Here is a 72089-nt window from a genome sequence, read left to right as displayed (position 1 = left end):
TGGCTTTGTGGCATACTTAGAGACTGAAGGGTTTTACTTTCTTTTTTTGTTTTTCAAGAGAGGGTTTCTCTGTGTAGCCTTGACTGTTCTCCACTCTGCAGACCAGGTTGGCCTCGAACTCACAGAGATACACCTGGCTCTGCCTCCTGAGTGCTGAGATTAAAGTTGTGAGCTACCACTGCCTTTTCAGTTTCAATCTGGTGTTTGACTACCATGTTTTGCTTTCCAATAATAGGCAATTGTTGATGAAAAGGTAGCAATAAAATGGAGTCTTGACATTTTATATCTTCAAATTTTAGCCTGAAAAGGCTGGTTTGATGAATAAACCACGAGTTATAATGGCAGCACTAATAATTAGGTTCAGTAGAAAATTGTGAAAGTACAGTATTAATAAAAACAATTTAATAATCATTTAGTCAAAATGGATAAAAGAAAACTGAAAAAAAAAAGACCCTGGAAATAAGTTACAGTTTCAAAAATTAGGGCAGTTCGACAAAATTGCTGCAGAAAACAAATGATAAGGCAACAATATTAATTATATTCTTAAATGTAACCGAGATGACTTGGAATCAAGTCTCTATTTTAATTATTTAGTTATTGATTCAAATTTGAAAATGAAATATTAAATGTTATGGGTCACTTTGAGGCCAGCCTGGTCTACATAATGAGTTCCAGGACAGCAAGGGATAAAAAGTAAGATTATGTCTCAAAAAAAAAAAAAAAATCTGTAATCCTAACATTTTGTCTGAGGCAGAGGATCATGAGTTTGAGTTTCAGACTTGGGAAAAATGGTTTAGGTACCTGTTTAACAAAGCAGATGCTGGCATCCAGGTTCTTCCAGTATCCCTTAGTCCCTTCCTGTTACAGGGTTCTCCTGGCTGGCATACCCTGCCCTCTACCCTAAACTTAATCCAGCCCAGGGGTTGGGCTGCCCTTCCCTATTTAATCTATCCATTTTGGTTACCTGGTCCTTTTTGTCTAGGGCCTCCTGGCTGCTGTACCTGGTTCCTCTAGCTCCACTCTCCCTTCTCTATGCGCCCCCCCCCACCTCAGGGTCATGTCCACTGAACCCTCCCAGATGTCCCTGCCTCTGGCTGTGCTCTCCCTCGGATCTATAAACTTTCTCTTTCGTTGTATGTAGGAGCAGTCATGTTCCTTTTCTTTTTCATCAAGGCCATCATGGGCTACACAAACCAAGAACAAAAAAAGAGAAAGGTATGATGCCTTTATCTGAGGGTAAATAAGTTTATATGTGTAGTTTTATTAGTTATTAATGGAATGCTTTGTAATCAAATACTTCTTTGTATGTCTCAGGTACATTTCCATAAAGCCTGATAACCGAAAATTGGCGAATGGAACAAATGTCTTCGGCTTGCTGATCGATACTTTATTAAAGGAAGGCTTTCATCTGGTCAGCACTAGAACACCAGCCTCTGGAGACAAAAGTGAATGCTATGTCTTTGAAAAGATAAAACGCCCTCAAGTCCTTGGGGAGAATAAAACACCAAAACCAGAAAATACTACCATACCACCGCCATCCCAGAAATAACACTGTAAAAAGAGTAAAGGGAACATGTTCTTGTTTGGAAATTCCATACCTGGAGCATGTGTGCCATCAAATTTGGACTTGGTCTGACTTTGGATGTTCTCTTCTACCTGCCTTTTTGCCTTGGGCAACCCAGCCCGTCATGCTTAAAGCTACCCTGCAGACTCTCTCAAAACAACACTGCACAGGGGGTTTAGCACTTGCTCCTTCAAGGCCTTTCACCATGAAATACCATAGCTTTTAAAAATGGGCTCTGGACTGTGTCTGAGCCTAGTTTAGTCATTTATTAGCTATGTGGCTTAAGTGAGGCATTTCTGTGTTTCAACTTTATCTATTAACTAGGGACAAAAGAGTATCCCCCTCATAGGTTATAAGTGTTGGTTAAAGGGAACAAAGTTCTCATTATGTTGCCTGGCATGTGGTAGGCACTCAGTAACTGTTAATGATAATGATCATGGGTCACTTGCTTTCAAACCCATCTCTTCTCTGAGGCCTTGTTTACCTTCCCTTTGTTTACCTGCAGTGTCAGTGACTGAAACCTCATACATGCTAAGTATCCTTTATGACTAACCTGTATTCCCCAGCAGCTGATCATTCTGCTTAGACTTGTATATCATCATAAAACCATGTTTCCCTTACATAAATGTTTGAGAAGTTTCTAATGCTACTATACAGTATTGTGCTAAACTTATAAATCATACAGTATTTAAATTTGGTGAAAAGTTTTAGAATAACATTTAAAGCATACATAATGACTTAGTTTCTCTCATTTTTTGTGTTATTTTTTAAGCAATAGGATAACACCTAAAATAGAAATAACTTCAAAACTTCTAGTGTTTGCTTATAGTCGAGTGAAAAGCTGTTATATGGAAATACTTCAAAGTTTGTAATTCATTCAAGAACTTTTTTTTAAAAAAGATATTTGTATTAGTTAGGGCTTCTGTTGCTGAGATGAAATACCAGGACCGTTGGGGAGGAAAGGGCTTATTCAGTGTGTACTTCTGTGGGGGTTCCCTGTGAACACCAGGCCTGGCAAAGAAAGAAATCCAGTTCAACACAACTTAGCCTGTGTTGGTTCAAATGAACTTGATACTGGGCAGTTTATTTCAGTCATATTTAAGTACATTACAACATTGGGAAAATAGTTCCTGGTGACAGTTATCACAATAAAGCTTAAGGGTGGCTACATTAAAACTTTTTTGCAAAGTACATATAACTTCTTTAGTAAGAATGGGTTCTATAGCTTAAGGTCCCAGGGGAGGATCTGGTGTGGTCTAGGTCATTACAGAGGTCACCAGGCTACAAAGTACATGTGACATCTCTTCTAGGGACAGGTTCTGTTGACTGAGAAATAAAGGTCTAGGGCAGAAGAGTCTGGGATAAGCATCAAAGTCTGGGATAAGCATCAAAGTCTGGGAGATGGGAGATTCAGGTGTGGCCAGGCCACGAGATTCTTGTTTTAAAGAGAAGGAACAAAGTTGAGTGGGTAGGGTATATAGGGAGGTAGGAAGCATCTGCAAGGAACTTGGGGAGAGGAAAACAAAAATACAGTATGGAAATTTTTTTTCAATAAAATGTTCAGGGGGTAAAAGTATTCAGTAGAAAACTATCAACTACTGACATGACACAAAATCATTTATAAAGAAGGAAATACACACAGAAAGTACTACACATAGTGGCACATGATTGCAGCCCCAGCTCTGGGAAACTGAGACAGAAAGGAGGACCCCAAATTTAAGAGATCCTTGAACTGTGTTTGCTGAGCTACAGAGTGATGATAATAATAAAAGAATCAAACACATATGAAAAATGAACACGAGCAGAGACACTGAGTAGTCTCAGTCCCCAGAACCTGTCCACGCAGTCTTCCATAGCAAAAGGTTTGCACTGTGAGCCTCATCTCTGGGCCCACCGTGGGAGCTGAGAGGACTGCAGCCATTATATTTGTTTCTAGGACAGGAGCACTTAGTTACCTGGCTTACAAAAGATTTTATGTTAAAAGCCTGGCAGTGGTGGCACATACCTTCAATTCTAGCACTCAAGAGGCATAGGCAGGCAGAGCTCTGAGTCTGAGGTTAGTCTGGTTGTCTACAGAGTGAGTTTCAGGACAGCCAAGGCTACACAGAGAAATCATCTTCAAAATAAAACAAAAAGTTCTCTGTTAAAGATCATCGCATGGAAGCTATGGTGAACCTTTAGTTCCAGAAAGACAACCCCAAGATGGTGCAAGCCTTCAACATGGAGGATGGGGGACTTCTGATGGGGCTCACAGAAAATACAACAAAGAGACTGGAGGCAATGTGGAACCTCTGATCCATCAAGAGAAAAGAAACAATGTGCAGTTTTGATGTTGCACCCCAGCATGTTGTGATGTTACCTGATCATTGTGGTGATGGGATGTGGGCCACTTCCCGCCGCCCTGCTCTTGGCCACTGGCTAGCTTAAAACCCGAAATAACAACACACAAATTGTATTCTTTTAAACACTGCCTGGCTCATTAGTTTCAGCCTCTTATTAACTAACTCTCACATCTTGACTAACCCATATCTAATAATCTTTGTAACACCACGAATGGTGTCTTACCGGGAAAGATTCATCATGTCTGAACTGGTGGCTGGCTCCATCACATCTGTCTCTCTCAGGCATGGCAGTCTGCCCCAGAGAGGAGAGGCAGGGCAACTGTTTGAGCCATCTACCTCAGTTCCTTTTTCCTGTTCTGTCTACTCCACCCACCTAAGGGCTGGCCAAGGCAGTTTCTTTATTAAAACAGAAGACCTTCCCACATCAGATCATTTAATTAGAATTGCACGCATTCTGATTGGCATCCTAAGTTCTAGATGCCATACCTTGCAAATTGCAGCTTTCGTATTCATGGCACCAGCCTTATTTTTGAAACATCATGATGCACATGGTGAGGAGGAGAAAGGTTAAACCAAAATAAAAATAAATAAGTATTGAAAAAGAAGTCATACCTGAAAGATTGCATGTGTATGCCAGGGATTGTGGCCACTCTGGTGGCATAGTGAGACCTATTGTTTCATACTGACAGAGGTTTTACTGTACCACACCCTTCCTGGTCTACAGACTGAGTTCCAGGACAACTAATGCTACACAGAAAAACACTGTCTCAAAAAATGAAAAAAAAAAAAAAAAAAAAAAAGAAAGAAAAAACTTGGTAAAAATGTTGACATTTCTAAGAGTTTCTGAATTCTAGGTTGTGGGAAACAAAAATCTTCAACTTTTAGTAATTTATTAAGTTAGTGACTGATAGTAATGGTTCACCAAAAGGAAGAATACACTAATGAATGTTTTACTTTGCTTGCTTTAGTAGCAACCATCCATTTAGTTTTGTAAAAATGGCAACTTATTTTAGTGTACTGCTTTAGTTTGGGGAAGAATGGGTTTAAAAAAAAAACACAATAAGCATGAACAATTCAAAAATAAAGCTTAGTATCCACACTGCTGTCTCCAGTGGTATTTTGGCTAAAAAATAAAGGTAATAAATTTCTTTTTGAAACTTTCCATATAGTAACTTTTATATTACTAAACTTTGCTTTTAACAAATTTTTCTTTGACCCTAGCAAAAATTCTAGTGATCAATACTTCTAATAATGTAACTTCCTGTTATTTATTAGAATCAGCACAAGCGCAAAGCAAAGTTGAAGTTTGTTAGATGCAGTAGTATGGAAGAAAAGACAAGAGCAAACCAATTCTCAAGTTTGTGATAAAGTTTTCTATTGCTTAAGACTTTTAGTCTCAGATTCTGTTTTTTCACTATGTAAGGACTCTTTGTAGACAAAATTAAGTTCTAGTAGCACCTTTCAGAAAACTTTTACAGGAATAATTCCAATTCATTTTTATAAATCGTTGAGTATAGTGATTATTAATAAATAAAGCTTGCTTGCCTGAGTATCCAAAGGCAAAACAGCCATACTAGTCAGCCATATAAATCAGGGAGTGGTGTCTTTTAATCCCAGGACGATCTGTGAATGAATTCAAGGTCACCCTAGGCTACACAAGATTGAATCTGTCTAAAAGGGAAACAGCTGACACAAAGGAGATCCCAGCACTAGGGAGGTATAGACAGGAGTGATATGGAGAGAGGAATATAAAGGGGAAGAGATAGGAACTCAATGGAGTGTGGGGTGCCGAGTCTTCAGGATTTGTAGAGGCAGATCTCATCTATTTTTGGTCTGGGGTAGAGGTTAGAGTCAGTGGCTGGCTGCTTTACTCTTCTGATCTTCAAATTGAACCCCAATATCTGTCTCTGGATTTTTACTATTCATGCTACATTTGAGGTTTAAGAAGAATCAGAAGCTAAAAATCTTTGATACCTGGTCAGAAATAAGACTGAATGATGAAAAGAAACTTAATCCTTACAAGTAAGAAAATACAAAAGGCCCACCCAATTATTAATGGTGCTATTAAGACTAGTCTTAAAATACTACTATGATTATACATTAGATGGAATGACAGTACCTGGGATTTGTTAGATCAAGGTTTTCAGTATTGCTGGACAAGATAGATCTGTCATTGTTTTCTTATAACCTAAAATAATTTGAAGCTTGAGAGATGGCTCACTGGTTAAGTGTACTTCTTTTCAAGTAGACCCAGAAGCCAAGAGAGGTGGCTCACAACTACTTGTGACTTCAATCCCAGGGAATTCAACACCATCCTCTTGCCTCTGTGGGTACTGATATATACACACAGAGACATGCACATAAATAAAAATATTTAAAAAACAAAATAAGCAAATTAACTCAGTGAAGAAGAGTTGATTGGTCCCTACATGAAAATGTTTTTTGTTCTTACACAAGAATACCGACTTTCCTGTGGCACGAATAACCTACACCATTTTATTAAAACTGTTTGTATTGTCTGTCTCCCATTATGAAAGACCCATACCTTGATATTCCAGTTAGTATCCCACTCAATAGAGTGAACCAAGGAACTCACTGAGATGAAAGATGTTTCCAGTTGGGATAAGTGCTAAAATAATTAATGAACTCTGCTCACAAAACAAAAGCAGAATCCATAAACGAGACGATTTCCAAATTCTGGGCAACATGAGTGCTATGGATTGAGGCTGGTAAGATCTAGTCTTGGTACCCTGGGGTTAAAATTCAGTACGGGAAGCATAAACATAGTGAGTGTTAAGGAGGCACACCTTACTGTTGCAAAACTGTTTCTTTGTGAGGTAAAAGAATTTCTGCCATGAAAAAGCTTATTAACCCAAGCAAGCTTGACTCAAATTTGAAGCTGTGTTAATAGAGACAAAGTCAATCATGGTGCAATGAAAAACCCAGCTTACTTAAATATATTTATACTTTAAAAACCCTTAATCTTGAGGTGGTAGAGAAAATTGGAATTCCTTATCTACAATGTGCGTTAACATTTTAGAAAGAACATCTGTGAATGTATTTTATTCTGCTACACTTTTCTAAAGGATACATACTATCAGAGTCTCAAAGCTTTGTAAACTTTAGCCATCTCTATTGGAAATAAAGAGCCCTTGTGTGGCTTATGAAATACTGTTCCACAAACTTCATACTTGTCATTTTTCATCTCATCTTTCATCAAAACTGTGATATTGGTAACCTGCAAGTTTTACTTAAACAAGGCCTGAAAATTCTACTGCAGACACAATTTCAGCAAGCTGTTCTTATTTGGGTAGCCAACTACCACAATTATCACTGTATTCTAATGAATAACAGAACTAACATATTTACTGATGGCGTGTGTAATTAAAAGCCCTATTTAAAACACGGGTTATCAAATGAGCTAAGGTACCCTGGGCTCAATCGGATTCCATTAACAGGCTAGTAGGAGACAACTATAGAATCATATTATCATTATTATTACATAAGAAAACTAGTTGCATAATAGGTAAGGCGGCTTTTCTGAATCAAGACCCCCCAAAATCTTCTACGTTATGTAAAACTTTCCATAGTACTTAGTTACTGTGAAAGGCAGAACGACAGTAGCAATTAAGCACTTCTAGAACATGATTTTGAAAGCGCAGTTTAGCCCATCAATGGCAAAGGTATGTTTTCTCTTAGACAATGAACTCCCAGAGAGATTTTTAAGGTAAGATTTTCATGTTCAAGATGATGTGTCACATTTCAAGAGATGCCTTTAAAATGTTTTATTCCACCAATTCTAAAGTCCTTCTGAAATAGTCATTAACATAATTATTCCCTTATTTGCCTCCCAGAGCTTACTCAAGTCACTTTTGTCCTTCCATGCAATAAATAAATCTCACTCCAACTCTTTAGTTCCTTTGGCTGTTCCTTAAGACATAAGCATTTCATATTTTTTCTTTCAATACAGTGTTGGTTCACATCTATACATTTTACATATGATTTAACGTTAGTCATACATGAAAGACTTCCAATAACAAATGATTTGGGAAAAATTGTTTATTAGCAATATTTTAATTTGAATAAGTGAAGAATTTATGCTAGGTTTTCAGAACCTTTATTTATAGAATTCAAGTTTAATCCTTCAATCTAACCATACAGAAACCAAGGCAATCTGATTTAAGGAAGTGTGCATTATTGAAAGAATTTAGTTTTTTGACAGAAAACAAGTATATGAAGGTCATGACCACTCCATCGTATGACTGAGCAGAATATTTTTATTGGAGACATGAGGGAGAGTATAGCCAGAGGCATCTGGAAGAGCAGGGAAAGAAAGCAGTGAATTGAACCTCCCAGCAGAAAGGACCCAGTAGTGGAGCTGGGGTTGGGGTAGCTAGAAAGGAGGACTAAGACAGGGAGCCAAGAGCAAATAAATAGCCTAGATGGTAGGATTACATAGGGATGAAATGCAGAGAGAAGCCAGGATACTGCCCAGCATGGACTTTTTGCATTTTCTGAAAGATCTGTTTATTATGTATACAGTGTTCTGTCTGCACTCCAGAAGAGGGCACCAGATCTCACTACAGATGGTTGGGAGCCACCATGTGGTTGCTGGGAATTGAATTCAGGAACTCTAGAGGAGCAGCCAGTGCTCTCAAACTCTCTCCAGCCCCAGCATGGACTCTCAACAGGTACTTTCAATGCTGAGAGAGCCTGGAGGCCAGCATGCTCTTTGATATTCTAATAGGCACCACAGTTAGCCATTAATCCCTAGTTTCTTTTGGACCTGAGAACAAGTATTTAAAAGCATTACAAAGTTTTCTTGAGTTTTAGCAACACAGAATTTATAGAGACAAAAAGTGATTGTATTTAAAACCATTACAAAGTTCTCGAGTTGCACCAACAAAGAACTTTCTAGAAAAAAGTTATTTCTTGCATTTTCAATTTTTTTTAGAACTCAGAGGATCTCAAACCTGAGCTCTTCCTGCTACAGCCTTTCAATTGGTAGGATTACAGATGTGTACCAGAAAACTTGGCTAAGTTACCAATTTATAAAACTACAATGTACTTGCATTTTGGAGGCTTCTAAGAAAATTAGAATCGAGCTAGGCAGTAGTGGGGCACATCTTTAATCCCAGCACTCAGGAGTCAGAGGTAGGTGGATCTCTGTGAGCTCGAGGCCAGCCAGGTCTACAAGAGCTAGTTCCTGGAGACAGGCTCCAAAAGCTAGAGAAACCTTGTCTTGAATAACCAAAAAGACAGAAAAAGAAAACCAGAATTACTAATTTAACTTATGATAGCCATATAGATTGTAAAGCTTTACTTTTGGGTCTTTTCTTAAGGACTCTAACCTGAAATTTAATTTTTTTTTTTTTTTTTGATTTGGCTTGTGTGGTAAAAGCAACTGATGCCAAGCCTGACAACCTAAGTTTGATTTCAGGGCTTAAGATGGAAGTTTTCTCTGACCTCCACTCTTAAGGTGTGGCATGTGAGCAACAGAGCACACACGGACCCTCTCATATACACCTATACAAAAGAACATTATATGAATGTGTGTGGTCAGAAAAAAACTTGCAGAAATTTGTTCTTCCCTCTTCTACCATGTGGGTTCCAGAGATCAAACCTTAGTTCTCAAGCTTGGTGGCAAGTGTCTTTACCTGCCTACCCATCTTGCTGGCCCTGACTTGAAACTTTGATTACAAGCTTGTTTTTGAGGGAATATTTCCCCCTTAATCAGATTTTTTAAACAAATAGCTTATTAATAACTTTTTATCAAGCTGAGTTTTATAAAATTTGAAAAAAATGAATTGAAATCTTTTTACTTATATTCTAAATGAGTCATTCAGAGAAAAACTTCATTGTAATAAACTAAACTTACCCATTTTATTGTTGTCATGTTTACAGCTTATAACCACAATTACTATCATTAACATTTCCAGAATTTGAGAGGTGAGGTGGAATTGGACTTTGTGCATGCTATATAAACACTGGGCTGAGAGAATGTTTTTACAACACCAAATATAAATTTCATTTCACATTTTGATGAACTTAATGTGGTCACAGAAGTACAAAACTTAAGGACCTCCTTCCCCTCAAAGTACTTTTCACACCATGGGAAGCATAAGCAAGCATGGTAAATGAAGAAGGCACATAGGAAACATGCTTTACCTTTCTATATTCTCAAACTCAAGAGTATTTAGAATTATTTCACCCTCTTTACATTATGTTTACAATACTATTATATAGCTAATAATCTTTTAGAAATATTTTTTTTTCTAGAAGTTGGGGCTAGAAAAACTAGGCTGTACCTTAGGAACCTAGGAAGCATATTTGAAGCCCTAGGCTTGATATTTAGCAAAAACCAACCAACAGGAGGGTTGGGGAGATTGTTCAGCAGTTAAGAGCAAATGTTTTTGCAGAAGACCCAGATTTGATTTCCAGAATGCATATGGTGGCTCACAACTGTCCATAACTCTAGGAATCTCATACCTACTTTCGATCTTAGGCACAAGGCACACAGGTGGTAGACAGACATGCATGCAGGCAATATACACATAAAACATAAAAAGAAAAAACACACTACCACCAACAAAAGGACTCCAAACATGTCTAGAAGAGCCTAAAGCTAAGAATATTTACATTAAGAATGTGTTTGTTTTTGAGTATGGTCTCACTCATAAATCTTCTCCTGGGTACCTTATACAGTTTTACTAATCAAATGTCACTTGCAGGAGGGCACCCAAGAACACTTTCAAAAGTATTTTTAAAGATATACTTCCGAATAACAGTAACTATACCACTTCTATCTTGCCTACTTCGAAATTAATAGAATCACCAAAGGCAAATGGAGGAGCATGGAGAAACCTTACTAAAGAACGATCCATTGGACACAGTAAGTTAAGGCTGAAGAACATTTGGCAGAAAAATAGTTTCAATAGTTTTTTGGGGGTATTGGGATGTTTTAGAAGTAGAGTCCTTTTGGAGGTCCTGAGTTCAACAAACAAGCAAACATAAAAAGAAAAGAAACAAGAAACTAGTGAAGAAACGAGAAATGTGAAACGCCCAGTATATATTTTATGAATACACAAGGCAAGAAGGATTACAATCCCTTAAGGTTTCTGATGGAGGAACAATCTGTGTATTAAAGACTTTCAAGGGACAGAAATAAACTATCCCTTAAAACTCTTCGCTAGATGGACTGTATTAATAATGCTCTTTCATTTATTTTCCAAGGAATATATTTACTGGATCCAAATCTACTCCCCTCCAAATTAGGACCCTATTCTTTCCCCTTTTCAATAGTTATTTAATGAGAATTAACTCAGAAGATATGCTTCCCAAACCCCTGCAAAAAGAGACAAAAAAACACAAAAAGCAGAAAAAAGTAATTTTAATTAGAATGTTAACTTGTAAAATTGAGCATGTAAAACCTAAGAGCACAAAAGAACATCCATCTGTAATAATTTCCTCTTTGAAAGATGATTGTATTATTATTAATGTAAACGGATATCTTACTACTAGCTATTTGTTTCAAAATTAGTCACAAAGATGGAAAATAACTCCAGATTTCCAAGTCAGTGAAAATATATTTAAAATAATACACTTATATATGTATTTTAGTATATACTAGCTATTTCTTCTATATGAAAAGAAGTTATGTACAATTAAAGTAATGCTTAGTGACTTTTCTGTTGCTATGAAGAGACACCATGACCAAGAGAAATTTATCTAAGTGTTTAATTTGGGGCTTACAATTTCAGAGGGTTTGAGCCCGTGACCATCAAGGCAGCAGATAGGCACAGCATGGGGACAGCAACTGATAACTCACACTCCCATCTGCAAACAGCAGGCAGAGAAGGAACTTACTAGGAAGTGTTCCCAGTGACACACCTCCTCCTATCCTTCTAAACAGGTCCACCAAATGAGGACCAAATATTCCAACACATGGTCCTATTTCTTATGCAATCCACAATTCCCCTTCCATGACCCCCCCGACAAGGATCAAACAAGTAGCACATATTTTAAAGTTACAACCTAGCGTACTCTTGTTGGTTTGTTGCTTAGGGTGAGCTGGAGCTGAAGTTGACTTTCAACTTCTGATGGTCCTCTCGTCTCCACTTCCCGAATGCTGGTATTATAGGGATGTGTCACCTATTTTCTTTCTAGCCATAGTATTTAAAAATTTCTTTAGCTATTTTTAGAACGGAAAATAAGAATTAAAAATTTAATGTGGAAAACATTGGAAAAACTATAAATTCAATCAATAAATACTTCTAAGCAGGTTTTAATAGAATAAACTATGGATTTATAATTATTAGGTAATTGTTTTTCATATAATGGTTAAAACAAAGAAAAAAGTTCAGTGATTAAAACAAAACTTTATGATTTCTATGTAGATCAGAGAATAATTCCATAGAGTTGGTTCTCTCATTTCTCCTTTATGTTGATTTCACAGTTCGAACACCAGCTGCCATGCTTGTGAAGCAAATGCTTACCTCAATAGCCGACAAAGACTTGCAAAAGAACCATCATTCTCATGTAAAAGTTCGTATTTTAACTCTGGCCACAACAGGTATGATCTCTTACTACTTTAGTTATGGACAGCTCCACCAGAAAAAAGTGGTTGTTCTTAAATATTCATTTTATAATTAAATTAGTTAAAAGTAATTTAATTTTACCTTTAAATTAGAATTGAGTAGTAGTTCCTTTGAATTATTAATCTTGAAAAGTAACTGAAATACATGACAATTTGCACAGCACACAATATTAGTTAGAATCCATTAAGAACCTTTAATCTGAAAAGGTTAAGATGATCCTTACAGGAAGTAATGACAGTTAAATAATGACCTAAACAGTCCAAAAAAGGAATACAGATAGTACAAAGAACATTTCCTTTGAACTGTAATTAAAATATTCTGACAATATTTACATTTATAAAATAAACCACAACTTGGTTTAAATCTGAAGTTAAATATTAATAAGGTACAGAAGCCCTTATTAAATGTCCTCTCTAAGAACTTAAGAAAATATTTAGGAAAAATTAGAAAAACAGCAATTATTAGTTAGAAGACATATCATTTGTTACAAATTAAATTTCAGGTTGCTTCCTCAGTTACCCAATGAAAAGGCTGGTCATCTCTAAGGATTTTCCTACAATTGAAGTTTAGACATTCAAAACATTTTAATGTTTTCCCTCCATTTAAAATGAAAAAATTCTGACACATTATACTAAAGATTATTTTCTAAATTCTGTTCAAAATCAGTAATACTTTAAGGTAAAACTTCAAGTCAAGAGGAAAATTAACAAATATTAATATTTATTTTCCTATCTTAAGTAATATTCTGAATTCACATTTATATAGAATATAAAAACACATTAAAATAAATTCTATGGTGCTTCTAAATTCTCTCAAGAAACTTTTAATGGAAATGCTGGGGAGAGATCTCAGGACTTGTCTGTGCTAGGGATATATTTTACCGCTTTAGTTAAGAGACTCTTGAGGGCATTCAACAATTAAAAGACATTAAATCAGTTACAGTTAGTGCTCCATCTGTAGATTCAACTGACCAGATTCAAAACACTGGAGTGGCCTCCACGTGTGGAGGCACACACTTCTAATTAAAGCACTTGAGAGACAGTGGCAGGTTGATTTCCGAATCCCAGGCCAGCCTTGTCTACATAGTGACACACTGTCTTAAAACATCAAACAAACTAAACATTTTTTTTTTTTTTTGGGTTGGGGGGGTGGAATTGCATTTCCATGTTTTTTTTTTCTTGTCATTACAGGAATAAGCTAAATAATACAATGTATCTGTGTAACATAACACTGCATTGCACATAAAAAGCAATTAGAATTAGAGATGGGTTTAAGTATAAGAGGAATATGCACCGGTCACTAGCAGACATACTTTTTTTTTTTTTTTTTTTTTTTTTTTTTTTGACAGGATTTCTCTATGGAGGACATTATACCATTTTACATATGGTACTCATCTGAGTATCCCTGAAGCCCTAGAATCAATTCCTCCTAGACACAGAAACAATTATATGGTTTCTTTTGGAAACAGATTCTCATGTAGGTCTTAGACTTGTTTTGTGGCTGACGATGACCTTAAATCTGATTCTCCTGCTTCTACTTCCTGAGCACTGGGATTACAGATGTGTACCTGGTATGTAGTGGTGAGGCTGGAACCCATGGCTTTGTGCCTGCTAGTCAAGACGCATGCTACCAACAATTACACAGCATTTTAACAGACACAATACATGTGGGACGCTATTACATTATTACAGAATTATACTGAACAAAATCACTAATATAGAAAATGCAATCAGAAAAACTTGAAAACATACCGGTAGTATCAATATACATTAAGTTACAGTTGTAGAGTATGGCCAACCTTACTTCAGCAGCACAGTTAATACTGGAGATAATTTCAGAATCTTAACGCCAATATTTACGTGCTGCTAAGGCACTGCTGACATTGCTATCATAGGAGCTATGAATAAAAAACACGTGTTTTCTTCAGAAGATCAGATCCTTGTATTTTGAGGCAGCACAATATGGCCTGCACCTTTTCAAAATCCACAAACCATTATGTGCTGCTACTTTACTCCAAGGTTTTTTTGTTTTTGAAAACACAATAGCACCTAAATACTAATTTACAAAAACTCTTTAGGAAAAAACAGAATATAAGAGCCATGTTTGAAAACCCTAACACTAGTAAATGCATAATTTTATAAGTTTTGAGTAGAAAAAAATTTATGTCCATATCATAAATTTAATAAAAGCCTACTGTGTACTTAATATAGTGCTGTAATTTATAGTAATCATAAAAATGAGAAAAGCAAGCCATTTTTCTGTACCAACTTAATAAGAATGATTTATTAATAGCCAAACTTTTGAAAATATTTAACAAATGAAGCAATTATAAAAGTTGGTTTTTACCTTACTAAAAGGAACACACCTTTCAAAGCCCAAGTCATAGGATAAGGGTTAACATTTCAGAAAAAACATGAAACATACAAGAACTCAGTTTCAAGAAATTTATACCAACAAAATACTTAGGAAAAGACTAAAAGTGACTTCAAAGTATTTTCATACTAAAAGCAATTATGTCTCTGTATGTGTACACACACACACACACACACACACACACACACACACACACACACTATGTAGCCTCCAATTCATACATAAACTCAAGATTTATCTCCATATTGGAATGGTTATTACTGTAAATTCGATGTTATTTAATATATATTACCCAGAATAACATGTCTTAGGATAGCATGTCAATTTGGTTTCCTAAAAGGATATAAAACAGGCATCCTGCAGCTCAAGTCTAAGTGACCATTTGTTTGTTTCTCATTAAAATGGCTATTCCGTCTTAGAAGTTTGTATGCTTTTTATTACAGGACAAATCTATACTAACAAACCGTGAAATTTTCCTCTCTATTCTAATCACTTATAGGAAACAGTCATATTTTATTCATTCTAATGTTTATAAGCAGTCATATTCCATTAGTTAAATATTTTGTCTTCTATTAAAATTATATAGATCATTTTGTGCATAAGCAACTGTTGTTTCACCCATTTCTCCATTATTGCCTAAAGTTTGAACACAATTTTTACATCTATTTAAGATAAATCAACACATACTTCAGTTTATCAGTGTCCTGGTTTGCTTTCCACTGTTGTGCAAAACACAATCATAAACAACTTCGGAGGGAAAGGGTTTATTTCATCTTACAACCTAATATCCATCATGAAGGGCAAAAACTCAAATCAGGAACCAGGAGGCAGGAACTGAAGAAAAGGCCATAGAGGAGTGCTGTATACTGACTTGCAATGCTTTCTTTCTTATATCACCCAGTACCATCTGGCCAGGGATGATGCTGCCTACAGTGCATAGGCTTCCCACATCAAGCATTAATCAAGAAAATGCTCACTAGATATGTTCACAGGACAATCTGATGGAGGCAATTCCTCTACTGAGATTCCCCCTTTCTAGATGTCTGTTTATAAGTTGCCAAACTAATCAGCATGATCAATCAGTTACATGGAATTTTAGGTTCTCCTCAAACCCATCTCATTAAATTTTAAACATACATACATGCTTATTTTTTCACTTAAATATTTTATTGAACACCTACTCTGTTACCACTATCCCATTTGTTACACTGTAGTTGGTACAGCAGTACACAAAATATAGTTTCTCTTTAGAAAGATTTAGAATGACCTAAATTGTGAGACACAGTATCGTGAACTAACTGTTCAAAAAAAAAATACTGATTTAAGGCATTGTTACTCATCCTTATAATCCCAACACTTGGGAGATAAAGGAGGAGGATCAAGATTTCAAGGCCATCCTTAGCTACATAGTAAGTCTGTGGGCATCCTGGGCTACACTAGACATTGTTACAAACATACACATATCAACCTCTCCCTCATTGTTTTGTCCCTGTACAGAACATCTACACATTGAATGATTATTCCAATGTCAAATGAATGATTTCAAAATTAAGTCCATCTTTTGTATGTAAAATCCTATTTTTAAAGCCAAGACAGCCAAACTTGAAACAGAATGAGTATTTACATTCATAAACATTATTTACATTTCATAAACATTAAATTTCTCACCTCCAACCCATACGCTTTACTCATTAACACCAGCTGCCAAGTCCTATCTCTTGGTTATAAGAAATTAACTTTCTGGGTGGTGGTGGCGCATGCCTTTAATCCCAGCACTCGGGAGGCAGAGGCAGGCGGATCTCTGAGTTCGAGGCCAGCCTGGTCTACAAGAGCTAGTTCCAGGACAGGCTCTAGAAACTACAGGGAAACCCTGTCTCGAAAAAAAAAACAAAACAACAACAAAAAAAAAAACAAAACAAAAAAAAGAAATTAACTTTCTGTTCTGTCTCCTGAATTTGCCATATCAGACAATAAAGTCAAGAGGAATTTATATTTGAGTTGCTTCACTTATACAAATTTTAAAAGATTTATTCTCAAGCAAATACTAGAATCTTGTAATTTCTGGGAGTAAAAACGTGTTACTGTAACCAACTTACCATGCTCTATTTAGTGATGGAAATTGAACTGAGGTCTTCTTGTTTATACAGCAAATGCTTCATTATTCCCCAGCTCTAATTAAAACAAAAACACAACACCCTTTATGTGTGTGTACCTGTTTTTCTGTATATGTGCAAAGTATGGGCAGTGCCTAATATCCCTTAGAACTATAGCTATAGATTGTGAGCCACCTGATGTGTGCTGAAGGAATACTGGGTCCTCTGCAAGCACAGAAAGTGCTCTAAACTTCTAAGCTATTTCTTCACCCCACCCCTTAAATGTCTATTTATGATGTATGTATGTGTGCACCACTGAAAACAAGTGGCAGTCAGAAGACAACCTCAGATATTTTCCTCACCTTGCTAGAGGGAGATAAGGTCTTTTATTTGATGTTACTTTATCTGGCTTATGTAGGTTTTAGGAATCCAAATCAAGTCCTCTGTGCCATTTCTTCAACCCCCAGTTTTATTCTCATTTTGGAGCTTTATGAATTTTTTTTTGTTAATGTGTTCCTTTGAGACAGAATCCTACTAGTAACCCAGGTTGGCCTGAAACTGTAGTCCTACTGCCTCAGTCCTGCCCCCCAACCTGGCACTACAGGCATAAGACATTATCTCTGAGGACAGTATTTCTCTATGCCTCAGTCTCCCATGTGTGTATTTAAACTACATTTATTTGTGTATGAGTGTGAATGTCACCACCATACACATGTATGGGAGTTGATTCTATTGCTTTTCTATTCATTCATTCATTCATTCATTCATTCATTCATTCATTAATCCATTCATTCATCTATTTGTGAGCCAGGGTTTCTCTGTGCAGCCTTGGCTGTCCTGGAATTTGCTCTGTAGGCCAGACTGGCTGCCAATTCACAGAGATCTGCCTGCCTCTGGTTCCTCATGCTTCTGGGATTAAAGACATATGCCACCAATGGTGAGCAACTCCTCCCCTCCCCCCTTAAACCAAGCCGGCCTCAAACTCAGAGATCCAACTGTGTCTGCCTCCTGAGTGCTGGTATTAAAGGCATGTGCCACCACTACCTGTCTACTTAAGGGAGTTTCAGTTTTAGACTTTACAGTCTTTGATTATTTATAATGAATTTTTATGCATGGTAATAATGTCTAACTTCTTTTTTTTGTGGGATTACCTAGTTTTCCTGACACTATTAAAAGGCCACCTCTCCCCTTTCATGAGGGACTCCATCCCTTGACAAATAACAGCTTTTACTATTTCACTTCATACCAAATTTTCCATTCAAACTGGACTAGTTATGTAGCAACCTACTCCTAGTATATATGGTCCATGCCATTTCTCGATTCCTGTACCTTAGGTCACTTGAAATATCATACTGTCTTTAAGTCCTCAAATCTTTGCTTTCAAGTGTGCCAGCTAAAAGAAAAAGTATGAAAATCATTACATTACAGGTAAAGGTTAGTAAGAAATATTTTGTTTTTTATTCAATTGTTGTAATTTTAAATTCAGTGGTTTATATTCTGGTCCAAGGACCATTTATTTTCTTTGTTGGTTTTTGAGACAGTTCAACATTTTACTTATGTTCTTAGAAGAAAAACAGTCATTCTGAAAGGTGAGATAAAAAATAGGTAAATTAAATGTTTTATTTAAGAAGTAAACTCTATGGGACTTTTTATAAATACCTAAATTAATATTCCTTGCATAACAAAATAGAATAGCAACTTCAAAAGACAGAGAAATCCGCAATTGTCTGACCTTTCCCCCAACTCCATTGTTTCCATTAATATTTCTGTTTAGAAATATTTACTGTTTTTTTTTTACTTTAAGACTTCTAATATTAATTAATCTTGTTTCCGTAGCATTTCACAAAATTTAAGAGATTTTAGGAACGTTGTCTAAACTATAACATCATCTTGACTGAATTTTTTAAAAAAACTTATTAATAAGCATCATAGTTTGTTAGAGCATAATGACAGAATACAGAATGTGAGGACAGAACCCTGGCATTCTATCCCTTAGGAGTCCTTATCGTGGCTCAGTTACTCTAGTACACTGACCCTGTTCTGGTTCTTTTAGGGTAAAATGTGGCAAATGCCTACCTCATTTAAATTTATACCTTAAACTTATATGAGCACGTTTAACAGTGACTAGATGTTCATTAAATGCCTATTCAACCTAAGTTCTCAGTAGGGTTTGCATTTCTGACAAATTCAGTGTTTCAGTGAACTATTTCATTGCTAACCTGATATAGTTCCTACATGGGAAGTGGTTTTATTGTTTTTATTTTTACAAGCATAATCTGAGAGTAGTCAAATTGAGTAGGTTTCCTAAATTAGGAAGTAACTAGTTTCTGTCATTATTAAATTACAGGATTATCAATACTGACAGGACCGAATGTGAATTTTTCTTCATATTTCCTTTTTTTATTAGGTTAATATCTTTGCTGTTTTATATTTAAAAGATAAGTGTAATATTCTTTTGTTTATCTGGTTTGTCTTGGTTGCCCTGGCTGGAACTCGCTCTGTAGATCAGGCTGGCCTCAAACTTTTGAGATCTGCCTGCCTCTGCCTCCCCGAATGCTGGGATTAAAGGTGAGCACCACCACTGCCTAGCATAATATTCTTAAATGTGGACAACGCACACCGCAAGGTTTTAATCAATAACATGTATTTAAATTAATTTTTCTGTGAATGTATATGTAAAATATGTCACAAGTATGTGGGTGTCTGCAGAAGGGAGAGTGCTGGTTCCCCTGGAGCTGGGAACAGTTTGCTGTGAGCAGCCTGATAAAGGCTACTGTAGATTCTGGGAATCAAACATGGGCCCTCTGAAGAGCAGCAAGTGCTCTTAACCAAAGCTCAAATAATATATTTTAAATTTGTATAATATAAATAGATAATTTAAACTTATATAGCTAAAAATGCCATGTGGGAAATAAAAAGCATTTATCCAAAGAAAACCAAGGAGAAACTATGACTTTTGAATTTCTTTTTTGTTAAGATTTTATTTATTTATTATGTATACATGTTCTGCCTGCATGTATGCCTGCAGGCCATAAGAGGGCATCAGATCTCATTATAGATGGTTGTGAGCCACCATGTGGTTGCTGAAAATTGAACCTCTCAAAGAACTGTCACCTTAACCTCAGAGCCATTGAGACTTTTGAACTTCTTAAGTAACCAAAATTTCCTATTAGAACTTTAAACTGGAAAGTAAACTTAAAGAAATCTTTTTTTGTTTTTGTTTTTTTGTTTTTGTTTTCAAGACAGGGTTTCCCTGTAGTTTCTAGAGCCTGTCCTGGAACTAGCTCTTGTAGACCAGGCTGGCCTCGAACTCAGAGATCCCCCTGCCTCTGCCTCCCGAGTGCTGGGGATTAAAGGCATGCGCCACAACCGCCTGGCTTAAAGAAATCTCTTTACGCAACTTGGAAAAATGAGTGCAACACACTACCACTATTTGAGAGCACGTAACATACTAACACCATTATGCCACTTCTAGGACGCCCATATTCCACAGATGAAGGGCTAGGGAGATAAAGTGTTTACCTGGGTTCCTGTAAAGCCTGGGGTGCCATCTACAGCACTGCAAGAAAACAGGAAAAAAAAAAAAGCCACCCAACCCCCTTTTTCTCTTACACATACTTCATAAAGGAACAGCTTAAAAGAAATTACTATGTTAAAAGAAACTATGGTATTAATTAAACACTAAAAGAGAAAGAGACAAAACCACACAGTGTCATGTAAAGTGGGTCATAACAGGAGTCTACACTAGCAGTATAGTATCAACTAGAAAACTGTCTTTTTTAGTAACTTAAGTTAAAGGAAGGCTGAAGCTGACTTCCAAGGTTTCAGTTAAGGAATCCAAGCCTGGACTGTGTAGGATTCTTTAGGGATTTGCAAATATTTTATTGAAATTTCCAAGAGATAAAAATATGAAAAAACAATTTTTATATAAAAAGGTAGGATTCTGCTGCTAGTAAAACAAAGTTTTCAGTATTTAACTTATCTCCCCTATGTGCCCCCCCCCCACTTTCCCCACCAAAATAATTCCATCCTCACTACTTGAGTTGAATGGTTGATCATCTTGACGGTAAGTCATTTAACATACACAGGTTTTAGATTACTAATGCAATGTGTGAAACCATGGACAGGCAGCATCTGAAGCACTAACTTTCATTTAAATTGGGTCACCCAAACCTTAACACACCATAAGGATTAAAAATGTGAATCTGACTTTTTTTGAGAGATGCAAAATTAGCTCAACGAATCTTTTCTTAATTTTAGAATCTTTTTTATTTTTTTAGGATTTTTTTTTTTTTTTTTTTGGATACAGGATTTCTCTGTAGCTTTGGAGCCTTTCCTGGAACTTACTCTGTAGGTCTGGCTAGCCTCGATCTAAAGAGATCCATCTGTCTCTGGCTAAAGTGCTGGGATTAAAGGTGTGTGCCACAACCACCTGGCAATTTTAGAGTCTTGAATACTTGCATAGAAATAGTTATCTGTGGGCATTAAATATGGCTTATTAATATGCTAGTTTTTCTAGAGATATATTAATTTCAGCTAACCTGTTAGCATTATTCTGCTGTAATTTATAAACTTTCCAAAATTTAAATAAGTTAAGAAAAATTTTAATGTGTATGAATGTGTGTATATTTGTGTTCCTAAGTGCACAGACAGAAAAGGGATTGCTTTTGCTGTTTTCCTTATCTCCTGAAGTTTTAAGAGCTAAACGTAAAAAGCTTCTCACAAAGAAGTCTATTTTCAAGTTATAAAACTTTAAGATCAATAAACTGGAATAACGATAATAAAAAATACCATTACTGGGGCTAGATAGATGGCTCCTTGGTTAAGAGTACTTCTTGCTCTTGTAGATAGTTACCAGGGTTCCCAGTACCCACATGGTGGCTCACAACCAACACCCTAGAACTGGAGTTCTAAGGGATCTAATGTCTTCTGGCCTCCATGGGCACCAGGCACAGTACAGATATGTAAATGCAGTCAAACACACATTTAAAATAAAAATATGTAAGCCTTTATGAAAGATCTTTACTTATCTGTAAACTTTAGAGAAATGATTTAATATTGTGATTCTCACACTTGTAGATAACAGGGCCTTTACTTTCCACACTAGTAAAATACTTTCCACACTAATCAAGTTGCCTAAGGCAATGAAATAATTCTTGCTCTAAACTATTAAAATCAAACATCAATAAATAGGGAGCTAAGGAGAAATTTAAGTTATTCTAGAATAGATAGAAAAATCAGAAATGAATGGAAACGTGATAGCAAACAGTAAGTTTTTGTAGTAATAGTGGTGAGGAGGGAGCTGGAAGCTAATACTTACAAAATAATTGTTGAGCTACTTAGAGTGCTGTTTTAGTAGTATCTTCGTTTTATCATTGTTAAACCTAGGAAAAAAGAGTGAAGACTTTAAAATTTGAGCTTATTACATAAGCAAAAGCATTTTCAACTGGTGTCCTCACTGTTTTCTGATTCTTATACATTACACAATAATCACAGATTACAAGTTGCCAGCAGCAGTGTTTGCGATTTCAATCCAGTGTATTGTCATTAAGTCTGCAAAATGTGCTTTCCCACTAAAACTACCTTCTGAACATTTAAAACTCAAGTGTGTCAAGTGTAGTAACACTGCTGCTTTGGTGTCTACCTTGGAGTATGCTGAGTTTCTGAGGACATCATAAAATTCCAAGTATTTTACAATTTTACAATTCAAGATCACATCCCAAGATCATTTCCTCTTTTCTCCATTCACAGCACACATACCCCATACACACAAAGTCTACACGAACTCTAATACAATGCAGAAAACCACGAGTTTAAAAAAAAAATCAGTGGAAATAAAACATTTGTGCTATGACCACAACAAAAGAAAATATTGTTCAGAAATTGTCTGAAGCAAAAAGTAAGTGAAAGAAGTGATAAATTGTTTTCACGGCTGTACTTTACCTTGCGGAGAAAGGATTCAAAACCCTTGAAGTATAGAAGAACACTAAAGCCCTGCCTTTAGAACATCCCAGTAACTTTGCTGGTCACAGTGTTTTACTTCTGTAAGACATTATAAACTGTGCTTTTATTTTTTAAGACAGTCTTGTTATTATGGCCCAGCTTGGCCTTGAACTTGAGATCTTCTTGCCTCATCTTCCCATGTGCTGGGATTACTGGACTATGTCAACATAGCAACATACAAGTACTTATTACAAGCATAGAAAGAATACACAAAATCTTTATGATTTTGCCAGATTACTTTCTCACAAAAGGGTCAGCATTTCTTTTTATTTCAAAATTATTTCAAAATCCACCAATCCCACACTCCAATAACGCCAATGTGAATCTATACCCCAACATGAATCTCTACCCCAAATCCAGCTCTACTGAAATCTAAACAATATCCCAATTATACATAAAGATCCTGATGTGCCAAGCTCAGATCTCATTCCATTCTTAAGATGCAACTACAGTCTTGAATTTTGTATTTATTTTCCATGCATTTTTTTACACTATAACTACAAATTTAACTGTTAAACACATACGTATTTTCCTCAAAGGTTTATTTTTTGCTGAGTTCAGTCATTCAGAATAATATACACATGCAGTGTATGAGACTATGTCACATTGTATAGTGGGGGGGGGGGTCTACTATAAGTTCAACAGTACTATGATGACATTGCCAAGTGCTCCACAAACTAAACAAAAACTTTTGTATTTTCCCTGACATTTGAATAATTCATTTAAGGCTGGGTGGTGGCATATGCCTTTAATCCCAGCACTTGGGAGGCAGAGGCAGGGGGATCTTTGTGAATTCGAGACCAGCCTGGTCTACAGAACAAGTTCCAGGGCAGGCTTCAAAGCTACAGAGAAACCTGTCTTGAACTAGGGTTGCGAGCTGCCATGTGAGTTCAGGAAACTGAAGCTGGATCAGCTGCAGGAGCTTAGCAGTTGAGCCATCTCTCCAACAGTTCTCAAGTGATCCATCTCTTCTGCTCTCAAGTGTGTATCTAACATAGGGACAAACTTTGTCCCAAAACAGTTTCATAAAAATGAAAGTTGTGAAAACAGATTGCTCTTCATGCGACTGAGGAAATACCAAAACTTAGAAGTGTTGTAGAAATGGTAAGATTCCTAATTAGATACTGAACTTTGTTAGATCCAAGATAACCAATAGCTGGGGATGGTAGATGGTCAGATATAAATGGTTTGGTATGAATAATCCTTCCCACCTCTGCCACTGTACTGGCTCATTTGCGGTGCTCCTTAAAAGAAGGGAAGGGGGGGGCAATCCTTTAGAGCTTGTAAAAACTGTAAATTGTAAACATCTAGGATCAGAGATTTTGATTAAGTAGGTCAGGAAAAATGTTGTATTTTAGCTCATTCTAGTAGTCAGTCCACAGACATTCAGCAGGAGTCCATCAGGGTGGAAGATATTTTCAACAGAGGATTATGCAGCTAACTTTTAGGTTAAACATGTGTAATATTAATGTCTATCTGTCAAACTACATCAACAAATTAAAAACAGTAGTAGCCTAAAAAAGCAATTTCAATTTACAATTGACTATGCTTAATTTCACAATACCAAAATAGACTGTGGTCTCAATTATTAATTCAGATAAATAAACACACAATATGTCAAATGCCATTTTTGTTAGTAATACCAAAAAAATGATATTCTGAGTTTACTATGACCGGTAGAGCAAACATTAAGCATGGAGATGGATCAGAAGTGATTTTAATGAAGATAACCAAGGAGCAACGATGGTTCTATCTTTTAAAATACAACTGCAAATGTCAGACTTTAAATTAGGACACTGGCTAACCCAAAACTTGTAGTTTTCTACCAAAGCTTTATAAATGAAACCAGAACTTTAACAGAGGTCCACTATTTACTTATCCAGCACTGTAATTATACAGATAAAAGGGGAGAACAACATGTAGGGTATGCAAGTTTGTGCAAATAGAAATATACAAGTCTACAAAACCAACTTACTTGAAATTACAAAGTCTAATTTCTAAAAGATGTAGGATATAACATGGTATCTTTTTAAGAACTCATAAAAAATAGTTTAAGGGTTTTGACCTATGCCCTATGTTGGTTCCAATTACTGACAACATTAATAGTATGTCTTTATTATAGTGAAACTAACAATAATTCAGGTTTCATTATATGAAGCTATGAAAGGAAGATCTATGCCCTTAAAGTAAAAGAAATACTCCTGTATGGCCACAACTTTTCTTTCTTAAACATATATCTGAATTTGTGGCATCAGCAACCTAGCTACTAATAGGTTTGACTATTCTATTAGCTTAAAATTAAAAAGTATGAAACAGCACACATACTTCTAGAATTCTTCAACTCTAACAGATGAAATTTCCTGACTAAAAATTAAATATACCACTACTGAATAAATGGTTAATAAAAGTCCAAGAACCACAAATATTTACTATCCTCTTAAGGGTGCACTGGGAAGAAAGTATCTTTCAAAGAAACTATTCTGCAAACCACACATGGAAAACCTTTCCACCTGAGTGCAAACTTCTTTGGCCACACTTATCCCACACTGACAGTACTCTGCAGAACAGCCGGCTGACAAACAGCAGTGACTACTCAACTCCAGTTCTTAAAAGGGACAAGAACAACTGCTATGATGGTGACACTTACTTCTTCACCACTGATGCTCCTACTACTGAAAAAGCACTACTCGAGAAAAGCATATGCAGCTAACTCAGAGAAAGAAAGTACTTCAGTACAATTCACTTACCAAGTCCATTTGTATCATTATTTAAAAAGGAATTTTAAAAGGGAAGGGTGAAGAGAGAAGACAAAACTAATATTTTGGTTAGAGAAGGGAACCTACAATGTATCTAAACAAGCTAGTAACACATAACAATTTCAGCTTCTATGGCTACATTTAACTACTCAGTTACCAAAACTCTCTGAAGAGTTTTAATCATTTGTCAGAGTGATCAAAGAGTACCTTCCCTAGTGGTACAAATTCTAATCAAAACATAAAATTACACTTTTGCTAACAAAATATCCCTGGTTCCCTCCCAAGCACCATGTACTGAATCACTATCACATGCTGACTTCAGACACTACTTAGAAAAACAAAACAAAAACAACAACCGCCCCACCCCTGAGATTTAAGCACTGGGTATATAGTTCAGTGGTAGAGAATATGCTAGTACAAGAACTTTGATTCAATCTCTAGAATAGTAAATAATAAAGCATTAAGACTTCAGCCAATGACTTTTTTCCCTTTGGTGGTTTCAGGGACTGTTCTGGGGCTGTGGCATGCTAGCCAAGTGCTCTAACACCAAGCTATAATATTTCCTAGGCCTAGCCTAAAAGAGTTAACAAAAACTACAACTGAGGCTGGCAATGTGACTCAGTGGGTAAGGGTACCTACTCTGCAGCCTGACAATCTTTGAATCTCATCCCTGGAACACACTGAAGTGGAGGGAGAGACTAGACATAATGCTGTTCTCTGAACTCTGTCTGTGCATATACCACCCTGTCATACACACAATAATAAAATAAAAATTTTAAAGATCACAACTAATCAAATATTTTCAGGTGTAATCTATCTTAAATGTATATTATGTGTATTATAGAGGGAAAGCCTTAGTTAAGTCTATAGTATCAATTTGTAAGAAAAATAAGTGTTTATTGTTAAAATGCTTTAAATACATTAAAATTGTCTACAGATCTACAACTTTAAACGCGAGTCATCTTTCAACACTGTAAGCATTGCTCCAGAAATACCTAAAACATAAGTTTGAATATTATTAAAAAATAAAAAAATTAACAGATTAGAATTAGATATTAAATTTAATACTTAGTCTTGAATGCTAGTTTTGAGATTAAAAAATTAAAAGTGTGAAATAGGAGCAAAATAGTAAATTTAGTTTGCAAAAAAAAAAAAAAACCCTACATCTTTTATCAAAATAAGATGTCAATGAAGAATGTTAGAAATAAAAAATACATATAAAAACCCCACAAAATTAACAAGGTAATTTTGAATATATTTATTGTGAAAGGAATTCAAAATTTAATTTATGAAATTTAGACACATAGAAATAGTAATTGCAGAAATAGTGATTGCAGAAATCACATTTAAAACATGTCACGTTTCCTTTCAAGTGATTCTGACTGTCGAAATAGCAAATATTAAATGTCCAGTGTGGTTAAATAGTGCTGAGAACAGAAATCCTACTTTAAAACCACAATTTTAAAAAATTTAAAGCTTTAAACTAATTAAATATTGCCTATTTTTTAAAAAAAGTTTTGATTAGGCATTACTTGAAGAAAAACAATATAAATAAATTAGGAATGTTATTACTTTTAGAAAACCACAAAATATATACATGTAGAAAATTGCTTCAAATAAACATTTAAAATATTTACATTGTCTATTATTAAGCAAATCTTTGCAATACTTTAAAATCTCTACCAAAGAAAACTTGCTTCCACTGATGTAAGTCATGTTCATGAACTAGCATTATATAATCAGTAATTTAAGGCCCTTCATCAACAGATATTAAATTACCCCATCCTAGTTATTAAAGTACTCTTTTTACTCTAAGATAAACACTCCACTAAGAAATATAGAAACGACAGTACAAATGTTCTTTAAAGACAATTATTTTTCCTGAAACCCTGATAATGCCTTTAACTGAAAGCATAAATCTGTACTTGAGATATAACTCTTATCACTGGGAAAAATTTAATTAAAAAATTGAAACACAATAAATTTCTTTCCTCAAATTCTTACCTAATAAACTACGTATTAAGAGGATTGGAGAGATTCACAAATTTGAAGTATTTAAACATGTCCTTTAAAGGGTGATTAAAGAACACATAATCATATATAACTTTTATTATTAGCCAAGTTATGGTCTCTTACCCTATCAGAAGTAATCAACTATACTATACTAATGCTTTTAGGTACTAGATTATTTACAAGCTAAATTTCTAACTTCATAAGCTAGTTTATTACTGTAAAGAGAACAAGAACATGATAATGTCAAATATTTGTGTTCAAACAATAAATTCTCTGAAACCCTCAGGTATTATAAATCTTGAGCTCTAAATTAGGAATGACCGTGCATTTAAATCTTTATCTACACTATAAACTCATATATTGCTTTCTCCCACATTTAACTCATTAAAGCTCTGTCAACTATCTGGATTAAAAGTGATAAATAAATTAAAACTCAATTTTTTTCCAGATACTCCGTTTACATGCTAATACTGCCTAACCTGGACAACATTGGCTAAGATGGGGCCGAGATTTTATTCATTTTTCACCCATTAAAACCATTTTGTTATAATGTTTAAGACCAAAGTTATACAGACACTCTATTCTTTGTATTTATCTAAAACAATCACCATTTAATATAACATCAATGTAACATAAAGCACCAGAAATTGTCTGATTTCTATTTAGTTTGAACATTTCATTTTCACCTCAACTATTAACAGATATGCATTTCTAGACTGTCTATCTCATAAACATCAAATTCCAATTTTTTAGTATTTTAATATTGTCTCAATATTCTAGCATTCTTAAAGACACCTGAGGATTTGTTCTAAAACGTTTACACCCTTTAAAGTTAAAAGTAGATTTATGAGCAGGAAAATTATAATTTACTCTTAAGATTAAATTACACTTAAGAAAACAAGCCTTTGGGATTTTCTATTTGTTACTTACATATTTTTAGTTAAAAAATTCTAAAGAAAATTGTAGTTACATTTCAGCCACTCTCATTTTATTTAACAAATATTACTAAAACTTATAGTTAACACTACACTAGAAAAAAAACCTAACCAAGTAATACTCAGTAATAATGCTCAGTAAACTCACTTATTACACCAGAATACCACCATCTAGGAAACAAAAATTGTTTAAGATGAATACTTTCTGAAATGCTCAACTAAAACTATAAAAATCAAGTAAAACAAACATTAGAAAATGGACTATCATAAGTATTTTGGAAGTTAACAGTCATCAGAAGTTTAAGCACTCATATTATCATTAGGCTGTTGTAACTTCTGATATTAAAATGTATTGAGAATCATGAGTAAGATAGTTTCTGCTTAAGAAAGTAGGTATTTCAGTTTCAACCAAATCGAGACTTTTGGTTAGGACAGTACTTGGAATACTTCAAATTTTCTTACAATATTTTCATTAATCTTATCTAATTTTTAGGCTGTACCACTTCACTTGTCAAACAGCCAAGTACCAAATTCCTCTTGACTTAAACACTTCATTTTGTGAGAATAAAGTCCACTACATAATTAAATACCTTACATAGCACACTGTAGTAACACCCTCAGGGGAAAAAAAGGCAAAACATCATATATACTATTGGGGGAGGGGATAAATTAAGGTGGATCTACTAGAGCACTATAAAAGCCAACTATATTCTTAAAAATCTAGAATTTTAACAAGCAAGACACTTTGATTCAGCCAATTTACCAGATTTCTGTTTATTCTTTACTTATATGACTTAAACATTTCAGCATTACTATCAATTATATTACAAATTGTAATGCAATGATATATGACAGGTTTTAAAAATTCATTACTACAAAGCAGACACACTGACACATATTTATAATCCCAGCACTAAGGAGGAGGTCGGGGCAGGAAAATCAGTAGTTCCAGGCCAGCTTAGGATACCTTGCAAGTTTCAGGCTGGGCTGTAGAGTTAAGATATTGACTTAAAAAAACAAAAAATGAAAAACACATTAGTATACCTTAATCCTCTATCATGTTCCAATGCATTATGTCAGTATTCAGTCAAAGAAACTTAGCTTGTTTTCCAGAATTGGTTCTCTTCTAATGGTTAAAATCTGCAATAAAAATGCCATGTATTATTATATGAAGACACTCAACAGATATATATCTCTTGTACTTCTAGTTGATCTCTGAACAGAGTTAAATCTTGAAATTAACCCATCTTGCAATGCTTAAAGAACCTGTATGAAAATATTATTTGAACAGAAAATAATTTATTAAGAACAACTGTGATATGCATTATCACCCAAAGCCTGTTCAAACTAAGTTTCTGCTTTCATTTCTCTTTATGACATTTTTATGACATTAATTTTTATCTATGGATGAGTATGCATGGGTAGCTTTGAAAGGAACTAAGGAAGATTATCAAAAAATATTCTTTGTGTTTCAAAAATTCAAATAGCTTAAAAACTATACAAGGAATAGGGATAAAATTTGACTACTTTTCCCTGAAAATTACTGAATGTATCAATGACGACAAATTACCATTATTCTCAACTTTGGTCTTGTTATACCTGAGTGAACATTTTTAAATATTTTATTACAGTTCTAACCAATTTAAAAATTTTTAAATCAATAGACCACTACTAGTCTTTGAATACTTCCAAATATAGGCTAAATGCAACTCCCCCCATTGGTTTCTGGATCTTAAAAATTGAACTGACAAGTACATTAAAATACAAATTATTAAATTACCAAGGGATAAATGCACTACATATGAACCATAATGCTTTGTGGGTGTTTTCTACTTTTATTTAAGAATGGCTGAAAAGAATGAAAACCAAAAGCCCCTTTATTCCTCTGTTGCTAAATATGATTAATAGAGAAAATAAAAACTCCACACCATCTTATGTCTAAGAAACACCAGTTCAAATATCTTATTTTAAAAGGTTAAAATTTTTTTCCATTATATTTTTCAAAAGATAAAATTTTTTTAAAAAATGAGTGCCTTGAAATATAAGACCACAAATTTAAAAAAACAAAGAAATGATAGATTAAATGTTAAATTTTAATACAGTAATATGTTTTGAAGTACTGTAAAATACTAGACACAAAAGAGGTGGATATAAAATATGTGTATGACTAAAAGAAAAATCTCCAAAAGTAAAAATTACAGTTTACTTAGAAAACATCAACAAATATTTCCTGTATAACCTTTCTTTGGTGAAATAAAATAGGTTTAAATAAAAGTACACGAAACTCAAAACTTCCCCCCAAAAGTATTAAGAATAAAATTCAGCACACACACACACACACACGTATTTACTATTAACTGTATTATTTGAAACCTTTCTCAAAGAAAAATTCTTTAAAGCATCTTTTATACAGGCAAGAAAAATAAAAAAGTTGTGTATCAGAAAGTATTATTTACATAACTTATGAGTATTTATATACACCAACAAGCATATATTAGTAACATATTTTAAAATAGACATCACATTTAAAATAAGCTATCAGTTTTAAAATTCTAATACTGTAACCTCTTAAGATGCTTAATTTCATTTTCAACACTTTGTTGAAATAAAGTGGTATTTTATTACTGATATCCTTTGGTTTTTATGAGATTTAATACCACAAAGATACAGTAAGTCCTAGTTTGAAATCTAATTATATGCTAAAATTAATTGTAAAGCGTACAGTGTTTCTAAATTTGTGTAATTAAAAAATAAAAAGGACAAACCATGTATAGTCTTACAATTCTTTCTAAAATGTGTTGTTCTAATTATAATCATCCTAATCTGTTTCTTATAAAAGGGGTTAAAAAGAAATCAATGTAGGGATTAAGTGTCCTCTAAACAAAAGAAAATTTAAAAAGACTAAAGCCACTTTAAGATGGGAAACATTTTAAGATTTGAGGTGAATTTTTATAAAATTTCCCTAATTGTAACTTTATAATCTAGTTGTTGAAAGCTTATTGAAGAAATGTTAATTTTTTCTTTCTGTAAACTAAGTCAGCTGACCAATAGTTCTTCTATACTGAAGGTTTCTTCAACATTCTTAAATTACTACAAATACATAATTAATAGAAATAGAACTGTATACAGACTTCAAAAAAACCCAAAACTAAAAAACAGCACACAAAAGAGAAGGAAACATGGAATCTACAATGTGAACACTACTTTGGAATTTTTATCCTTAGGTGTGGTTCCTGATAAACATTAAAACATACCAGTGTAATCGCATACAAAAACCTGAGGCTATATTGTACAAATGTACAACGAAGACAACAGTTTTTAAAAAATTGTCCAAAGTTAGACTTTGAATTGGAAACAGTGTAAAGAACAGACAGATGAACATCAAAGCTCCCAGGGAAGCTGCACTCTTCTTCCCTCTCCCTGCAGTATGGATGCAGCGCCAGAAGAACTGCTCCAGCAGCACCATTCTCCAGGGCTGCTTCCCTGTGCTAATAAATGACCTCTGCAGCCTTCACAACAGAATACAAAATTAGAGTCATCAATTTCTACAGGAAAACACAGATAACTGCACATAAACAGTTAAATAAGTAGGTATATACCTTCTGGAATTCTTCCTCTGATCTGGCATTACATAAAAGGCAAACATTTTGAATGTTGTGGAATTATATAGCTGCTAGTGTATTCTAAACCTTTAAGTAAATTAGTTTAATAAAGAATCCATTACTTCTTTCAAAAAGTTGGTAAAACAAACAGAAGGGGGAAAAAGCCCTTCATTCATCGCCCTCAAAACAAAATAAATCCCATAAACCTAAGTGCCAAAAAGCATGGTTTAGTGGAAAGTAAAGCTTTCCCCCACTCCCAGAATTCTCTCCCAGTCACACATAATTTGAATAAAAATTAAAATTCAAAAATCAACAGTAAAAAACAAAACTCATTAGCACTGGCACTTGAGATATAATTATATAAAATAGAAATGAGATCTTCTAAAATTTTAACTAAATCAAAATTTATAGTTAATTTTAGGAAATATCCAAAATATTTTGTGAAAATATCCAAAATAAGCAGATTTAGAAAGGATTGTGGGTTCAGTAATAATTATTATGAAAGTAATACAAGATAGAATGTATTTATTAATAGAAATGAAAATGTTTTCATTTGGACATTTCTAAATGTCCATTTTTAAGACAATGTCTATTTGTCTTAAAGTGAAAATAGATAATCATGTCTCAAAATTTCAATTATAAAATATAAAAATTCCTTTAAAAAATCATCTGCTCTTTCAAAACCACACCGTCTGTTATCAAGATGCAGCTAAAAGAAATGGCAAGCAGGGGAATAAATATTGACGGCTGTTTCAAGCAACTCACTAACTGAAACCAACCAAATAAAGCAACATATATGCACTACTGTATATAACACTTCCTCTTAATGGACTTGTCAGAGGAATGCAATAATATATAAGCTCACCTGTATATACTTACCTGTTATATTTGCAATTAAAAAACTTAAAGGTCTTGTAAATTAAGTTTTAAAACACTGCACTGAATGGACACTGAATGGATGAGTTAGAAAAACATTTTAAAATAGATTTTCAAAGTTTTAAGAATATATCCAATTTTCATGAAAAATGTGTAAGATAATTTAAAGTTTACTTTCATTAAGATGAAAGAAGCAATTTTCCCATGATCTGCATCCAATAAAAACATGAAGACGAAGACGAAAAATTTCTATCAAAGGAAAAAACAAACAGTGTAGATCCTTTGGCGCAGTTTTCAACCAATGAAGAACGGAGAGAAATATGTCTTGTTAACTGCAACAGCAGAAATAGTTTTCTGAAAATTGTTTCTCTAGTTTTACTTTTTAATACACGTTTCAGAACGGTCAAAAAGGCTTTTATGGAAGAAACAACTCTATTAGGCACCAACTTTGTGAGAAATCTCCGTTTTTACTTTTCCGTACCTATCTTGAGTAATTCTCTGACTAAACACAGTTTTTCCGTTCGTGGAGAACTATCAGCTCCGCGTTCCACATTCAAACCCCCCAGTCCCGCTTCCTTCCAGCCAATCAGGGGGTAAGAAGTGCGGCGTTGGGGAGCTCCGTTAGGCACAGTTTGAAAAACCTCGCAGTGCGCTCTCACTCTGCTGGAAGGGATCTAAATGAGGGCGGGTGCCCAGGCTCCCCAGACCCGCACCAAATCCCCGGCTCCGCTCAAATTCCAGGGAGAGACTCTGCAGGGGGCCTGCCCGGGACAGCAGGTCACCGAGGTTCCCAGGGAGCCCTCTCTCTGCGAGTAAACTGAGGAGCCGCTGCAAGAGCATCTCCAGAATGTTCCCAACCCAGACCCGTGCGACCCTCCCGCGGAACATCACGTCAGCACAGCCGCAAAGGGTTAATCTAGGGGCGCTCTGGGGAAGGATGGGGTTCAGGACCTCACGGGGTACAACGTGGACTCTTCACGATGCCCAGTGCCCAGGGGACCTACAGTCAAAGCTGTCACTGGCTGACTTGAGTTGTCGACGCCGGCTTGACAAAAAGCCAACAGCTAAGGAAAAAAGAAACCCCTGAAGGGAAAGACAGCCCCGCTTTCTTCCGCCTCGGCGACAAGAGTTCCCAAGCCAGGGGGAGACCTGCGAAATTACCGTTAAATCGTCGCGGCACGGGCTCGCCCGCGGGAAACAGCGGGTTTCACACTACTTTCCCTTGAGACGCGCGTTTCAAGGGCTGGAGGAGGAAAAAGTCTCCCGAGACCGCGCCAGGAGGGAACGGCAGGCTCGAAGCCCCATCTTTGGTCTCACCCCGACACCCCACCCCTGCGAGACCGGGCTAGACGCGAGTGTCCCGACCCCGGAGCGGCCGGCCGGCGCCGCCGCCTCCGCCCCGCCGCGCACACCGGTTCCCGCGGGCAGCCGGCCCTCCCGCGCGCGACCCGAGCTGCCCGCCCGGAGACGGCCTCGGCCGCTCTGCCGCCCCGCGCTGTCCCGGAGCCGCGCGCGAGCCTGTCGCGCTAGGGCCGAGCTCCCCGGTCGGCCGGTCCGTCGGTCGCGGTGACAGGTCGGGCGGCGGTTGCTCGGCCGCGTCCCGCTCAAACCGCGCCTCTCCCCCCCCCCCCCCCGCCGCTCCGCGCTTGCTCCCGCCACCGTCAGCCGGACGCCACCCCCTCGCGAGTGGACGGACACCCGAGTTCTCAGTCTCCCGGGGAGTCTGCGATGGAAGGGGCGGCGGACGCCGAGTCCGGCGCCTGCGTCCCCCACGGTCCGCGGCCACCTCCCAGACCCGCTCCGCTGCACTCCGGGATCTTACCGTCTGCGCCAAACTTGCCGAAGCTCCGCCGGCTACCTCCTGGCTTAAGTTATTTTTTGGCGATTTTTGGGGGATTTTTCGGCGCGATCCCGGCGTCGCGCTTCGCTCGCACAGGTTATCCCTTCCGTCCCGCTAGATTGATGAGATCAGACATCACTCGAAAATGGCGCCGAAAGCGCTGCGGCTCCTCATTCAAATTCGTTAGAGCCAACCCCGCCGCCCCGGGGCATGCCGGGAACGCGGGCAGTCTCCACAGCTGGCCGCTGTTCCCCCTCCTCCCCCCCCCCCCGCGGCCCTGCTGCGCATGCGGAAAACTCCTACACCGCCCCACCCCACCCCCACGCCCCGCACATGCGCAGAAACGTCGTGGCGCAAGGCTCTCACTTCCTCGGTTCCAGTCCCCCGTGTCCTGCGCGTGCGTGTGTGTGCCAGCGTCGCCCTTGTGCCGCCGTGGAGATGTTCACCTTTCAGACACCACTCCGGTGACACAAGTTCTCTACCTTTGGAAGGAAACAAATTAGGGTCCATCTTAAGCGTTTCGTTAAAAACAAAACAAAAATCAAACAAAACCCGCCTTTAACTGGACTCCTAACACCAAGGGTGCCTCTGAGGTTTGCGCGGCTACACAGGAACTTAAAGCGCGCCGGCGTCGAGCCCTCGACCTCCGCCAGCGCCTCACAGATCTGTCACACCTAAGCCTCGAAACCACTTCACGAGGTAGGAACTTGACGCTCCGTCCGACGACCAGTGCGCAGCTGTCACACCCCGCCGCCTGCCTGCCTCCCTCCCTCCCTCCGGACCCGGAGGCGCGCGACCCGCCCTCCGTCCGCAAGCCTTTCACCCGAGCTTTCGGTTCTGGTTTGGAGACGGGGGATGTACAATCTTTTGGAAGGCACTATTTTTCAAAAAAAAAAGTTTTTAATGGTGTAGTAAATTATGGATTCACAAAGGTCTTTTCCATAGTATGAAGCCCTGTGAAAGTAACAGTCGTGGGGCACTGATAATGCAGGGCTTTGTGGAGTAGACCTTTTCACTGCCTATACCTCTAGGAAGCACATAGATTTTGTTTTACAGATGCTACCTGATGTTCAGATTAGAAATTCTGCCCTTTTACAGCTGGTGAGAGCACAGGTGCTAGGCAAACCGCCTGCTAAAACAGACACAAAATAAAACTATTTTAGCGCTTTGCTTACGAAAGTATCTTTTGAGTATTTGCTTGCATGACATCGTCCCTACCACTAGGCCAATTACGATGAAATTTTTTTTTAGCCCAGGCTGGCCTCGAACTAGTGATCCTCCTGCAGGCATACACACAGACAGAATATTGTATACATAATAAATATTTTTTTAAAAAAAATGAAAATTTTAAAAAGAGAAACTGTCATTGCTCCTAAGTGACTACAGTTTAGGGTTATGTTTGGTTACGTTTTCCTAAATTCTAAAGGATTTTTAAAAATTATTTTCTCTGTATGAGTGTTATGCCTACACGCATATATGTGCATCCCATATGTGCCCTCAAATGTCAGAAGAGGGTGTGGGATTCCATGGAACTGGAGTTAGGGATGGCTGTGATCCAGTGTGGGTGCTGAAGCCAAGCCTCTGCAAAAGCAGCAAGTGCTCAGAACTGCTGAGCCATCTATCTCTCCAGCCCTTAAAAAAGAACCCAACTGTTTAAAAACCAGGAATATTAGTTATGTTTGCTCTAGTTTTTATTATAAAACAGCTTGTGGTGAATCACAACTTTAAAAAAAATAAATCTTTTTATGGAGTTTAGGCTGGCCTAGAACTCAAATTTTGTAGCCCACGCTGATATCCTCCTGCTTCATTCAGTCTCTTGAGTGCTGGGATTTTAGGTTTGTGCCACCACGCCCTGAAGTGTAAATTTTGAATATAAAAAGATGTACCCTGAGCCAGGCGGTAGTGGCACACGTCTTTAATCGCGGCACTCAGGAACCAGAGGCAGGTGGATCTTTGTGAGTTCGAGGCCAGCCTGGTCTACAAAGCAAGAGCCAGGACAGCCTGGACTGTTTCACTGAGAAACCCCATAGGGGGGTGGGGGTGGGGGGTGGGGAGATGTATCCTGTTCTTATGAGTGTTCAAACAGTAGATAGGAGACTTCCTTAAGTACTAAAGAGTAAGGGGATTGGAGAAAGTGACCGTGGTTTGCATTATCGAGGCCCAGCTGGAAGAGAAGTGGATTTTAGCAATCAGATCAAGAAGTGACGTGGCTGAACAGTGTTCAGTCATCTACATTTTGTTGAGAATAAAATTTGCGTGGTGATCTCTTTTAAAATATTTGAGTGCAGTTTTGTTTAAAATCTTATGTAGGAAACCATGAGTCCTTACTGAGTCACTAAAATGGGAGAAAGCAAAATCTAGTCACAGAGTTCTTGTGCCTGAACAGAAAGCCAATTATCTTTCCACCACAAGAGGGTGCAAATTCCTGGGCTAAATTTCCAAGGGAAAAAACGCAATTTTTTTTTTTTTAAATATCAGATCATCACACTCGAGTAAAAACCTTGGAAGAATATTCAATTTGACTTTACACCCCAAACCTGCTACACCTTAAGAGACTAAAGATCCCATTATTAGGTAGTATTTGGTATCTGGGTACCAGGGTGTAAATTCCCAGCTGTCTTCTAGAAAGGTTTCATCATCTGTGTCCTGCCCACTTCCTCCCACTTGGTTTTAGCTCTGTGTACTCTTGTGATAGAGCACAAGTCGTATTTAAAATCTGAGGCTTTTACTTTGGTACATTGGAATGCAACTGCCAACAAATGAATGATAAATGTGGATCTTTTGGAAAACATGTCTTGAAATCTCAGGGCCTCCACCCCCATATTATTTCTAATGAGTAAGCTTCATCTGAGGGGATATTGGCTTCCACATGCTAACTTACTTAGTTAAGACTGTAAAAGCATCATTGAACAGTAACTTGAAAGCAGAACTCACAAGCAAATTGTTTAAGAACTATTTAGCAATTTGCAGTTTTCTTTCTTTTCATATCCCCCACCACCCCACCAAAACCACCCCAGACAGCCTCTCACTGTGTAGTTCTGCCTGTCCTGAAATTCACTGTGTAGGCCTTGAACTCAGACATTTCTCTGCTTCTGCCTCCCCAACACACCACTACGCCCAGCTTATGTAACGTTTTCAAGATCCCTTTATGTCTGTTATTTCTTTAAAATGAACTAAATTAATCAAATCAATTTCAAATGTATAAGAAGTTACAAAAAGTTAAAAGATCATCCATGCCATTTGCTGCCTCTCTCTCTCCAGATAGATGTATTTTTCAACCCCGCCCAACCTCCCTTTTCCTGAACTTTTCTCAGCAATCATGGGTCCTGACTTCACATCTATATTCCTGTGAGTGTATTTCCTGACAGCTTTAAGCATCCCATGCTTTGGAAAACTTCCAGTCTTTGTCTTTTAAGTCCTTGATGTGTTTTAAGGATCCTGTTCCAAGCCATATTTGAAGGGAGCTACACACTTGTTGGGGGATATTCATTCTGAGTTTTATGTTCACTCACAATTAGGAACTATGTATGGTCAGCTGACAACTGCACAGATCCTGTTGCATGTTTCTCACAGTACCATTTCTAGAGCATACGTGATATCCATCTATTCACTGATGGTTGTAATTTTGATAACCTTGTCAATGTGTGGCCCATACTTTCTACTGTGCAGTTAACTGTCTCTTGTTTTGTGTTGTTTTTCCCTTTCTGGAAATAGCAATTTGTGAGGAGATTGTATCCTTCTCATCAGAAGTTTCCTTCATATTCAACATTCATAATTGCTGGTACAGTTTATACAATGGATGCAAAATGACTGAACAATCAATCTATTAGCCTCTCCACATTTTCAGCCCACAGCATTCTACTATAAACAAAGCCCTTCTGTTTCCCTACTTACCTATTCATTATCTACAGGAGTAGGTCTGAATTCCTGCCTTTCCATTTCTGTATTTGCTTAATCTCATTTATGACTTCCCTCTACAACACACACACACACACACACACACACACACACACACACACACACACCCTTGGTTTTTCAAGACAGATTTTCTCTGTATAACCCTGGTTGTCCTGAAACTCAATGTATGGCCTCAAAATCAGAGATCCAACTGCCTTTGCCTCCCTAGTGCTGGGATAAAAATCTGTGCAACATTTTTTAAAAAATTTATATATTTTTTATATGTATGAGTGTTTTGCCTGTGTGTATTGTATGTACACCATGTGTGTCTTGTGCCTTTAAAGGTCAGAAGATGGTATCAGATCCTCTGGAACTGGAGGTAAATAGGTTGTGAGCCACCCTATGGGTGTTGGAAACCAAACACAGGTCATCTGCAAGAGCAGGAAGTGTTCTGAACTGTGAGCCATCTCTCCAGCCACTCTACCAGTATTTTTATTTGTGCATTTGTGTGCTGTTTTTCTGAATCACTTAGGGTAAGTTACATACGTCATTGCCTTTCACCTCCCATGTTCAATAGTGTATTGAACTATCTGATATTCAAATTGTCTTGTGTGTAGCTAGGAGTAGCACTTCCTCTTGTGGCTTCTGTTAGCATTACTTCATTTTTAAAAAGCACTTCCTTACTTACTTGTATTATGAAATAGAACTTGTTTATCTCATTCTTACCTTGCTTTATCCCTGGAATAAACCTTTTTTCTAAGGAACTCAATTCCTTTTTAAAAGGCCTGTTTCCATGTTATTGGAAAATGGTATTAGGAGACTAAGGTTCAGTATGCTTATTGATACTGTATTATCTGCTTCTTGGAACTTGTAGGAGACAGAGCTGAGAAATATAAGCATTTATATATATATTTGTGTGTATGACCACAAATATTTATACATAATTCTTACAATATGTGAAGGATATAAATTCAATTTCAAATGATCTTAAATAGAAAAGACTATTATAGTGACATTTATAACACTCTGGACAAAAGAAATAAAGTCATAGCCACATCAGCAGATCATATAGTTCCCATGTTCCCTTTCAGCCACTGTCTCATAGTTCTCTTAATCCTTTCTCACTTAACATACCATGAGCATATGAGTTACTATATAATTCTCACAATCTTGATCCTAAATTACTCTGAAATATATCATTAGAAGTTTCAATTCCTGAACATTTAGCATATTTCTAGTTTTTTTTCTATTATGATTTTGAAAAGAACATTTTCATACATATGCCCTTTGAATTTAATGTTTTAACAATTGGTTGGAAGATTGTAGAAGTATAAATGTGATTTCTCACTGTGGGTTTTAATATACGTTCTCACACAGAATTAAACATTTACCAGAATTCAAATTAAAATCGGTGACAGAGATTAAAAAGAAAAAAAAACAGTAATCTCTTTTAGTAGACAGTTGAATATATAGGGAAAGATAAATTCCCAAACAACTATAGCATGAAAAATAGAGAGGAAGACCACGTCATCTATGGGAATGGATGACTCAGGAAACTTTTAAAGCAGGTGGTAAGGATGCTATGTGTTTTAAGACACCTTGGAAGGAACTTACCAGATTGGGACTGGACTGAGTTATGTTGGATTAGCAGGGAAAGGAGAAATGGACCATAGAAAGCATTTTATGTAGAATCATTAAAGTGTTAGAAAGTGGAACAGCTGGGGAGAAACTGGCATTTCAGATAGCTGGATAGTCTGCTGTAATCGATAGCTGGGTATCTTTGAGAGCAATGAGAAAGGCTGGCCTGCTCAACTGGATAGGAGTTAGACCATGAATGGCTTATGTGCCACTTTTATACTGATGCAGGTAGAAAATCTTAAACCAGTTAATATGAGGTTTGTATTTTAGAAATTTACTTAATGAAGGGCTGGAGAGGTTAAAAGTACATACTGCTCCCAAAGAGGACCCGAGCAACAGGTATGTCTGGAAGCTCACACTGCCTATAATTCCAGCTTATCAGTGCATTCACAGTCACACAGACACACAAATATATATATTTATTAAAAATAAAAATTAATCTTCAAAACCCCAAAGAATTTTCTTAATGAGGGTACTAGAGGGCAGAGGTGTGGCAGCGAGCTCTTTGGAGACAGCTGTATCCAGGTGAGAAATAATGAACACTTGAACTTGGGGGCACAGGCAATGAGAGTAAAATGAGGTATACAAGAAAGAGGAATTATTTGTTCAGTATACAGGTAAATATTCCTAGGTAACTGCTTAGCACTTACTCTGTGCTGTGTGTATTTTGTATTTTTATTAGTTGTTGAGTATGTTAAGGGCAAACAAAATAACCACTTTTCCTCTTACAGTCTAATCTAATGAGAAAAAACAGGTATAAATGACCTTACAAATTACAATTCTCAAGAGTTACAGGAAAGTACAGGGTGCTGTGAAAAACCTCATACTACGGGGAGCTAGCACTGGATCTAAACAATTTGGGAGGTTGGGGGAAGGGGTAAAAGTGCCATAGAGTGGATGCATTTGGAGGCCAGAGGACCTCAGTTCTGTTTCTACCATGTGGTTTTGGGCATTGAACTTCAGTTGTTAGGCTTGGCAGCCAACACTTCACCCCACTGAGCTACTGCTCTAGCCGAACAGTGGAGAACTAGTAAGTTCTTCCTAAAATGGGGCAGAGACTTACAGAGAAACAGAAATTAGCTAGACCAAAAGGGAAGAGAAACCATGCTGGGAAGGAAGGAAACCATGTGTTAGTGTCCTGAGCAGGGAAGACCGCTGTGATTCAGTGTCCATCTGCAGAGGCCGAGGAGTCTTGGGCTATGGAGACAGCAACAAGGTTCACAAGAAAGACTCCTCGGGATTTGGTTATGGACAACTGCCTGGCTGCTGGTACTGTTTCCTGGTAAAATTTCAAAATCTGGAAAGCCTGTCTAGGGGAAAGGATCTGGGAACAAGTCATACAGGAATATGTTTATTCCGCATTAAATATATTAGCAAAAGTTGGGGTGGGAGTTAAAGATGAAATTGAGGTCTTGGACTGTTATTGCCTTCTGGTAAACCGAGAGAAAATCTACTGGGTTTATTAGCATCATCAAATATGATGCCTGTTAACATTGAAGAACGTTTACAAATCAAAGTATGAAGTATAATTCAGATGACTTCAACTACTTATAAAACAAAGATACAAGAAAAATTTCCAACTCAAACGAAGGGTTTTTTGGTTGTAGTTTAAAATATGTTTTAGAAAGCCACTCTAAAATTGTGCACTGACGTTGCCGTAGAGTGCCATGAAGGAACTGGGTGTTACTAAACTGTGAAAGATGAAGACACTCTGGAATAGTGTGTGCAAGTGAACAGTCTGCAGTTTCAGGGATGGATGATTGGCTGTGGGGTTCTGAAGAAAGCCAGAGGAAAAGCTAATTGTACATATGGTAAACTGAATGACAGCCCAGCAGAATGTTCAAAGGTGGCTGTGTCTTCACCTCTGGAGTTTGAATACATAACGTAACAAAAATGAGGGAATTCAGGAGTGACTGAAATTAAGACCACTATGTGGTCTAAAACTTGATTTTCCTAGATTCTCTCTGCAGACCCCCCATCACTATAGATCTAGTAAGTGTAGTAGAGGAAGCATGAGAGGTAGCAGGGGTAACATGAGAAAAAGGCTCAACCAGGCTTTGCTGGTTTGAAGCTAGAAGGAGGCCTGGAGCCAAGGAATAGCTCCCCAGAGCTGGCAGCTGAAAGGGGGTTTCCGAGAGCCTCCAGAGGGAGCACAGGTCTGCCTTCATCTTTTTTGTGGTACCGAGACTCAATTTGGATTTCAGACCCTCAAAACTATAAGGTAATACATTTCTGTTGTCTTCAGTCACTAGCTTTATAGTTATATAATTGTGTAGCAATAGGAAACATGTCAACAACTATTCTCTTTGCTTTTTAGAAACATGTGTATATGTGTCATGGGGAGGGGGGTGTTCATGTGTGCCAAATGCATATGAAGGTCAAAAGACAAGGTAGAGAAGTTGGCTCTCTCCCTATATCATGTGGGCCCTGGGGTTAAAGCAAGGTTATCTGTCAGCCTTGGCAACATGTGTCTTTACCACTAAGCCACCCTGTTGGCCAGAAAACTGCCATTGTCTATGTGTTGTATAGCTGTGGTAGTATTCAAAAATATAAATAAAATATAAATAAAAATACCTTTATTAAGTATTTTGCTGTACTTGTTTAGAAAAATTCATAGGGTGTTTTAAATTTTCTTTTTTAAGGTCTACAAAGCATCAGATGAATAACTATCATAGCATCTAGTCTACTACCAAAATTATATACCTAGTGATCACATAGTAATTTGTTGGTAGGAATGTGGAGAGCTTTTCCTGTGAATTTATTCATCTGTGTATTCTACTCAAATCTGAGATTTACTTGAGGTTGATATTTTCTTTGTTCAAATAAGTTAGATATTATGTTCCCTATAGTAGCTAATGGTACTTGGAAAGAAATCCTTCTTAGAGGATATTTATATGGTATGGGACTATATGATTTTTCCTATGGTGGGGGCAGATGCAAGTTGTGAATTTACCTGTGGAGGCCCAAGGACAACAATGGGTGTCATTCTTTGGACCCCGTCCACCGGGTTGTTTGTTTAGTTTTCAGAGTCTGAAACTAGCCCCAGGGATGTACCTATCTCCACTTCCCAAGTGTTGGAGTACAGCTGCACACTACCATGCCCGACTTTTTTGTTTTAAATATGAACTCGGGTGTTGAGCTCGTGTCCTCAGGCCTTCAAGGCAAGTACTTCACCAAGTGAGCTGTCTCTGTAGACTTAGAACTATATGCTTTAATCAGTGACCAGATTATGAGAACATAGTGTTTAGATGTAGATTTATTGTACTATTTGAATGGATCTGTTTCATGAAAGATCAGTGTGCACACCTTACCTTTTGACCCGTGACTCCTAAAGGTGATTAGACTCAGCTACCTGGTGTGTGGGGGAGTGTTGATGTATGTGCTAGGAGGTGTATTTCTGACTTGGGACATGAACCTTGCATTGTTTATAGCTCCAGTTTCTCGAAGTGCAAACTCACATGTACAGCGTCTCCAACTCTGCTCAGTGTGCAGGGCTAAGAGTTTCTTACTTATCTTTTCCTGTGTACATCATTTTGCCTTCATGTTCCTCACCACAAGTCACCATGGACTGTAGTACAATTCATTTTCAATTAATAGTTGAGAGTCGAGAGCTAATTAAATTTTTACTCTCCACCAGTAAGGATAACCATAAGGGGATCAGCCCCTTTGGCTGAGTTACCTACTTTCTAAAGTGGGTGTGAAAGTGCTGGCTTTGAATGACGCAGTAGCAGTAGACGCAGTGCATTGAAACACTGCCCTTTAACGTAAACTTCTTGAGAACTTACTAAAAGGAGTTGAGCCTATTCAGGGTTGGAACCATAGAATCCTAGAGTTAAAACACACCTATTGTCCAAGTACCCCCGAAGCTGTAAGAACAAATTTGTCCTACTTGTAACAGCTCTTTAAATGTGACCATTATTACTTTCAGTCCCGATGACAACAGAGTCCCCACTTGCTAAGGAGCCTTAATAGGTTCTTTAATGCTTCCTTAGTAGTTTTATAACTTAACCCTTCAGAGCCTAGGCTTTCTTCTGGTTAGATTAATTTGACAGGCCAAGACCCCTCTCATAAGGCGACAGCCAGAATTATCTATTTGTTTAGAAATATATACCCCGAGTTGGAATTCACTTTTTGTCCCATCTAGTAAAATTCCTAGATTTTGGGAAGTAAACTTAGATGATAAAAGAGACTCATAAATAATAAAAATGAACCTGTCCTTGACAGCTTATTAAAAAAAATTGAGGCCTTGAGTATTCTTGCTCATGAGTCCCACTGTCAATCTTGTTGACATCTCTGTTTTAATCTGTCCTACCCTGTTGCTTTGGATAAAGTTACTTGCTACTTTTGCAAAAATAATGTCTAAAAAGTGGAGGGGATAAAGGTGCTTGCTGCCCAAACAGATGGCCTGAGCTTAATCCCCAGATACATTATCCCACTCTCTGCAAACATTTACACAAAATAAATAAATGTAAAAATATTAATTGGGGGAATAAAACTTTATGTTGGGTAGCAAACTTCAGATTATACCTGATTGACAGAGAGATTTCAGTGATTTGGGTGCATTTGGTCCTGAGTTGAGGAGGACAGGAAATCAGGAGTCTCTGAGCTTGACTCTCTTAATTGATTTTTAACACACAGAAGTGAAATTGGAATTATAGTTCCTGGGGTCCATGCTGAGAACATGTGACCAGTTCTTCAGGACAGCTGAGTTGAATGCTACATTTCTATCCTCACTGTGTAAGGTTTGTTAGAACAAACCTGTAGGAATCAGATAAAATGTGTCAGAACCTCTACTGTTTAAAATAAGGCGACTATTAAAGACAGTTCTGAAGAAACTTATGAAAACAGGTGAGTTTATAGCTTTTAAGGGAACACTATTTGTTTATTTATTTATTTATTTATTTATTTATGTTCATAAGAATCCTGTTAATTTAGTCTTTAAATTTTTGCTGTTGATGTTTAGTTAGTTGATGACCCCATACTGTTAACTCTTAAGTTCCTGTGAAGTCAGGAAAATAGATAGAGATGGTACACCTAATTTTAAAGAAACAAAAAACCAAGATAAATCTGACAGAAAACAAGACTGTATGTAACAGTTATAACATAAAAATAAATTTAACACACTTTAAGTATGGAGTTTAGAGGTGTTAAATATATTCATAATGTTAATAACCATCATTGTTCTCCATCTCCATCCAGCAAAGGTCTGCGTGGTCATTAAGGCTGCTGCATCTCAAATAGTTTTTTTTTGTTTGTTTGTTTTTGTTTTTTAAGCAAAAGTATGGTTCCTAGGAGAATGAAAAAGTGCCTTAAAAATCTGGCCCCAAACTAGCTTTTCTTTAGCTTTATGTTTTGTCCTAAATTTAGCAAGAATGCTCCCTTGGTTTAAGTATAGTGATTATGCTGTTCCCAAAGAGAGTGTAACATGATGTTTTAGGAAGAGCCCCCATGTTTTTTTTTCTCCTCTAGTGGCTTTTAATCCTCTGGGTCCACAAAAACAGTCCCATTCCCCACCCCTGTGGTAGTCCAAGCTGGACTCTTAGAGGCAAGGTTCTGGGCCATTTTGTGTTTGTATAACATGCCCCCTTTAGTTTCCTTCACAGCCTAGCCAGGCTGTTTATAGAAGGCTGTGGAGTGGACTGATGGATGCTTATCTCCCTTGAACATGAGTGTGTCACAGAAACTGAGAAATCAGAATGAGTGTTCAGAAGCATCCCTTTGAATTACTGCTCACTTCATCATCACAAGTGCACAAAACAGTCGTGCTGTGCAAACAGTGATCTCATGTGACTAGGGCCATACCTCACCTTCCAAGGAGTAGTGATCTTTTTCATCTGTCTATGAATAAGGACGTTTGAGATGGGGTCTCACTCTGTAGCTGAGGCTGGCCTCTAAATCACTATCCCCCTGCCTCAGCTTCCTAAACACTGAGATTACAGGCTTGTAGCACCCAGCCTTGCTTTGCAAACTGTCTGGCTGTAATAACTTTATTCTTTACATCCAGGTGTAACATCGGGGGACTGCGGCCCATGCAGACAAATGATGGCAACGCTGTAGTAAAATATGGACTCAAGCACCACACTGAGGGTCTCTCCAGGTATAAGAGACTCTTTGTACCCTTCTCAAACCACTCACACCATCCAGTGCATAACTAGTCTCTTCCCTTCCCTTCCCCCTAACTCTTCCCTTCCTCTTTGGCTTTCCTTTCTTTTTCCTTCTTTTTGGGGAAGTGTAACTTTTAAGACCCCCAATTCTCAGAATTAATACATTAAGAACATTTCAGAATACTTAAAAGCCTGTTAAGAGGGTAGACCTTACACTGAGCATACTACCATAGGGAAGACACACAGACAAAACTTAGGGTGCTTCCCAAGGAACAGAGCAGAACATGAGAATTTTCTCGTCCCTAAAGCTTAGCAAATCAGTCATTGAGCTCAGATCAGGATAATTTTAGAAAAAAATAAGAGGCATAAATGTTGTATTGGATGTGAGAAGGCTAGAATAAAAATTCCTCTTTTGTTGGTAGAAGAAAGAATAGGGTCACAAAAAAACCATTTACTAGAGTCTTCTGTTTCTAGTAATACTCTATAATACGCAAGGGCTTTTTCTTTCTTTCTTTTCTTTTTTTTTTTTTCTTTTTTGCTTTGCCTTTTTGAGACAGGGTTTTGCTGTAGCTTTAGAGCCTGTCCTGGAACTCACAGAGATCTGCCAGCCTCTGCCTCCCGAGTGTTGGGATTAAAAGTGTGTGCCATCACTGCCTGCCCAGTTTTTATTATTTCTAAAAGGAAAATGCAAAAAAGGGTTAAGTCTAGTTACCCTGTTTTATTCTGTAGAGGTGATTCAATTGCAGCTGGTAGGCCAAACAGAGATTCTCCTCTGTGATAAATGTTTGATTCAGTGAAACAAAAGAGCTTCATACAACGTGTGCATCCCCTGGAGCTAATATTTCAGGGGAGGGAAAGAGGAGACCCAAGCTTGTTAGAGACTAGATTTTGTTCAGAACATTAAAATTTACCATCATCTATAGGCTTAAGAATAATTCTGTTGGCTTATGCCCGTTCAGTGGTCTGGTGTTTGCACATGAGAGAGTCAGGTAGAATTGAATTTTAGTACCGGAATCTGTTTAGGATAGCATTATTCTTAATATTTAGTTAAAAACAATAGAACTCTAGTATTAATAAGCTCACACATGCAGATAGAACCAAGCAAGGATATTACGAGATAGTCTCCCTAAGTTGTGACTGTCTCAGGTGGTTCATTTTTTTCCCTTTTTATATTTAATTAATTTTTTTTCTTTGAAAGGGGGTTTTTCTGTGTAGCTCTGGCTGTCCTGGTTGTCCTGGAACTTGCTTTGCCAGGATGGCCTCGAACTCAGAGATCTGTGTGCTCCTGCCTCCTGAGTGCTGGGATTAAAGGTGTGTGCCACCATGCTTTCTTTTTTATTTTTATACATTTTTAATTAAAATACAACTATATTACCTGCCCCTTCCCCTTTCCACCTTCTAGGTGATTCATTTTAAACCACTTGGAAACTGTGAGGCAACAGGAGAAAAGATAGTATCCAGTGTAGCTGTATAATTCTCTTGGCTTCTGCATATTTTAGTTTGGTAGGATTAAGTTGCAATGTATGGTCAAGTCTGTCTATATTTTTTAACATTATATTCAAAATTTTATGCACTGCTTCAGGGCAATTCTAAATCCAAAATCACCTTCACTCACAAAGAACTTCTGGAATGTTCAGTGCCCTAACTTCTCATACTTAATTTTTCAGAGTATAATTATTTTTGTTGGTTTAGAGCATAATTTTTAATGATGATGTCTATCTTCATTTTTAAAATCAGAAATGGGATCAAATATGTTCTAGGATCAGTTAGCAGGCCTTTTGCTTATCCAAATCCTAACCTTAACAGATTACCTTGCTGCATTTATTCAGCCATTGTACTACTCCCTGCACAGTGAGCTGTAGACTGAACTCTGATAAAATCAAGACCAAAGGATTAAACTTTTCTAAGTCATGTAACTGCATCCCAGAATAAAACTTAGAAATGTTTATAGAAATAGAAGAATGGGGGCTGGAGAGATGGCTCAGAGGTTAAGAGCATTGACTGCTCTTCCAAAGGTCCTGAGTTCAATTCCCAGCAACCACATGGTGGCTCACAACCATCTGTAATGGGGGTCTGGTTGCCCTCCTCTGGCCTGCAGGCATACACACAGACAGAATATTGTATATATAATAAGTAAATACATTTTTTTAAAAAAGAAATAGAAGAATGTCTAGCAACATGCCTAGTATCTAATTAAAGACTATTAGATACATAATGAAGCTGAGAAAGTGACCCATAATGAGAACAACCAATCAAATGAAAATGGCTTTATATGGACATGTGTGCCCTGAAAGGGGCATAAAACAGTATTATAAGCCGGGCGGTGGTGGCGCACGCCTTTAATCCCAGCACTCGGGAGGCAGAGGCAGGCGGATCTCTGTGAGTTCGAGGCCAGCCTGGTCTACAAGAGCTAGTTCCAGGACAGGCTCTAAAAAAGCTGCAGAGAAACCCTGTCTCGAAAAACCAAAAAAAAAAAAAAAAAAAAAAACCAAAAAAAAAACCAGTATTATAATAATGACATGTGTTTGAAGAGTAGAGGTATAGAACATATATTTTTTAAAAATTGAGGGATGAAAACTGTAACGTTTGGGATGGAAAAATTCAACTAAATGTGATTCAGGGCAAATTAGACATGGCACAAGACTAGTAAACTTGAAGGCCTAGCCACAGAAACTATCCACAGTGAAAGAGCTGGGGACTAGAGAGATGGCTCAGCAGTTCAGAGCTGGTACTGCCCCTGAAGGGGGGACCTGAGTTTGGTTCCCAGCCTCCTCATGGGACAGCTCACAGCTGTCAAGGGCCTCCAGCTCCAGGTGATCTGACACCTCTTCTGAGGTCAGAGGTCAGTCCACCCACCCACAAGTACTTTCTGACCCACCTGCCCACTGAACCAATTAAAAGTAAAACGTTACAAACAAAAACATAATGAAAGGTAAAGACATTAATGTGTTTGTTTTGAGATAGAGTGTCTCTCTGTAACAGTCCTGGCCATTCTGGAACTTGCTTTGTAGACCAGGATGGCCCTGAACTCACTGAGATCTGCCTGCCTCTGCCTCCCAAGTGCTGGGATTAAAAGTGTGTATCAACACTGCCTGGCAAATACATTAATTTTTAATGACAAGAGAATCAATGAGCTGTGAAATAAATTTCCAGGGATCTCATATACATGTAATTGGAACAACAAAAAGAGATGAGATACACTGGTAGAGGAGAAATGAGAAAACTATTAGCCCAAACCTTTGAATTTGCTGAAAACTATTACTGCACAGACTCAAAAATAATAAGAAAACTAAGCCAAAACACATATAACCATATTGTTCAAAACCAGTGATAAAAATCTTGAAAAAAGCTAGGAAAAATTCTCAGCCAAAGGAATATTTCAAAATAAAGATGTGTTTAGAAATATCCAATGTAAGATAGCTCTTCATTGTAGGCCACAGTAAAGAAATATTTAAGTCCTTCAGACATAAGGAAAATGGGAGCTGGGGAGATGGCCTAGTTGGTGAAGTACCTGTGGGTCAAGGACAGAGCTGAGATCTCTAGGACACACATAAAAGCCAGTTATGGTAGCTCACACCTGTAACCTAAGCACTGAAGTGGGGTTAGGGCAGGGAAATAGACAGGCACAGTTCTTGGAGGTCTCTGGCCAGCAGCCCAGTGAGTCAGTGAGAGACACTGCCTCAGAAAAATAAAGTAAGTGGAGGGCAGTCAGGGACGACCTCTAGCCTTCACAGACATAAACACAAAGGAGAACGACACTGCCCGGGACTATACAGATGTACACAAAGGAACAGAAATGGTAACTACCTTGGTAGGCTGTGCTCGCTAGTTTCTGTCTCAGCTTGCCACAAGGTAGGGTCACCTGGGAAGAGAGAATCTTAATCAAGAAAATGCCTTCATAGGATTGGCTTGTAGGCAAGTTGATAAGGCATTTTCTTGGTTGATGTGGGAGGGCCCAGCCCATTATGGGTGGTACCGCCCTGAACAGGTGGTCGTGGAAGTATAAGAAAACAGACTGAATAAGCCAGGAGGAGCAAGCCAGCAAGCAGCACTCCTTCGTGGCTTCTGCTCCAATTCCTGCCTTGAGTTCTTGCCATGGCTCCCCTTGGTGATGGACTTACAAGCTGTACGATGAATAACCCCTTTTCTCCACAAGCTGTTTATGGTTATGATGTTTTATCACAGCAGTAGAAACCCTAACTAAGACACAGAAATATAAGAGTTGTTCTTAGTATTTAATTCTCCTTTAAGGCCAATCAGTTATTTAAACAAAACTACTAACAGTGGGGTCAACAAGATGGCTCAGAGGATAAAGACACTTCCTGAGAAGCCTGACAGTCTGAGTTTCATCACAGAACCTACATGGTAGAAGGAGACAGCCACGTCTGAGGGCTGTCCTCTGACCTCCACATGTGCACTGTGGAACGCTCATCCCCGCATACATACAAATAAACAAAGCTTAAGACAATAACAATAGCGGAAAGACAGTGGCACACACCTGTAGATCTAGTTACTTGGGAGGCTGAATCAAGAAGAGTTGCTTGAGCCAAGGAATTTGAGGCCAGCCTGACAACACAGCAAGATCTTATCTCAAATACAAATAAAGAACAGCCAGGCACTATGGCACATGCCTTAAATCCCAACACTCAAGATATAGAGACAGGCAGTTCTCTGTGTTTGAGGCCAACCTAGTCTACATAGTGAATTCTAGGAGTTAGTGAGACCCAGAGAGAGGGAAGGAGGGAGGGAGGGAGGGAGGGACGGAGGGAAGAAAAGAAGGAGGGAGAGGGAGAGAGAATTAATGAATGAATATGAATGCTGTGGTCAATGTTGTGTGTGTGTGTGCTTGTGTGTGTGAAGGCCAGGAGGTATATGTCTTCATGTGTTATCTCTACCTTATTTTTTGAGACAGAGTCTCTCACTGAATCTGCAACTTGCCAACTTGGGGGATCTTGGTGGCCAGTAGGCCTCAGGGATCCACCTGTTCCACCTCCAGTATGCCCAGCTATTTTTATTTTTTTATGGTGTATATGTTTATGTGCCTTGGTAAGATTGGGTGCACCGTGTGGGTACAGGTGCTCATGGAAACCAGAAGGCCTTACAGCCCCTACAACTGGAGTTCCTAGTAGTGACGAGCTACCTGATGTGGGGGGTCTAGGAACTGAACCCAGGTCCTCTGCAGGAGCATTAAGTGCTTTTAACTACTGAGCTTTGTGCGTGAATTCTGGAGATCCCAACTTGTCCTTATAGGGCAAGTACTTTACTGATGGAACTACTGTAGTACCAGATTTTGACATCTCCTTCAATAAATTGCCAGAGCAAGTATAAACGTAACAAGTTAAATTGACACTATTAACCAGATTACAATTTTTACTTTCCTGGAGCAGCTACTAACAATAGCAGAATGTACGTTCTCTTCAAAACGGCGTGTGAAACACAAAGTCACCAAACTATGGCACAGTAGCCACTCCAGCCTGTTTTTGTATAGGGTGTGGACAAAGAACGCTCTTAATATTGTCAAGGTTTTCTTAACAAAGAAAATATATGCCAGAGTCTATATGTGTCCCATAAAAATTAAAATATTCACCAATTTAACCTTTATAGAAAAAATTTACCAGCCTATATTCTAAGCCATAAAACATGCCTTGGTAAATTTTAAGTAATTTAAGAAGTGAGAAGTATGTTCTCTGACCACAATGGAATTAAATTAGTAATCAGTAACAGAAAGTTATATGGAAACTCTCAGTATTTTGAACTAAAACACTTCTAGATGACCTACTGATTAAAAAGGTACCCAGGGTAAAATTGGAAGGCATTTTGGCCCAGCATGCCATTATTTTCGGCACCTGGGAGGCAGAGGCAGGCAGATCTCTTGAATTCGAAGGCAGCCTGGTCTACAGAGTGAGTTCCAGAACAGCCAGAGCTACAGAGAGAAAGAAACCCTGTCTCAGGGGAGGAGGGGGCATTTTGCATTTTGAACTGAATGAAAATAAAAACAAATTTTGTGGCATTTCATTAAAGCAAAATGTGAAGTGTGACATTTAAAAATAAAATGCCTGTGTTAGACAATGAACTTGGCTCCTACCTTATTAAAGCAGAAGTTAAACACACACCCAGAGAAAAAGGAAAATCAGTTAATTGTGTCAATGAAATACTGATTTTTTTTCTCAACCTTTTAGTCAAGCATGATTAGGAAAAAAGAGGAGAAAGGCATTGACAATATGAGTGGTGGTATGGTGGGTAGGTATATCTGTGATCCCAACACTTGGGAAGTTGAAGACGAGGAGTCACAAGTTAATCACACTGGCCCTGGAGGCCAGCCTTGGCCGCAGGAGACCCCTTCTCAAAAGAGCAAAAAGGATTAAGGTGTTCTGTTATAACTTTATGGTAATTTAAATGACAAGGGATATTACAGAAAGTTTTAGGAGGTAGATCTAGAACTTAGATGAAATTAGATTCCTTGAAATAGTTATTTAGAAGTTCATTCAAGAAGACAGAGATAACCTGAAGAATTTTGTGAAAATTGAATTTCTAGTTAAAAACATTCCCACAAAGACATTCATGGGATTTTTCCAAACATTGAGGCTAAAATGTACCAGTTATGCACAAACTTCCAGAAAACTGACAAGGAGAGGTTACTTGCTAGTTTATTCTTTGAGGCTAGCATTATCCTGACACCCAAACCACATAAGGACATTACAAAAGAGAATTCCAGGCTGGTTTCTTTCACGAATATAGATGTGATAATTCCAAAGAAAATATTATGAAATCAAATTCAGCAATCTCTACAAAGGGTAGTATTCTTACTGGCTGATGTTTAGCCTACGAATACATGGCTTGTTTAACAAATTCAGAGCTGGTGAGATGGCTCACTGGGTAAAGGGATTTGTTGCTAAGCTTGATGACCTGAGTTCAATCCCTAAGATCCAAGTGGTAGGAGAGAACTGATCCCCACAAGTTGTCCTCTGACCTCCATGCATATGCCCTAACATGCACGCACATGCACGCGCGCGCACACACACACACCATAAAAACATTAAATTCATCATAGTAAAAAAAAAAAATCTGATTACAAAATCCTATGACCTTTAAGAAACCGCCTCTCAGGCGACTAGTAATGTACTCTGAACCCATATAGCATCCACAAAGGCCTATGTGATACAGGTATGATCTCCAGCTTGGACAGCTGGGAGGTGGTAGAGCCACTAAGAGTTGGGACCTATTTAGAGGAAGTTACATCATTGAAAGCATGCTCAGAAAGGGGATTTTTTTCCCTCTCTCTTTGTTTCCTGAGGTGGATGGAACTTGTACACTTCTGTCCTGGTACACTGTGTTACTATAGACCCAAAGGGACAGGGTCAAATTATCACCGACTGAACCCTTTGAAACCATGAGCCAAATAAAGGCCTTATGCCTTTCTTTCTTTTTTTCCCCCTTTGGTTTTTGGTTTATTTTAGAGACAGGGTTTCTCTGTAGCTTTGGCTGTCCTGGAACTCACTCTGTAGACCAGGCTGGCCTCGAACTCAGAGATCTGCCTGCCTGCCTCCCAAGTGCTGGGATTAAAGGTGTGGACCTATGCCTTTTAAGCTGGAATTTTCAGGTATTTTGTCACAGTACTGGAAAGCAGACTAACATGGACAGGTACTTCTTCAGACACAAAGACCTCTACAAAGTCTGTCACAAAGACCTTCTATCTAATGATGCTCCCCCTCTAAGATCAGGAATGATACAAAGTTATCTGCTCCTACTCAAAGTCAGTCAAGAAAATGAAATAAAACTGATGGAATCCATCATCTCCCAGCGTTCCCAACCTCTTCATAACCTTCCCCTTCCACCCCCTCCTCGGGGATCATTGCTCGGCTGACTATAGATTTTAGTTTGCTTGTTTTAGAACACTGTGACTAGGGAACCATGTGGTATACATGCAATTAGTCTGAAACTGATAATCTTACAATCAAAGTTCATAATGAGCCATTTGATATTCATTCGATCCCCTCTTCAGTTCCTGGAATTCCAGTTTTTCTATTACAGTAACTTTCATATGTTTATCAAAAGGTCTAATAGCTTACCATCACTGGTTCTCTCTCCTCTCTCTCTCCTCTTCCTCACTCCACATCACGATATCTCTTCTAATTTTTCAACTGTTGATGACAAAATTTTACACCTTCAAGGTTACAATCTTTGTTGATTTTATTATTATCTTTCCCTCCCATGGATAAAGATAAGCCACTGCTAAACTTGTTTCTCCTTTTAGTTACCTCTTCCTAACAGCCTCTTGCCTCTTGGTACCAACCCTTGAGCCTTACCTTACTATACGTCTTTCTCCTTCAACCAGTACAGGCAGAAAATGCGTTAATCAGACACTCAAGGGAAGTGTAGCTGGGCGCATAAGGAAAACCTGCTTCACTGGAAAAAGTGAGTAAGTATGGTAATGTCTTTTTCCTTCAGTGACTACACCAGGAAAGAAAAGCAAACCACCAGCTGGCCTCCAACTCTTTATACAGCCCAGGCTAGCCTCAAACTCGTGTTCTTCCTCTGTTGTCTTCTGAGTGTTGGGATTATGGATGTGAGCTACTTTGCCTAACCTCTTTCTACTGTTTATGCCTATCAGAATGCTTGGGAAATAACTACTTTCTTCCTCCTCAGCAGTTTTGTTCACTGCTATGTCTAGTGTGCTGAACATATACTAAGCAAGCAGTCAATAAATCTCATCACTGGGCTGTGGTGGCGCACGCCTTTAATCCCAGCACTAGGGAGGTAGAGACAGGCAGATCTCTGTGAGTTCAAGACCAGCCTGCTCTACAAGAGCTAGTTCCAGGACAGGTCCCAAAGCTACAGAGAAACCCTGTCTCAAAAAATAAATAAATCTGATTATCTTTTTTCTCTGGTAATCCAGGTCCATCACTGCTTTAAAATTAGACGCACATATACACACACTGTACTACTTATATAAGATTTGCCTGAATTGGGTGTGGTGGTTTGCTCATGAAAGGCTAAATTGAGAAGATTATGAGTTTGAGGTCAGCCATGGATCTATATAATGACACCTTATCTAACAGAAAAGCCCTTTTCCTCTTCCCTATACTTTCCCATCCTAGTAAATTTCTGTTTTCAATCACTTCATAGTATACATTGTTAGCAATTATTTAGAGCTTTTACTTCATTTTCACATTACACATTCTAATTATTTATAGCTTTTATTTCATTTTACACGCATGTACTTTTCTTACATACCTATCTACTCTATATTGTTATACTTCAATTAAAAAACAGTGCTTTAAGTATCATATGTATTGTGTGTGCTTTAATGTTGTGTGTGTGGCAGAAAAGTGGACACTGACATTGATGGTGGTGGTGCTGCCTGTAATCTTAGCACTCAGGTGGTATAGGCAAGCAGACCAGTTCACATCCAGCCTTGCCTACATTATGAGTTTGAGGCCAGTCTGGGCTATGTGAGATCCTCTCTTAAAAAAAGAAGTAGACACTATCAGTAGACAAAAACAGGCTGCCTCTTTGTCTTCAAAGATGTTTTCCAAGTCTGTGTTCTTTCAAGGGAACTTAGATAAAAAAGATTCTATAGTTTTTGTTATTTTATTCATATTATGTATGATTTTTAATAAATTGCTCCCTCAGTGTTCAGCTTAAAAACAAGAAAGTTTCCTAAAGAAAAGCATATAAAGTTATAAAATCATTTATATGTTGGTAACACTGTTTCAGAAACAAAGTAATATAAAAACTGTACACTAGTCATTTAAGCCTTGGCATTTTCATAGAAATTTTTATGGGAATCATGTTACATAGTTAATATGAATAATTAGCTTTAGGAAAATCCCTAGTTTATTTTTTACAGAGAAACAGGAAAAATTACCCTGGATCTCTGCAGTACTTAAACTATCCCTTGTTGCCTCGTGAAGGAATTAATGCGGTAGAACACAGCCAGAGGGTTGCTGAGGCGCCAGAATAAGACCATAAAAGTGTAACTCATGTTTTCTACAATAGATTTTCAAATAGCTGAAGTGAGAGTAAGTCGTTCTCTGACCCTCCCTCCACCCACTGTCTTCCAACAATACTGGAGTCAGGCAGCAAATACTGAAGCGGTTCTAGTGGTGGCCGGAACAGCAGTCCTATTAGTCATAGAGTGCCAGTATGCAGGGTGCTGCACAGGTCCTCCCCAGTGTGCCAGGCTGTCGGAGTGCTGCCGTCATTCTAGTGCACACAGAAGTACACATCAGCATGAAACCATGGAGAAGATAAAACCTCAACTACAGAATGCTTTGTTTTACTGACATTTATACAGCAGACTTCCTGTTCAAAATTTCAGAAGTTTGGCCGTGCAATACTATTAAAAACTCAGTTGCAGGATAGTTTGAGGATTTTTTTTTTTTTTTTTTTAGTTTTTGGTAGCCACTTCCCAGTTGAGAATTTGTGTACCGGTAGTGGCGGTGGTGAACACCAAAGCAAATAACAGTTCTGAGCTAGACATCAAAAGTCATGTTCTCACTTTTGCCATATAGAGAAACATCATATGTTATTTTCCCTGTTAGGTATAGTCATTATTTGACTAAATTATAGTCAGTGGAGTGCATGGAATGATGTCTGTTATTTTGAGACCCACCCCCCTAAGAGACTTTCCTTCTGGGCTGTGAGTGTAGCTCAGTTTGTTGTCAGACAGTGGTTACCTAGCATGCTCAAAGCCTCGGGCTTGATCACTAGCACCTCTAGGTAGTCAGGGAGTTCCAGGTCATCTTCAGCAATATATCAAATTCTAGGTCAGTCTGGGCTACATGAGACCTGTCTTTAAAAAAAAACAAAACAAAAAACAAAACAAAAACCTTCAAAACTCTCCTTCTAACATACTAAAACAGAAGACCCCGAGGAAGTCTTGGAGCATTCAATTTTAAAAGGTTAAGTGAAGAAATGCCTTCAAAACTCCTTGTTGAACTATTGGTTTCCTTCAGGAAGAAACAAATGTAATATATAAAATATATGCAATGTCCTTATAGCACACAATTTTGGTGGGTACCATTTATAACACATGAATGTATTTCCAGTTTAGAGGCTGTGGGTATGTGTAAACATTCCTTCCAGGAGGGGTGTGATGTGCTTAGCCACACTGACTCTCATTGCTCATGGGTTTTATTGTGGACAAGCACCAAAGAATGTAAAGGCAGTGTGTGTGTATAGTAAAAGTAGTGAAATGTTATTCACTAAAAACCCTAAAACAAAGGCTGGAGAGGTGGCTCAGTGGTTAAACACTCGTTGTCCTTCCAGAGGACTGGAGGTTCTGTTCCCAGCACTCACACTGTATTCCGGGTTTCAGGGACTCTGACACTATCTTCTGGCCTCCACAAGCACCCAGATATACTCACACATACACTTAAAAAATAATTTAAAAAATAAAATGTCATAAAACAAACTTAAATCTTAAAAAAAATCTAAGAAGAAAGTAAAAATGAAGTCCTAAATCAAGTCTTTTTCTTGGATTTGTTTAGTATGCAACCATCACTTTTTTTGTCTGTAAAAAGAATGTTAAGAGCCTCCTCTACTGAAATAGCTAGGTAGGTATATCAGAGCATACAGTCTCAATTATACAGGTATTTTTCTCAGCTCTCCTAACAGGCGGATTGTGTGGCCCCGCAGTGCCCTTTCTTCTCTAGCATTCTGTAGTATATGATTGCAAGTCTTAGTGGAGCTGTTCTGTGCTGGAAGTCATCTTTAACTTGAATGCCCCTTCAGATTCCAATCTGAGAGCTGTCTAGTAGCAACTTCAAGATTTAGAAACACTGTATTTGGGGGAAAGTATGCGCTGGCACACGCTGATGCGCGGGTGTGGAGGTCAGAGCACAAGTTTTGAGAGTTGGTGCTTTCCTTCTACCTTGGGTTCCAGAGAATGAACTCGGGGCGTCCGTCAGGCTTTCATGGTGAAGCTTTTACCCAGGAGCCATCTGGCTGGCCCAAGAATAGTCTCTTAAGTGCTAATTTTCAGTAAAAAAATAGATTTTTTTAAGATCTAGGTATTTTGCCTGCTTATATGTTCATACACCATGGGTGTTCCTGGGACCCTCTGGAACTATAAGTCCAATTAAACAGTTTTATAAGTTGCCTCGATCATGATGTTTTATAACAGCAATAGAGAAGTAACCATTACAAACTCTTTTCTAGATAATTTTCCTCTTCACAAATGTTTAGGGACTGCCCCTCCTCACCCCTGGCCAGGTGTGTCATCCAGATCTTTGTTTCCTGTCTGTGGAGATTCACCCCCACCCCAAGGTCATCTCACCCACATGCCATGTTTCTGTTCTGTTCTATCTATATTTTAGAAGTTTTAGAATTAGTGTTCTGTCCCTGATCCTTCTCTTGAGTTCTGGATTCTAACTCACGGGTTTGGCCAACAACTCCACTTGAACGTCTAATAAAGACTTCCGAGAGAGACATTTAAAACACATCTTGTCTCTTCTATAATTCATTTTTTTCTCTGTGTCTTGTCAGATGTAAGTTTCCCAATTTTAATCAGGTGATTATGTTTAAAACCAAACTTGAAATCAGCATCCTCCTCCCTGTGCCAGCTCACTGTCCCGTCTCAGCAGTCAGCCCTCGTAGAGCCTGCTTCTGTGTTGCTACGGCGGCTGCTCTGAAAAATCTCCTCCTACTTTCCCAACTGAACTCTATGTCCCATCAATGATGAATAAGGAGAGGAGGGGGAAAGTCAGACAGGAGAAAGAACCTAAAAGCACTGCTTCATTTCCAGTCCCCAAAGCACCACCCAGCTACCTCTTAGGTACAGGGGCATCAAGTGGCAAGCACTTTCCCCTCCCAGATCTCCCAGCTCTCCCCTCTCCCCTTTTTCCCAGTAGCAAGAGCAGTAGCTGCTAACAGAGGTTACTCTTACTTTAATAATGTTTTTCCTTTTTCAATCCTATACCTGTTTGACCAAATCCTCCTTCCTCCATTCCCTTGCCCTGAAATAGCCTCACACTATGTGGCCATGGCTGGCCTGGAACTCACTATGTAGACCAGACTGACCTCAGACTCATAGATTCACGTGCCTCTGCCCTGCCTCCTGGGTGCTGGGATTAAAGGCATGTGCCAATATTACTTGGCAAGGTACAATCTTTCGACTCCGTGGCGGCTCTTGAAATACTTAGCAGCACCCATCAACATGTTTCTCACATTTAGAACAAAACCCCAACTTTTCTATGGCCTACAATTTTTGTGATTAACCCTATTTCCCTAGTCTCATCTCCCATCTTTTCCCTTATAATTCATTTGACTTTTTAAAAAAATTATTAATGTTGTTATGAGACTGGACCCAGGACCTTATATCCATGCTAAGCAAGCTCTGTTCTCCCTCTGTCTTGAACACAGTGCTCTCCCCTGGGCCTTTGCAGAAGCTATGCTCAGTATCTAAGTTGCCTGGGTCTTTGCCTAGTTCACTAGCTCTCTGTATTCAGTTCTCTTCTCAAATTCACATTTGTAGCCTTCTAACATCTCTGTCTAAAGCAGTGGTTCTCAGCCTTCCTAATGCTGTAACCCTTTAATATAGCTCCTCATGTTGTGCTGATCCCCAACCTTAAATTTTGTTGCTACTTTATAACTGTAATTTTGCTACTGTTATGAACTGTGATGGGGGTCACAACCCACATGCTGAGAATCACTCAAAGTGTCTCCTGCCTTCTAGTTTTTGATCTGGGTTCTCCTCACCACCACTCCCTGCCACACTCATCTGTTCCACCACTGCAGTATAAACTTCATAGAGGCAAAGGTGCCTGGCACAGAGAGCAGGCGTTCAGTAAGTTCCAGGAAACAGGTAAAGTTAAGGAACTGCAGGAATTGCAACAAATGGAGAAGGAAACAGACCAAAGTAACTGCAAAGAGGGCACCGTACAAGTGAAACAAAGTGGTACATTACAGTTTCCCTCACCTAGAACATAATAAAATAAATGAAATAAAAATGTACTTCAAGATGTAAGAGAATTTCACAAAACTAGTGAGAGAACTAGATCTGCAGAAAGTGTTCAGAGAAAACGGGTATATAATCTTAAATGTCGGTTAAGCTATTTTTGTTGTGTGAGTGGGATAAGGTCTCCTGTAGTCCAGGCTGATGCTGACCTTGATCTCCTGATCCTCCTGCCTGTACATTTTGAGAGCTGGGATTCCCATAGCCAGCTGTGGGATAAGCAAAAGATCATAAAAAATGAAGGAAAACCTTTTCAGACCTCTGGGCAGAACACACAATTGCTTAACAGGAGGAGGACATCATGCTCACCTTCCCCTTCCTCTAAGCAATATTCATCAGAAAGAAAAAAATTGCAGATTTTTTCTTTTTGGTGTGTGTGTGGGAGGTCCAGACAGGGTTTCTCTGTAGCTTTGGAGCCTATCTTGGAACTTGCTCTGTAGACCAGGGTAGCTTCGAACTCACAGAGATCTGCCTGCCTCTGCCCTCCCTAGTGCTGGAATTAAAGGTGTGCACCACCACTACCCAGCAAAAATCTGCAGTTTTCAGCAAAGGCAGCACAACCCTAAACTGTTAATCTAAGTAACCATCACCTAAGAGTTAATGAAAAAATAGCCAACACAATGATTCAGTGAATAAAGGTGCTTGCTGCCAAGTCTGACATCTCAGTCTGTTCCCCAGGACCCACGTGGTGGGAGGAAAAGACCTGACTCCTGCAAGCTGTCCTCTGACCTCCACGTGTGCACCACGGCACACACAAACACATGCACAGGCACAAACACACAGTCAAATAAAATAGTCTTATAAAAAACAGAAAGGTGCATATGTGTGTGTGTGTACATACACACACACACACACAGCAAATACAGTGCCTGTGAGCCTATGCTCGGGAAAAGTAGCCAGTGAAGAGCAGAAATGAAACAGGATGGGAGCTAAAGTTTGTTGAGAACATCAAAATTTTAAATATAGCTCAAAGCCAAACCACCAATGAAATTAAGATTACAGAAAAGAACCAAACATTATAAAACATCTAGTAACCACACTTTTCATGAAGGTGACTCTAATTTTGAAACATGCAAATATAGCATTTTTTTTTTACTCTCAGTATGTAATAACTAAGATCATTTGTGGCACAGAAGTATTTTCTTATATGCTCGGCAATTTCTTCAGTTTCTATTCAAATCTCCACCCATGAATTTTTGGTCATATTCATAAAGGGCATATCAAGGCTTATGCTTCATGTAAAACTTTGATTACATGATGAAGAAATATGTATTTTAATTGACTTTGGAAATATTCCTTTCAAAATTAAATGGTAGAACCTGGGGAGATGGCTCAGTAGGCAAGAGCATTTGCTATCCAAGCAAGAGGACCCGAGTCTGAATCTCCAGAACCCATGTTAAAACTGGGTGTGACCACACTACCTCTAAACGTGTGTTGACACGTAGAGACAGCAGATCCTGGGAACTCACTGGCCAGGCAGCCTTGCCAAAAGGCCAGCTTCATGTTTAGTAAGAAACTGCCTCACAAATCAAGGTAGCAAGCAGTAAAAGACACCCCAGCACTCTCTCCAAGCTCCACATGCTCGTGCATGGGTGCACACACAGGTGCATACCACAAACACTCCAAATTGTATTTTGAACTCAGAAGGGTAAAGGAAAATAACATAAGGAGTTTGAGTTATTCTATTTAATGAAAAGACCTACTTGGCTCTTATTACCAGTAGCTAGAATATTGCTGCTACTAGCTAGGGTGGTTAGTTTTATTACTGAGTTCACTGCTGTCCTTTTTCAAATTTATGAAAGTTAGGTGCTGGTTAATTTCATCACAGAGCTCATTCTCTTCCTTTGTCAGTCTATCCAGACGTGCTAGGAGCAGCCAATCAGCATTAGCATTTTCCTTATTCTTCCACAAATTGTTGAAAGTTTTATATACAGACTCACCAAACAGGATAATCAAATGCATGTCTCCTGAAGTTTGTAAAACAGTTCACACCATGAGCTCTCAGTACTCTCCAAGCTCCCAGGGGAGGCTTCAGTAACTTAGGTGTTGGCAAAGCACAAAGCCTATTCCAGATGTTTAAAAAAATTCATCCTTACACTTCTGCTGCTCTAGAACCACTTCTGGTATCAAAATCTGTGATTAGTCAGGGTTCTCTAGAGGAACAGAACCTACAGAACGAATCTATGTATGTGTATATATAGAATGGCTTACAGGCCATTGTCCAGCTAGGCCAACAATGGCTGTTTACCAATGGAAGGTCCATGAATCCAGTAGTTGTTCATTCCGTGAGGTTGGATGTCTCTGCTGGTCTAATGCCAACAAAGGAATCAACTTGCTAGGGAGCGGAAGCTGGCAAAGAGCAAGAAAGCTTTTTCTTCCATGATCTCTAGAGGCTGCCAGCAGAAGGTGTGACTCAGATTAAAGGTGGATTTTCCCACTCAAAGATCTGGATTAGAAGTGGATTAGAAATCCTCTCACTTCAAATGATTTAATTAAGAAAAAAAATTCCCTCACAGGTGTACCCAGACATTTGGGTTTTAGTTAATTCCAGATGTAGTCAAGTTGGCAACCAAGAATAGGCCATCACACCAGGGTAGCAAGCATTCTGGCATATGGAAAAACAGCATGTGCAAATCTGTGTGGTAGAGTTTGGTTGAGGTCCCTCCTTCAGGACGGCATTATGTCATCTGGAAGTGTTTACTTAAGCTCCCCTGGGCTGCCTCCATGGCAGCTGTGTGAAGTCACAGAGAAGCTGAACTGTCTGGGGCCCTGATAACAAAGTATGTTAATGTAATGTGAATGCCGTGTGCACTAAAGACATCCCTGCTGTAGAAAACTTTAAAAACAAAAGGATTTCAAAAAAATCACTAAGTGATCCACAAAGGACTCGTAAATATGTATTTGTCCACTCTATGTATATACTTCATTTTTAAAGATCTACTTTTATTATTTTTAATTATATTTTTGTGGGTGCATATGCACACATGCACGTGCATGTAAGTTCCACAGAGGCCAGAGGTATCAGATGTCCTTGGAATTGGAGTAACAGACAATTCTGAGTTTTCCCAGTGCTCTGAAAGAATCGTACATGCTCTTAACAGTTCAGCCATCTCTGCAGCCCCTGGATGTACTTACTTAAAAATGTACATACTATGAACTTATAGTGCTTTTGACTCATAAATATAATTATGCAGCAATAAGAGTATTTTTAATCTCCTTTAGAATATGAATTATTAAAATAGCCTAACCATTATTTCTATCTCTAAAAAAGGAAGCATATTTAACCTAACACTAAAGACACATAAATAATAGCTTAAAGAAAATTGTAAAAGATACTAGGTTCTAGAGATTATGTGATTTACCTTGATTATTCACATAAAGGTGGTACTTTTAGTTCCCTACACATAGTTAAGCCCATTTGCCAAGTAATGGTCGATTTTAAAGAAAAACAACTCAGAATGTACTGTAAAAATGGGAGGAGTACATGCAACTCTTAGGATTTCTTTTCCACAAATAGTCTAAGTCTTTTCTGTCCATTTTGATTTTGAGACAGCTATATTCTGTAGTACATTCTGGCCTTGAACTCCTCTCAAATGGAGGCTGTTACAGGCACTAGATACCATGGTTGGCTCTTTTTGGTCTTATGAAAGGAGCAACAGAGTTCTTTTTATTCTCAGACAGCAGGACTGATGTTATGGTAGCCAGTAACAAAGGACACCATCGCTTTAATTTAGCTTCTTCTCTAAAGCTCCAGGCTTGCCCTAACCGTGAGTATTCCCAGAGTTCCTGGCTAACGAGATAGCCTCCTGGTCTTCTTAGCCTCCTCCTGGCTTTAGCCACCACCTACATTTCAGAGACCACCGAAAGCCTGACTCCAGCACTCCTGGGAAAGGTCTCCCATAGTTTAAATGATGTGTTGCTTCTCCTGCCCCGAGATCGGAGCCTCCTCTCCCACCCAGAGACCAGAACCTGCACAGCCCTTGCCATCAAACAGCTAATGACTTCTCTTGGAATCATTGTTCCAGTCCTCCTGTCTCTGGGCACACGGCAGAGGCTCTAGCATGTTCTTTCGTAGCTCCCAGTTCTTTTACATTCCAGTTTTTAAGTCTCTAGGATCCTGACAAGGCACGTGACCACCGTTTCCAGTAAACACCTTCAGGTTTTCCCTTTCTAAAGGTTTTGAGCCAAGACATCACAATAGTTGACTCAGAGAGTCACCCTTGGAAATTCTGTGCTAAATTTTATTGTTGATTTGTAGGAGAGGAGAAAAAAAATCACTTTTTTTTCCTATCAAGAGGATATCTGTTCCCCCTGAAATGCTAAAAATAAAAAATTAGATTCAGGCACTAATACAAATTCCTCAGCATGATTACTCTGAATAACAAAGACCTGACCATCTATTTGTCCAGCTTCCTTCTTACCCATTATGAAGCCCTTGCCCACCATCCACACCCACATCTATCTAGCTGACTACAGGCCCCAGTGTGCACTCTGCTTTGTTCTCTTAGGAGGCTCTTTTTTTATTCTTAGCTAACCTAACTTTGGCCACGCGGAAAAAAACTCTTGCCTCTGGCTGGCAGCCTTACACTCTAGCCTATGCCTCCTAGATTTCTAAAGCTGGGGCTGGAGAAGAGTGTGGGTTGTAAGTATTAAAATCATGAAACCCAAACAAGCAATGACTTGTGTGGCATATTTACACACTAGTGAAGAAATGCAGGGTATAATACACACGTTTCCGTTGCACTTTCTTGGAAGAAATTTGGTGATAAACATGAAAGGTATAATTCCACCAGGGCAGCCTTTTGACGCTAGATAAATGTCACGCACACCTTCCTGTTATATATTGTGTATGGTCATTGTTAGCATTTAGTTTCCTGATTTCATTCTCTCCATCAGTAACCTCCATCCAAAAGTCAGTTAATAGTCATGACAGTTCCCAAATTCTCCATTTACTCCGGAAAATTCTCCATTCACCTTTTTCTGAGTTGTCTCCTGAACAGTGTCTTACAAAACTTTTTTTTTTTTTTTTTTTGAGATAGGTTGTGTAACTCTGCCTGTCCTGGAACTCAATACACCAGGCTGGCATCGAACTCACAAAGATCCGCCTGCCTCTTGCCTTCCTAGTACTGGGATTAAATGTCTGCACCACCACAGCCTGGCTACAACACATATTTTAAGAACCAAAGTTTTCTTTCAGAAGACTTAATTACTGCTTCTTAAAAGACAGAGATCTTTTCTGTAATAGGGCGGACTGATCCTAGCGAAGCGTATTTCCCTGTTCTTAACTCACCTACCTATAAATAGCGCTCACCGAGCTGAGTCACCAGAACCCAGAGTTTCCTCAAAATAGCTCTTAAGGACTGCTGGAATTGAGTCGCTCCAGTGGTGAGGACTCTGACCACACACCCACCAAACCCGGCCTTGGAGCCCAGCCATAGAATGGGTTCCTAACCACCTGGCGCCCAGAGGGCGAGTCCGGCGAGTGAGACCCTAGTTCCTCCGACCTAGTCTGGACTCAGGATCCAGCTGGTGGCTAGACTCAGCCTTGACCGCACAGAGTCCTCCCCGCCCCATTGGAGCTGGGAGCCGCAGGCGGCTGGCACCCGGCACCGCCCGCGCCCACTGAACGCACAATGGGGTGAATCGAGGGGTCGCCTGGCTCCAGCTTCAGACCCCCGGACTGGCCTCCCAGTTACTGACAAACCACCTGATGACCTCGGACGACTACTCAACCCTCTCAGGGTGCCAGAAACTGAGGAGCAGCCCTGGGGGAAAGAAAACGGAAGTGCCACCCCCTGCAGGCAGGGGGTGACGTCACCCCTACAGCCAGCCTGTAGCGGGGGCGGCTGCCCATCACGTGATCCACGCCCCTCCGAATCCCGCGCGCGCGCTCCCCCGCCCCAGCCAGACTCCCACCTCTCCCGCCTCCTCTCCCCAACTTTCACCCTCCCGTTGCTCGCACGGCTGTCAACAGCGCCAGCTCCGCCCTCTCCCTTGACTCCGCGTCCCCGCCAAGGCGACGCAGCGGTCTCCCTAGCTTAGGTCCAGCCCCCGGAGCGCAGGGTGCCCCCTCTCCCACCCTGCCCCCAAACTCCGGGTTCGCAGGGTGCGTGGGCCCCAGAGTCCGGGGCGCGGTGGCAGCGGCAACAGCGCCTCACTGGTTCCTCCCTCCGAGGACCAGGCGGACCTTGCAGGTCTGCGCCCAAAGGGGAGCCAGAGGCACACACGGCCTCCTGGGAGCCCCCTCCCCTCACCCTGCGGCCCGCCCTGCACCCCCAGCCCTGCAAGCCGAGCTTCGTCTCTCCTGGGGGCCGTGGACAGATCGCCGCCTAGAGCCCCTCACTCATACCCCCCTCCCCGTGCGCGCTGCTGGGGTTACAGATTATTTTGGCTGTTCCTGTCCTGCTGCGCCTCGTTCTATTTTCTGCGCCCCCCCCCCTCCCGCGCACGATTCCCTTCTAAAAGTGGAGGCTGGAGGAGGGAGAAAAAGAAGCCAGTGTTGAAAGGGGCGGCGCGCACTGACCTGTCAGCGGCGGAGGAAGACCCCCCGGTCCGGGAGAGCTCTCCAGCCAGCGGCGGCACTGGAGCGCAGGGCTCGAGCAGAGCGGTAGCTGCGCTCGACCAGGTGTCCCCTAGTCGGGTCTGCGCCGCCCCCTCCCTCGGCGTAGCGCTCCCCGCCCCAACGCCGGGGACCAGGGAACCCCCCAGCTCGATTTTTTGTGCAGTTTCAGCAAAGCTCCGAGGAAGTTGGTCCTTTTGTTCCACTATTTATAGATTGCGTCAACATTGCGAAAAGAAGAAGGCGGAGCGGTGGCCCCTCCCCCGCCCCTCGGCAGGCTCCCTGGAGAGAAAAGCCCCAGCACACGACCTAAGTACACTGCGCGCCAGCCGCCCGCCCCCGGCCTCCAGCTCGCCACTTCCCCCTCCCCCAGCTTGGGCCCGGGCGCTGCCAACCCCGTCACGTGCCCTCTCGGGAAAACCAGCTCCCCCGGGCTGTGCGCCTCCCGCCCGGTTCCGTGGCAGCGGCCTCCGCCCAGCTGCGCTCCCCAGCTCGTGGCTGGGGTCGCGAGCCCGGGTGGTGCGCACGACCTGGGTACGGGCACTCTCGCCACCCGACGGGGGATCCTCGCACGCACGCATCGTGCGGAGTGGCCCCGAGCGTCCTGCGCGCTCTTGCGTCTCTACCCCTCTCGATCTCTGGGAGCGCCACCGCCCTGCTTGCAGAGTGCGCGCGCGTCTGGGCCTCGCCTGGGAGCCCACGGCCTGGACAAGTCCCTCGGCCCCTCTCGTGCGGCTGCACAAGCAGGCGTTGGGTGCTAGGCCTCGCTGCCCGCACTAGTGGCCAACAGACGTGAGGGGTGCGGGGGTGGCTCGCCACCGCTCCCAGGCAAAAGCGCGGGGCACGGGAAGCGCGGGAAGGACGTTCGCCCTCCGCAGGTGCAGCTAGCTTTGCGCTAGCTTTTTTCTTGCTTAAAAACGGAGTTTGCAGACCCGATCCTTTACAAGGGGAATACAGTTATTGAGGACTTACTGTTCCGTCACAGGGGTGATTGAGGCAAAGCATTAAAACTTGCCTTGCCCCCCTTCCCCCCAGGACGACGTGATAGGCCCCCTCCAAACCCCGAAGTGAAACTGAGCTCCCTGCTGGCCTAAAGCCTAGGCTGAGCTCGGTGTAAACAAGAAGGGCGGTAAACACACGAAAGGAAGGCCTCACAATAAAGGCAAACACAAATGGCTAGTTTAAGCGTAATTAACTTCCGTAGCTTCTGGTCCTTTTCCGAAGTGGTTGTCTTAGAATGCAGTTGGACTTTTCAAGATGAGAATAAAATAAGTTAGCCACCAAAATCACTGGTTCAGGAAAACAGGCTGAGCTGAGATGAGGACAGGAAACGTGCCGGACCTTTCCTGGCAACTGGAGAGAGGCAAACAGTTTAGAAGGACCTCCGCCCCCACCCCCAAGTTCGGGCCACCAGCTCTCCTGAGCGGGCCCCTACACCCTGAGCGGAGCTTCGAAGTTGAGTAGAGGGGCGGGTTTAAACCTGGCCGCGCTTTCCCAAGAGCCAGTTGGGGATGCGGTAGGTTTGCCTGGAGTTGGGAACCCTTTCCAGATTTAGGCCCGCTTTCTTTTCCTTTTTAAGGGAGACGACCTTAAATTCTAAGGATTAGAACGTGTGTTTCAAGCTCGTGTGTGTGCTTGCTTAAAAAAGGAAGCGAGACGATCTAAGGCGAACTTTTGTAGTGGTCGCTTCCTTTCCCAAGCTTGGAGCTGCAGGCCTGACAGGCTTTGGTCGCCCACTCCTGGCTGTCTGTAGAGTCAAGCGCTGAAGCTCATTTCCTTCCGTTGTCTTTGCAATTTATCCAATGGCCCTAGCTGCTCACCTTCCCGCCTTTCTACCCCGATATGCTTTCAGCATTTAGAAAACAAACCTCTTAAGAAAGCAAATTCGTTTCTTTGACCGTTTGACGGCAGCAATATCTACAAATCACGTTTCTTTGCCTTTATTAAACAAGTCAGGGCCTCTTGATCCTTCCCACCCCTGCAAGAATCAGTTTGTCAAGGCACGGTCATGGTTCCAATCCCCTATCCCCTGGATAAGTCTGGCTAAGTCTCGGCTATTTTGTCAGACACCCGCTTTCTTGTCCCACGTCGTTCTTTCGCGGTCTTCCCAGCCGCGGAGAAGGGGGAACGAAAGTAAAACGAAAGCACTCGGAGCGCGTCCGTCGCAGCCACTTCCCTCAGGGCGTTAGACGTAGGCCGGAGTATGGGGTCACGAAGACTGGCCGAGGTGGGGGTAAGCTGTTCCTGGAGGAAGCCCAGGAGTTGCCAGGATCTGTCCTGGGCTGCGAGGCTTCCCCCACCTCCGGAAAAGCAGACGTGGATACTATATCAATCTTGTTTGGAAGGTGTGGTCTGGGTCTTGAAGTTTGAAGACTGTTTGGGACCCTGCAGAAGTAAAGTAGGGTGGCACAGAAGCGAGTTTGGCTTCCGGTGGCAGAACCCTTAGCTGAGTCTTGGCTAGGAGAGCCAGAGCTCGGCAAGGTCGCGCAAAGGCCTCTTGGGACTCAAGGCCCACGGAATTTTTGCTCCGCTGAAATTGGATAAGCACTCCGCCCACACGCAAACAACCAAAGTTCGACCCAATTTAAAAGACTTAAGGAAACTCGAGGGGACATCCCTCTTCCCTCCTGGGAGTCTCTGCAGCCACAAAGGCGGCCTCCGCAGGTTTGAAAGAGGCGGGTGGGCGGCCTTACAGACTGCAGATTTTAGCAGTTAAGGGAAGGCGTCTTCACGAGGTGAAGGTAACCAAACACAACTGGTGTGCTCAGGAATGGCAGCTGGTGCCAATCTGGTCAGCTAAAACGTGTCCTTGCTTTCCCCTCCCCCCCACAGAGAACCAACCCAGACAGATCTGCCGACAAGCCGCTCACACAGGCTTCACTCTGGCCCCACCCCCACACTCTCCTTAACTTGCTTTCTTACTTTACTATTATTTACTCTAACACCGTTGTTGTAGCAGTATCTGTAGGTCCGGACAAGTGCTAGGAAGAGCCTAAGTCAGTCGAAAGTGGAAACCGTTTTCTCGAGGGCTCACTCAGTTGGCTTACCCACACCTGATGAAGGACTTAGCAGACGGCTATTACCCCTCCAGCTGCTCGGAGGCGCTTTCGCACTGAGGTCATTCGCTCTGTAAAACCGGAGACAAGGAGTCGTGTTTGTATCTGCATTGTTCAGAAGAGGCTTCTCAATAATTTATTTAACCACAGGACTCCAGAAATGGCCTTGACTTTCAGAGCCGCGGAATAGAGTTCTCTAGGTCGAGCCTTGAGAAGGCAGAGTTGATTTCCAGCTAATGTTTTGTCATTCCAAGTGATGAGTTGGTTTTTATTTCTACCCTCGTAACCACATTGGTAAATATCAGACAGCCCTAACTGTGAAAAAGGAAGGCCCACTCTACCCACATTTCTCTCCATATTGGTGAGGCGAGTTTCCCGTGAAATAGACCCTTAGGCTCTCCTTTTTAGCCTTCCCTCATTTCTTAAAAATAAAATTACTCAGCGAAAGCTGGTTTTGACTCAAGAGATTATAAAAAGGTCTGCGTTCACCAAGCTCGCCTTTTAGTTTCGTATATGGCTACTTTTCTCACTCTCTTGCAAGTGACATTTTCGTGAACGGGTTCCCTAGGGTGTTGCTGCTAAAGCGGGCGTCTGTAGTTATGAAGTTCGTCTTCCTCCTCGGTTCCCTTTAAACAAACTGCACGGGCAAAAAAAAAAAAAAAAAGCCCGTGTCTTTTTTTTAAATTCCACACTGTCCGTTTTATAGTAAAAAATTACAACTAATGCTTTGACTGAGCTAAGATTAAGATTTAAACGCACAAACTTCTGTCCTTTTGTGTTATCGAATGCCCTATTCTCTGAGTTTGCAACTGGAACCCGCATCAGAGACCTCGATGTGGAGTCCAGTTTGGAAGCAAATCCACGCCTCTCGAGGTGAAATGGGAGCATGCCCAAGCGATGTATCTGGCTTTAGATTTTATGAGGAATATGATCTGGAAAAGGGAACGCCTGTTTCAGCAGGCTGCATGCTCTGTTATAGTCCTCCTAGAATTCTTCCTGCAAACAGCGCGCCTGGCCTCGACCCACAGGGCCTCAGGCGACCTCTGGGCGCTGGGCTTTCAGTTAACCCCACAGCAGCTAGCTCTTGTCGCGGCCTCAGCTGGGGTCGCTAGCCGCGGCTGACTTTTTAACCAAAGGAGAAAGTTTAAGGTTGTAGAAAGGGTGTCCTGAAAGGGGCTGGAAAAAGGGAGAGTCTGCGGTTAGCGCCAAAACCTCGGACACCTCGCGCTCTCTACGAGGCGAAGAAAATTCCCGTGGGGGAAGCACTGGCGTTCCCGAAACTTTGCCAAACTCTCCACAGTCTTGGGGTAGCGTTCCCACGTCCGCCCACCACCGGGTTCTTTCGCAATCGAGCCTGTGTCTGGCGAGGACTTCTGCGTGGGCTAGGGGCTAGGGAGAGGTGCAGCAGCCGAACCCTCAGTTTCCCGCCTGCTCAGCCCAGGAAACCCCGAAGCGGTTTAAAAAAGGCGCGGCGCAATGGGGCGTGGGGAGGGTGACAAGGTTCACTCGCTGTGGGGGTAGGGTTCGAGGACGGGTGGGACCAGAGGGGAGCAAGCGGTGGTGGCAGGCAGTCCAGGGTTTCTGCTCTTGGGGGCTGCTTCCAAGAAAAAACGCGGCCGCGAAAGGAAAGGAGCCCGCAGCAGGGAGCCCCTGAACCGGGTTAAGGCAGGAGAGTGCTGGGGCACCCGCTCGCTGCCGCGAGAGAAGAGAGAAGAGAAGACTCCCCCGTGGGCTTCTCCTGGAGTTGGGCTGGACCGGTGCCTAGCCCGGGGCACCGAGGTCGCCTAGTCGCAGTCAGAGCCCGCGGCTGTGCTTTGCCAATCAATGTGGAGGAGAGGGAGGCTCGTCGAAACTAGCACCCCTTGGCTCGAGGTCCTTTACCCC

General features: G+C 39.8%; 1 protein-coding gene and 1 long non-coding RNA gene across 3 annotated transcripts in view; one reads left to right on the top strand and one right to left on the bottom strand.

The window, feature by feature from the left end:
- Positions 1 to 4059, top strand: part of Kcnrg (potassium channel regulator) — a 9050-nt gene extending 4991 nt beyond the window's left edge. Inside the window, exons 1-2 of one of the 2 annotated variants that reach the window (XR_005282990.1) lie at positions 1066 to 1215; positions 1315 to 4059. Coding sequence is in view for 1 of the 2 variants with exons in the window: in XM_038310300.1 (XP_038166228.1) it covers positions 1315 to 1549 (235 nt within the window). In the remaining variant the exon portion in view is untranslated. Of the gene's footprint in view, positions 1 to 1065; positions 1216 to 1314 lie in introns of those variants that run through there. The other variant, XM_038310300.1, reaches the window with a different exon arrangement.
- Positions 4060 to 16821: 12762 nt separating this feature from the next.
- On the bottom strand, positions 16822 to 67309 carry LOC119800115. Its single transcript, XR_005282984.1, has 6 exons — positions 67114 to 67309; positions 35361 to 35476; positions 34977 to 35108; positions 29721 to 29816; positions 22290 to 22353; positions 16822 to 17047 (listed from the first exon to the last, which is right to left on the bottom strand). It is a non-coding gene; the product is annotated as an uncharacterized LOC119800115 (long non-coding RNA).
- Positions 67310 to 72089: the final 4780 nt, after the last annotated feature.

Source organism: Arvicola amphibius, chromosome 13 (assembly GCF_903992535.2).
Source record: "Arvicola amphibius chromosome 13, mArvAmp1.2, whole genome shotgun sequence".
Classification (NCBI taxonomy): Eukaryota; Metazoa; Chordata; class Mammalia; order Rodentia; family Cricetidae; genus Arvicola; species Arvicola amphibius.
The sequence above is the reverse complement of the archived record's forward strand: the minus strand, read 5'-3'. Positions and strand labels throughout refer to the sequence as shown.